Below are 72,089 nucleotides of genomic sequence, written 5' to 3' on the forward strand. Positions count from 1 at the left end.
TTCTGGATAAATCTCATATTACTCTCTTGGTCTTTTCATCCAGACATCAGGAAAAAGGTGCCATAACTTGAAAGTTTTGTATTGGAGGCTTAGGTGGAGAGGAATATAATGAGTGAGGAACAAAATTCTTAACCTGATAGCAGATCGTGATAGGCATCGCAGCCTTTGAGTATGTTATAATGGAAATAAGGAAATATCGTGATAGGTATCGCAGAGAGGCTGCCAAGACGGTTGGGTCATTATGGACCAGCGTCTGAGGAGAACATGCTTTTATCGGTAGGGATAATTTATACAGCTAACCAGTATTCAGAACTCTAAGCAAGATGGATAGTAAGCCTCCATGGAATTTGGGGTTAATGTCATTGAATGAGGACTTTATTTTACCCTCAGGTCTTGGGAGGATTAAGGAGGATGGTGAATAGATAATCGGAATCTGACGAGTTTTATTATTTTCAGACTGATGGTAAATCAGAGAGAAAGAGAGTTGTCCAGTTATTGGAAGAACACTTGTTAAGATGGAGTATAATAAGGACTGCATATCATCCATTCGTTGGAATGAGATAAGTAGGATGTTGTATCTGGATCCCGAGGTAGTTCAAGGGATCATTGAGATTATTAAAAGATTAGAGCATGGAACTCACTTTTCAAAGTAAATGGAAAAGCTTTACTGAATTGGGAAATAGGAGTATAAAGTTCCAAGTGGAAGATGGTATCTTCCTTAGGATATCACCAGAGATAAAGGGGTGAAAAGCTAGTTGAACCCCAAAGTATTAAAACTGTTTAGGTCTAGGAAAGGATCAGTGAGATAGTTTTTAAGTTGATCACAATTTTGGGCATTGTTGGCCGTACGCGGTGTATTATGTACTCCATGTCAAGGACATGGGTTGGAGAAACTCATGTGTTGACTGATAGGAATCTGCAGTTAAAGATGGAGTTATTCCATGTGGAGTGATCAGCTCAATTATGAGATAGAAAGACTAAGGTTTTGAGGAACAGGATTATACCTTGGGGTAAGATAACGCTCCAGAAATGGTAGGGTCAAGGAATGACCGGGGTAACTGGAATCAGTTGTGCAGAATTTATATTCCGGGCAGTTCAGATAAAATTTCGAGGACGAAATTTCTGTAAGGAGGGGATAGTTGTAATGACCCAAATTTCCTAATAAGGTTTAGGACCTTGATTAGGAAGCTGGGAGGACCATAATTGATTTATTGTGCCATTATATGATTATATGCATGATTATGTGGGTCATATTATTATATGATGATAAAAGCATGCATGGGGTTATATACTCTGTTGGGAGGGTATTTTGGTAATTTGGCTCATTGAGAGCATGATTGCGTACTTGTGTATATATTGGTAAGCTAATGTTGCGACCACATTAATATGTGGATATATATGTGTGTGATCTGTGACTCGAGACGATCCTAGTGAGCAGATTAGCAAAAAGTCATGGCGGGGATTTATACCCGGCTCGGGGTGAGCCTGGGGGTATAAATGGGAATTTAGTGAGTATATTGGAGTCTATTCTGATATCGAGGAATATTATTGGTGATTAATTAGGTATTGGGTAGTAAGCAGTAAATATTAGAGACACTCGAGGAGTTAGCGGAAATTGGGGTGAAATGACTAAAATGCCCCTAAGTGGACTAAAGGGTTTAGAATTAATAGGGAGGGAATTTTGGTCAATTGGCTTTTTAAAGATAGATACTATTGAGGCTTTATGTTAGTGGAGGTGGTAGAATGTAAGAGAAGGAAAAAGAAAGGAAAAGAAAGGAAGCGAAAACAGAGTAGTTTTCCTAGAGTCGGTTTGTGGTTTTTCTCACCATTTCTCTTTCATTCTTCTTGGAGCAAAATTCAGAGGAGAGCTAGGCCAAGATTTCTCGGGGAATTTAGTTCTGCTTGTAGCGTTGTAGCGCCCTCCTAAGAGCGATGTAGCGCTGCCCTATTTCCATAAAGGGATTTTAGGGTTATTTGCAAGGGTTTTTGACCAAGGGTTTGGGGTTTGGTTCCACCACCTTATTTGGTGGAACTAGGACTTCCCGGGGGCTCGGGATTGGTCCCGAGGCTAGGTTTTGGACTTGAGGTTTGGTGATGACTTTGACCTATGATTGTGTTTAGGTGAGCGCTAGGGCTCGAGATGGATCGTGCTCAAGGAGTCAAGTGATCAAAGCTAGCGAATCGAAAGGTAAGAAAGCTACACCTGATTATGTGGCTAGGTTGGGATTAAGTGTTCCCTGTGTTTGTATGCATTGTTATGTGAATGTGATTAACCATGTGGACACGATGGAACTAAGAGCTCCCTACATTTGTATATCATGTCATGAGATGGTATTATTATGCCATGGGACATGCGATAACCGGCCTAAGAGTGTCGGAATCAATATTTGCGCACAGGGCGCGGCTCGGCCACTGGTAGCTGAGGCAGCTTATTTATCACTGAGCTCGGTTAAGCTGGCTGGAGTCAGTGAGTATTACACTGGGGGCGGCCCAAGAGATCCGAAGACAGTGTGTTAAATAGAGGGTGCGACTAAGGGCGCTGACCCTGAATATCATTTGATGATGTGATAAACTGGTTATTATGATCGTGAATATTGTGTTATGAACATGATTTGTTGGCTGTTTGGATGACAAACTGTTAATCTGTTGTGTGTTATCACTGATTGGATAAATGTTATGAAATGCTGAATTCCTGGTTGTGCATTGTGGGATATTTGATAAATGATGTTGATCTTGCTATGTTATCATGCTTTCTTGCTGGGCCTCGGCTCACGGGTGCTACGTGGTGCAGGTAAAGGCAGGGGTAGGCTGAATCAACCATGAGTTGGAGAGCTCTGGGGGTGAGGTGTACATTGTCAGCTGCTCAGCCGCCACGGTCGAGGAATTGTACAGGGACGGAAAACTAAAATGTATATTTTGCCATTAGAGTGGCTTGAATTATTTGTAACTCTTGGAATTTGTTGTAACTAAGACGTCTAAACCCTGTTTTGAGTTTCCATGTATTAAACTGTCATTTTTAATGAAAATAGTCTGTTTGTGACCAAAATCTTTTATTCCTAATCTGTTGATGACATTGAATTCACACTTTGTTTAAATGACTTGATTAGCAAGTCTTGCACTATTTTAAACACACAGTGTAACGGTCTTGGTTATCCAGGGCGTTACAAAAAAAGTATATCGTAAGAATTTTTTTCAATTAAAAAAAGTCTAACATGTGTGTCATTCAATTAATCTCCTTAAAATACATTTGATTCTTTTTTAGAAAATAAAAAATTACGTGTATAACCAGGCATAAAAACATGAAGAAAAAAAAAACCACAAATCTTACTCAAAATATTGAGAAATTTACATATATCACTAAAAGTTATAAAAAATTTACCATTTTACTCTTACATGGAGCTTTTTTCTTATTTACTGTTCAAACTTTATTTTTTTCCAGTCATACAACTTCTTCCCTCCGTCGGAAAAGAATTCATTTACCGGGAGTGGCGAGGGATCTGGGCTTGCGCAGAGGGCTGGTCGGCTTGGGTGCTGGTGGAGTCGTGCATGCGAGGGGTCGAATGGCGACTGCGAGGGGTTACACAGAGAGAAGCTGAGTGTTTGGCGTTCGACAATGGGGAGAGGCTCTGTCTCCGGGTCCTTGACGAGCTCCGAGGAGAGTGACTGGGTGACCTGATCATGGTCAGTTGGGGTTTTAGATGAGGAAGAAAAAGTTCTAGAGAGATAAATTTGGGGTAGAGAGAGAAAATAAAAGGTTGAAGTGGTGGTTTGGTAATGGTCGAATGGAGAAGAAGAAGGAGTGTATAGTAGCAAAATAGGAACGTCTTTATTGGTCTTAGCATGAAAAAAAAGGAAGACTTTATTGGGACCCACTTTTCTTTAGGGTCTCTATTGGGACCCACTTTTCACAAGGCAAAATCTCATTTTTCCTTTAGTTCACATTTTATATTGATTATTTAATTTCTTGAGTTAGAAAATTTAAGTTTTTTAAGTATACTTATAATTTTAGTTTATATTTAATATATGTTGGGTTGTTTTTGTGTTGTTTAGATTTATGTATAGTTGTTTTCACATTGTTTTTTAGTTGTTTAGATTTATGTATAGTTGTTTTCACATTGATTTTTAGTTGTTTTAAGTTTATATATATTTGTTATGTTGTTGTGTTGATGTCTAATTGTTGTTTATTTGTTTTAGATATATTTTGATTTTTTTAATAAAAAAACATGTTAGTATGCAATGGGTTAACTTCTAGTTGTTCTTCATTTATTGTTTATAAATGTGCGTAGTATGCAGTGAGTTAATGTTTAGTTGTTGTCTTATTATTGTTTTTAGGCTGTTTAGATTTTACATATACTTGTTTTCATGTTGGTTTTTAGTTGTTATGTTGTTGTTTGCTGTCTATTTGTTGTTTAGTTGTTTGCAGATATATTTTGATTTTAAAAAAACAGGGTTAATATTTAGTTGTTGTCTTATTATTATTTTTTAATTGTTTCTTAGTTGTTTTTTGTAAATATTAAACTTTAAAATCATATTTTCCGAAAACTTGAGGTAGTATATTTGAAAAAAAAAATCATGGACCATGAAAAAGTAAAAAAAACACCAAAAATATTTTTTTTTTTTTGAAAAAATCTCCAAAATATTCCCTAAAAAATAACTCATTAAAGTGGTCTTAGAAACTATTTTTTTCCCAACTCAACTTCTATATTTATTTATTTTAAACAAGGAATCAATTTCAAACCCTGTGATATTCATTAATATGCCGGTTGGTATTATAGTCCGCATTTGTTTGTCCGACTAAGTTGAATAATATTAAACAAATAACGTATTAGAAACAAAATACACACTTAATTTCAAGTATAATTAAAAATCAAAATATTTATCTGATTTTTCTATAGTATAGTTTGTCAGAACCCTCTAACTAAGTAGACTATTTACGTCCTTACTAAAGATAGGTCCTTTGTTTTTAATCATTAATTTAATAATGTCTAAATATAAGAACCTAGATTACAGTTTTACGTAACAAATAAATATTGTTTAATCTAATTTAACAATGGTTATAATTAAAAAAAATTGTATTTAGTAGAAAATGACATTAGAAAGCCCAATATGCAACAAAATCCCGGGCTAAGCAGATACTGAATAGCATATGAAACATGAAGGGGAACTGGAGAATAAAAACAAGGTAGAGGAACCACTACTACAAAATACACTTTGCAGGACACTTTTTTAGGACACGCACCTATATGCAAGTCCTTAAAAATATTTATGGAGTTTTTAGGACACTCATTGAAAGTCCTGAAAAAACACAATTTAGGACTCGCAATAAGTGTCCTAAAAGAATATGCGAATCCTAAAAAAATCTGTCTTATAAAAATAAGTGTTTTACTTAATAATTTTAAGGACTTGCTTTGGGAGTCCTTAATACTCTTTTAGGACTCGTAATGAGTGTCCTAAAAAAATATGCGAGTCCTAAAAAAATCTTGGCTAAAAAATAAGTGTTTTACTTAATAATTTTAAGGACTTGCTTTGGGAGTCCTTAAAAGTTTGAGTTTTTTTTTTAAACAAACACCTCCTGGACTTTTTAGGACTCGCATTGGGAGTCCTAAAAGAATGCGAGTCCTAAAAACTGATGCGTGTCTTAAAAGGTTTATTTTGTTTTTTTAATATACACCTCTTAGATTTTCTTTTATTTCTAAATTTTTAATATTATATTAACTTTTTATTTATAATAATTTATATATTAAAATTTAAATTAATTATGATATAATGAATAATTTGCTTAAATTTTATTTATTTAACATATTTCTGATAAAATTAATTAAAAAGAGTTATTTCACTAATAATATTAGTGTTCTTATTTTTTAAAATCCATGTTGAAAATATTAAAAAAAAAAAAGAAGCAATAGTTCACATTAAATCAAATTTTATTTAATTAAATAAGAAAAGGGAGATAAAAATACTAAATCTTTAAATGAATCTCAAAAATCCCCTTCTCTCTCCTCTTTCTTCTTCCCAGTCGATACCCCTCTTTCTTCTTCCCAATCGATACCCCTCTTTCTTTTCCTCTCTCGCATTTCAGTCGGCCAGACCAGATGAGCCATCTCCGGCCACCACCCAATGACACGCACCCCACCACGAGCTTCCTTGGCCCCCGAAACCCCCAACCCATGAAGCTCGCCTCCCCACTCGCTGGCCTCCGTCGCGATTGGCTCCCCGAAGTTCCGTCGCCGCTGTGAGTTTGGAGGATTGTTCTGGCCTCCACCGTGGACGATGAAGGCTCCTGCTGGCGACGACGATGGGGAAGGCGACAGCGAAGGCTCCTGAGCTGGTGAAGTTCTCAGGCGTGGGTGGTGCTGCCACTCTCTTCAAGGTAAATTTGTATTAATTGACACTTATGTTAATACCATCTCCTATTAATATTAAGCTTCATATGATTTGGGCATTTGTCTTTTTGTTTTCAAGGTTTATATGAATAGAAATAATTACGCATATAATTATTGTATGTGCACGTCAATGAAAACTATTAGAAAAGTCATAAATTAGTTGTATGTGCACGCAATGAAAGCCACCACTATTGACCTGAGAATAGTATTTTTTTTTTCTGAAGAAGAGTGTTGATTGAATTGAATGGTCAGTATTGCTTGAATCAATTGATATGATATAACTTCAGAATTTTATGTGAAGCAGTGACTTGTGAATAGAAAAAAAAAACTTTCCCATTTATCATATAATGTTTTGCAGACGATTATTGATGGAGTCTCTTCTTCTTCTTCTCTTGGTGGTCATAACATCGCTCCATGAAAGTAGCTACGCAGAGAATACGAGACCTGTTGTGTGTTCTTCTTCATCATGTGGTAGTATCTCTAATATAAAATCTCATTTCCGACTCACCACTGATCCATTGAGCTGTGGAGACTTAAGGTACAATCTTTCTCGTGAGAACAACATTACAGTCTTAAACTTGCCTATTCAACATGGATACACAAATAAATTTAATTATCAAAGATACTACGTACTGGCAATCAACTATAACAACTATATGATTCGAATTGTTGATCCCAATTTTCACAAACTTCATCAAAACTACTCATCCTTCTTCACCAACAATACTTTGTCCTCTGGAGATTTCAGATTATATGATAGTTATGAAGCACGATTTGCTTTGGACACAGGAACATATAGTATTTTTCATGAAAAGTACCGAAAAGTTACGAAAACTCTAGTGTTGGTTAACTATGAAAGAGTAGTGAAGAATTCTTCTTACATTGATGCAACTCCTTGCATATTAAAGAGTAATAATAGCAGTTTTATTTGGTCTTATTATCTATTGGATATTGCTGAAATGAGTCCTTCTGAGTTGGAGGAGTCCTGTTGGGTACAACAAGTGAGTCTCGTAGATGAAACAAGCTTTCAAGGATCCAAACCTTCCTGTTATGCATCAACAAGCAGCTAGCTCTAGGGTTTCAACTTTCATGGATCCAAAGCTTTGACAAAACAGAAGAGATTCGACAAATTTGTCGCCTCAACGAAAAGTCCAACAAAGTTAGTTGTAGTTATTATTTTTCTACATGCATATTTAGAGAAACGTTCAGACCAAATGAAAGAAATCAAAAGTGTGGTAAGGATATTACCAGCAATAATTGAGAATAATGTTTTGAACATATATATTAACAATACTGATTTGTTGCAATTTTTTTTTATGATGCAGACTCGTCCGAAATATTTTTGAGCAATGTTATGTTTTTGCACAAAATGTAAGGGAAAATTATTGTTTAATCTAACATTTATAGTTCGAAATATATTTATAGTGTATGTGTTTTCCTAATCCTTTTATGGTTTTCTTTTTGTTTCTAAGCAGATTACTTATGCGATATAGGAAGGTACATATATATTGGTAAGATTACATTTCATTCAGATATAGTTTTCATAGTTTTCATATTTATTACTTATTGTTTCATATTTTATTTATTTTCCCAGCCGGATTCTTGGCAGCAATAAGAACACTACCTGGATTTTCATGGACTGCTGCATCACATTTTTTCCTTTGTTATTTCCTATAATCTTAACATTTGACCGTCTAATTAACAATTAAGTTGATTATAGAATTTTAAATAACATGACTTAGGGTAATAACATGATATGGAACATACATCTAACTTTTTTATTTTTTATAATGTTGATAATAATGTTTAGGTTAATATTTTGACTGGTCTTGAAGCATTGGATCGGTAGCTAATTACAAGAGGTATGTTGTATTTAATTTTTTTTAATTTTCAATATTTTACAACCTTGAATGATAATTGTATTACTTTAGTGGAGTTTGAATATGTTGGATATTCATCCGTAGTGAAGTAGGTTCTGAAAATTCTGTGTGCTGCGGTGATAATGGAAGATTGAGAACTTGCATGTCTTAGTGAAGTAGGTTCTGAGAATTTTTTGCGCTGTGGTGATATATGGATGAAAACCTGTGTGTTGTTTGATTTGATTGACATGTTGGTGTTGAATGTGACAGATGGCTAGGCTAGAAAATTAGGGGATATGTTGTCCGATTTTCTATAGATGGTGACATGTTGGCTTTTCTCTTTTTCTTCTATTTTCAGTGCAAGATGTGTATTTTACTATGTTTTAATTTTCATGTAATATGCTTTTTTTGTAACCTATTTGTTGACTGCGTTTTTAGCCAACGACGTGAGAACGTCAATTACGACAAGCCTTCAAGAGAAATAAAAACGACAACAGACGGTATAAACAAGAAAAGTAAATAACACAGGAGATTTTTATAGTGGTTCAGCCCCGATTGTCGATAATAGCCTAATCCACTTAGAATTGTGATTTATAAATCTATACTCAAGATCAGATGGATTGTGCCAACTGAGTTTCTTCAGTAGAGATTGTGAAAATACAAGAATTCTTTCTAATTTCAGCACTTTCTCTCTCTAGAATAGACAGACCCAATTTTCTCTCTCTAGAAAGAAGAAGCAGAAGGGGGCCCTCTCTCATCTCATAAGCTCTCTATTTATAGAGATGGGATCCTCAACTGATATCCCCTTATAATAGGGATATTTTATTATATTTATTACATTTATATTACAAATAAGCATTCAAAATTCAAAATGTAACAAACTCCCCATTTGTGGGAAGAATGAGAGATTCCCGTGCATATTGTTGAAGTTGTGTCTGACTTAGTCTCCTCTAGCTAGTTGGTCCACCTCCTACTCACTACCCATGCAAGTGCTGGTTGAACATGCATGGTAGTAGGATATGCATGGTGGTAGGATATGCTTTTGGTGGGTTGAACGTGCATGGTTCTCCTCGGACATGTACTCTCCTCTAGCATAACATGTTCCTCATTGAACCAATCTCCTTGGCTTCTCCTCGGACCAAGGTGGTCCGAGGCAACCTCCTTGGCACCTCACCTTGGACAACATTGAGGGAACCTCACCTTGGACAACATTGAGGGAACCTCACCTTGGACAACATTGAGGCAACCTCCTTTAGCATCTCCCAAACATGTCCGATCGAACATTGTATAGGCTCTCCTTATCAAAATCTAAGTCTCCATTCTCTTGCATGAGACTCCTCCTCCTTAGCTACTTACCTTGGACACGTTCGAGCCAACACTTAGAAAACCTTGGGAGGCTTACCTCCTACACACCTGATAACTCTACAAAATAGAGTTATTTTACCATATTTTATATGTTAATTGTTGCTTAGTTCTTGAGTTTTTAATTAACTTATTAAGTTTTTATGTAATTTTTAATTTATTAGTCTTAGTGTAGTTTTATAGATTTTTATATATGTTTTTATAGATATTTTATTATAATATGTTGTAATTTAATTATATGAAATTTGTATTGTTAAGTTAGAAGTTAAAAATGTAATTCTTTTGAACTTAAATGCTTTATTAAATTAAGTTATAATCAATATTTTCAAATAATTAATATGATTTATTTATAATTGAAAATATTTTATTGTTATTTAATTTATTTTTATCTTGTAGGAATTATATTGCATGCTTGAAAGAAAGGAGAGAAAAGAAAATAAAAGTGGCATTTATGAAGAGAAATTAAGCAAATTGGGCATTTTTCCCCCAGCTGCCTCCATTGTGGGCCTGCCCCTTTAAGTTCGGCCCAGCCCATTTCCTCCCTGCCACCTTTGGTCCGCCTGCCAGCCCACATGCTCCAGCCGAAGACCCCAGCCTGCTGCCTTCAACATCTCCTTCAGCAATTGCCAGCAGACCAAAGCCACGCCAGCTGTCACCCAAGCTTCTCCTCAGCCATCCACGCCTGCCATCCTTCAATCACCCAGCCTTCAATCAGCCCCCCAGCAGAGCTTCCACGTGACCAAGCAGCAAGGTCTCCACTTCACTCCATCATCAACTTCATTCCTTCGCCAGCCCAAGCAGCCAGCGCCCAGGCCCAGTCCGCCTGCCCCAAGGCCCAATCCAGGCCCAACCCGTGACTCCCAGCTCCTCCAGCCCCAGCCTTGCCCCAGCCAGTCCGTACGGCCCAGCAGGCCCCTAGGCGCCCCAGCCGCCTGTCACTGCTCCCCAAACACCCCTTGAGCCCATAAATTTACTCATTGTCCCCTTGTCTAAAATGCCACATTTTTACCCATTTTCTACACAATTTTTACCCCAAAATCATCATCACTCCTACAATTTACCCCTACTTACCATATTATTATTAATTTAATCAATTTACTTAATTTAAATTGATTATTTTAATAATCTCATTTTGGCTATAAATAAGGGTTTTGAAGACCATTTTTGGGGTGCTTAATGTTTTGGTTACCATCTTTTTCTCCCATTTTCTCTCTACCATTCTCTCTTCCATTTGGGTTTTTCAAGAGCATTTTGCAAGTATGTATGTCTTTTATTTTGTAATTTCTACTCTAGTTATGTGCTTCTAATCTTTTTCATAAGATTATTAAGATCATGATGAAGCACCTTGTAACTAGATAATATTTATGTTGTATGTTGATTTCCATTGTAATACAACAAAGTCTATGGATTTTTCTTCTTCATATACTTCTTTCATCTTAAATATCTTGTATTTTAGATTGTTAGAACATATTTACACTTTGTTCTTCATTAGTGCATAAACATAATATTCTTTGTGTAAGATGTGTCATTAAAGTGTACACATCCATGCTTAGAACAAAAATATTATGTTTTGCCTTATAAATAATGTTCATTGATTTATTTGTTATTTCATTAGTTTGATTTACACTAAATGCTTTGAAATTATAATTTTGAAAAGTGAAGAAAAATCCTATCTTTTTATAAGAAATTTGTGTTTGAAATTATAAATCTTTTTGAAAAAGGATAGTTTAAATTATTTTAACTATCACTAACACTTGGGAATCAATATACTAATAAATATTATTAAACTTACATTTTGTGGATTCTAGTATCTTAATAATCTTTTCTTTTAACACTTATTTTCAACTCATTATTGGTTTATTTTCATTATCTTAAATAGCTTTATTTTTCAATCTTTTATTTTATGTTCATAATATTAAAACTTATCAATATTTGGAACTAGGTTAGAATTTATTACTTTTGATTTAAAATAGTTTCATTTTCGATTTTAGACAACTCCTTTGGGTTCGACATCCTTGCTTACGATCACTATTCTATATGGACGATTCGTGCGCTTGCGATATATAAATTTTTAAACATACCCGTTTTGGGTCGATCAACACCCTTGGGGTCTCCTAGGACCACATCCTCCTTGGGGTCTCCTAGGACCACATCCTCCTTGGAGTCTCCTAGGACCACTCCCCTTAGCTCTCCTAGGAGGCACTCTCCTAGATGCATTCTCCTTAGCCTCCTAGGATGCATTCTCCAATTTTTGGGTATAACACTATTTTTTTGTTAAATTTTCATGTAGTATATTCCTGTTAATTGATGTTGTGCTTTGCTTAGATTATGTTGTGTGATTATATCATTATAGAAATTTATGATATTCTACAATTTTCTTGCATAGCACATGTTTGATGAAAGTCCCAAGTTTTATCCTATAATCTTAATATTAGGCTCCAAAATCTAAAGGTTTGAGACACCTTTGAGCATATTTGGGCCAAGCCGGATATTTTTGCGCCTAACAGTATCTACTTCCAGTCTTCCACTTATACAAAGCCTTGAGCTCTTCTTTTTTATCCATTGTTTCCTCATGCAAGCCCAAGGCCTTTCTTTGTCTCTTTTGTAAACACCAATTTTTTATTTAAATTGTTTTTAGCAAATTTATGATCATGAGTATCATCTAGAATGTGTTCAAGAGAGTCTATGAGTTTTAGTTAGCCTCTCGTGGTTTCTTAACTAACTTTGTTACAACAGCCATGTGATGGGTTGTTATTTCCGTTTTGGTTTCTTGAGCTTTATATAGTCTCTTCTGCACTAATGAGAACTAATTTTTTTCTATCTTTTCTTTGTTTTTCTCTTGTGCACTAATGAGCTTTATACGTACATATATATATATTAATTTAAAAATTAATTCTTTTGTAGAAAATATTATATATAAATATATAATTGACCTCAATGTATCAGGTCTTCTTCAATTTATGTTTCGTGCTAATTACAATATAGAACTAGAAGCAAGTTTTTTATTCATGCAAGTAAATTATCTTTTCTCCAATCTACATGATTTGGTGATCTTCAATATGTATGGGCTTTCAATTATTTAATTTCTTATGCAATATTTTTTTATTATGACTGGGAAAACTTTATCATGAAATAATTTATTATGTAGTATCAAAAGAAACTCGTTTCTTTAGTTTTGTTTTGTACTATTGGATCTAATTGTTTGGTTTCAAAAACAACATCATGATTGCTTTAACTGTCATGCCTGAAATGTATCATAACAAAAGGGTAATGTCATAAATAATGTCTTCTACTTATATGACTGAATAACTTCTTTTAACTTCTTTTTTTTATCACAATTTATTGTTTTTGGTTTGATTTTATTGAGCTTATGTTTAGTATATACAACCTTATATGCTCATTTTCAAGCATCTTAACAAATCTGAAAATGTATTCAAAGTTTCCAATGTTTGTGTTGCCAATGAGGCACATGTAAACTTTGTGCAATAAAGAATGACATCTTTACTGATGGAAATTGAATCTCTATTTTATTTGTCTTTCTTTTACTTTTGAAGATAAATTTACACAAGAGAGTGTTGTTGAATAACTAATAGGCTAGTAAATTTGTCATGATTCCATTTCATTGTGAAAATATTGTTGGATATCTCAATCTATCCTTTCTCTAAATTTGTGAATGACGGTAGAGGTTTGCCATGTCAAGCCCAACACTTTTATTTAATCTTGAACTTAAGACAAAATACGGTAATCTTTTAGGTATTGAGTGACTCTTATTTCTTTTATTGTTATTTGTTCTTACTTGCATCAATTTGCATTACTCTCATGAATATCAATTTGATGTATCATGTTGGCTTCTTTATTAAAATTTGTTGTGCTGCACTATTTGATGCACTTTTAGATTTTTTGTGCTTTTCTTGCTTAGTGGTGCCTCATAAATGTGTTAGATGAAGACCACATAATAAGCTGTAATGAAAAAGGAATTATGATTATCTTGAGTATTTTGCTTGTTATGCATTCTTTTGTTTACTTAGATATTAAGAAACAACTATTATTAGAATAATTGGGAATGGAAACCATAGATTTTTCTTCATATATATATAGTGCTCCATCATTTCTTTCTTTCTATTATAATTTTGGTATGAAGTATTATTCTTGGGATTCAAAAGGGTGAAATAAAAATATCACTTAATTACACTATGTTTTTTCATTTCTTTGATAAATAAATACTTTATCTTATATAAATATATATGTATGTTATTTACCTTTTTTTTTTATTCTGTATTTAATATGGCAGTATAGGGTCCAAAAAAATTTTGGGTGTTTTTTTAGTATTTTCTTTTCAAATTTATTTTAATACATTTTGGACACTCAAAGGGATATATTTTTTTAAATCAAAATGAAAATTGTAGCAATTGTGAATAAACTTATTTATGTACACTACAATAAAAATTTAGTTATAATTTTTCATGTTCGGTGTATTATAATGTGATTTTTCATGTTTCAGGGATGATTTTAGAAAAAAATTCATGGCAGCCAATCCTTACTTTGGAAAGGCAGTGAGGAGGGTGAGTACAAGGACAAGAAGAAGAAATATATGTTGTTTGACAATGAATTTAGTGTTTTATTATATTTGTAATTTTTATTAGAGTAAATGATTCTTGTTTGAATGGTTAATTATTTACTTTGTAAATCTAGTTATATATTTTTTAAGGTCAAGACGATTATAATTTTAATAAGTTTTGTTATTTTAATCTATAAATTTTTAGATTAATTTGTATATAAATGTTTCATTTAAATCATAATTTTTAATTTAAAATAACAATAAATAAATTTTTTAAAAATTAAAAATATAACTTTTAAGGTCACCCAAAGAGAGTCCTAAAAACCTTACTTAAAGGCACTCAGCAAGATCTTTTAGGACTCACGGACATTCTTTTAGGACTTGCATGCGAGTCCTAAAAACCTTACTTAAAGGCACTCAGCAAGATCTTTTAGGACTCGCGGACATTTTTTAGGACTCGCAGCGCGAGTCCTAACAACTTTACTTAAAGGCACTCAGCAAGATCTTTTAGGACTCGCGGACATTCTTTTAGGACTCGCAACATGAGTCCTAAAAACATCATTTTAGGACTCACAACGCGAGTCCTAAAAACCTTAGTTTTTAAGGCTCTCAAATAGAGGACTCGCGGGGCACGAGTCCTAAAAATCCTTTTTTGTAGTAGTGAACCTTTGGGGTATTTTCTTCGATTTAGAAGGGGATTGCCAACTGGTCTTGAGAAGAAGACCATTGGATAGTGAGCAGCCAACTTTTGAATATCAGAGAATGGCCTGAAGATGGAGACTTACAAAACGGTCTTCTGGGTCCAAGCCCATGGATTACCAACACCTTAATTGAATTGGGAAAATGCTCCAACAATTGCTAAGAAAATATGAGACTATCTGGATACTAATCGGGCTTCAAGATTGGAGGCCTTTAGACGTGGTTATCTGAAGATTAAGGTGGATATTCTTGTCTCTCACCAACTTCCTATAGGGTTTTTCTTGAACATTGCTAGAGGGAGGAAAGAGTGGATTCAATTCAAGTACAACAAATTGCCAATGGTGTGTTACAATTGTGGAAGGATAGCCCATGATTTCAAGAATTGTATGCAACCTTTTGTTTATCCTCCAATTGGTAAGGTTGTACCCATGTATGGGCCTTGGATAAAGGCAGAGGTGCCTATGCGAGATTGCTTCGACACAAAGCTCTTGGTCTACTGGAAACCGCATGAAAAATTGTCGGGAAATTCAAATGAAGTCTGACAGTCACTAGAAAATACAAACTCTGGTGAGGCAGATGGCAGGGATGATGCAGTGCCTGGATGCTGGATTGGAGGAACTCAAGGGAAGGGACAGAGCAACTAGGAAGCTGCAAAGACCACACTTGTACAATGCAAAACCATTTTTGGCAACCTAAAGAATAGCAATGCAAGGAGACACTTGATAAACACTGGCCCTCACCCTATCGCTCAGCAAGAAAAGGAAAATTCTTTGGATGATGGGGTGATCTGAAACTGTATAGCCAATGTGGGACCAACTATTAACCAAATGATGGAAATACCCCATGTAAACCTATGTAAGTCACGTACACCTCATGACTTCCCAGAGGTCAATAGGTTACCTTGGCCTAGTTATGTTCAAATGGAGTCTTTTGTGAAGAAATTAATGGGCCCAACCGAAATTGATAAGTATGAAGTCCGTGGTACTATTTTCCATGGGAAATCTATAAAAATACACTAAAAATTAAAAAAAAATCTGAAAAATACAGTGCATTACAAAAATATGAAATTTTTGGATAAAAACACATAATGGCAAAATTGTAAATACGGAGTGACAAAATCATAAATAAAAGCTGTAAAATACAATTTTTTGTGATCAACGTTTACAAACTAGTAAATATATGTTACAAATTTATAAATATCTGTTACGTGTTTGTAAATAATATTTACAAAATCAATTATAGAATTGTAGATTTTTTTTTTTGTAGATAAAACTTACAAACAAATTCGTAACTAAATTTTTTATTTTTGTAACAATAGTTTACAAATCTAGTTTTACAACTAAGAAAGATATTTTTGTAACTAATATTTACGAAAATATTTTATAGTTAAGAAATCATAAACAAAATATACATAAAAATATTATACTTTTTCATATTGTTACAATATTGTACCAAAAATTACATGAACCATCATATTTATGCTATACAACTTAAAAATATAAATTTAAGATATTCATTATTTATAAAACACTTTATTAAATATAGTGGTGAAATACAATATTTTTTTAAACAAGTTTTACATTTTTGTAACAACAATTTACAAAACTAATTTCACTACTAAAAAGTTTATTTTTGTAACTCACATTTACATAAATATTTATAAATTTATTTAACATGATTATTACAAAGATTTACAAAACTAATTTTTTAACTTTAAATATATTTTTGTAACAAAACTTGAAACTTGGATTAGATTATGATTTAGTTTAACATTGAGTGTTGAGACTTGACTAGCTAAGATTTAAAAAATATATATATAATATTTTTATAAAGAATAATAATATTGTGATTATCTTTAACTATATATTGTAACATATAGTTATTAATATTAATTTTAATTAACAGCATATTGTAATTTGTATAAATATTTATTTATTTTTTGAATAATTGTATAAATATTAATTTTAATATTAATAAATATATTTATTTTAAATAAAAATAAATTAATCTACTTTATTTTATTGAAGGTAGTAACATGCCTAAATTTTTATTAAAAATTAAGACAAAAAAATAAAACAAATGGTCAATATTTATATATATATATATATATATATATACACGGGTGGGGAAAGCTGTATTTTTGTAATATTACGGTAGGAGATGTAATTAGATATCTCACAAAGGATTCAATGTAGAAGGCCCACGAAAAAGAAATGCCCATTTATGTCTTACTCCAATCTTGGGCCCTGGCCAACATGAGGATGAACTAAAGAAGCTTAATGAGATAGCATTGCCTAGTTTAATGCAGAGAAAGGAAATTCTCCCTTTAATGAAGGAATACGCGATCCTGGAAGAAGGCTAGGAAAGGGACAAGCTCCAAAACGAAGAAAGAAACGCAGAGGAAATGTTAGATTTAATGAACCCATCCCTTTCGATTTACAACAGAAGGAACAAGACAATGAAGATATTACAAAAAAACTGTATTGACGTGGAAGTTACAATGGATCCAAATTTTCAATTAGGCGAGGAGGCGGCCCTTATCAAGCCCCCTCCTTCCAAATGAAAATCCTAGCATGGTAATGTCGGGGTTTGGTAAGATCATCGACAATCAAAGCATTTTATGCTTGAATAAGGAGAGTGAAGTCGGGCTGTGTATTTTTTATGGAAACTAAGGCAAGGAAGAGGAAATGCAGAGGATATGTCAAAGGTTGGGCTTTGATAGGGGAGTTTTCCTGGATGCAGTGGGGAATGCTGGAGGATTTTGTGTGTTGTTGAATGAAGATGCAAGAATGAATGTGATAGAAGTAATTGATGGGGTTTTTGAGTTTATGGTGTGGAACGATAAGGTCAATGTTTATTGGACCTTGTCTGCGGTGTATGGAACACTGTACTAGGAAAAGAAATCACGGTTTTGGAGCGGCTTGAAGCAGAGAGTTATGGAGTGTGATAACAGTTGGACGATGATGGGAGACCTGAATACTATGCTTAGTCAAGAAGAGAAATGGGGAGGTTGCAAGCTTACTCATAATGATACATCAATTCTCAGATAATCTCTATATGATACTGGAGGGATAGATCTAGGCTTTGTGGGTTGCAAATTCACTTGGCAAAAAAGAGTTTTGATAAAGGCTTAATTAGAGAGAGGTTGGATAGAGTAATAGCCTCAAGTCAATGGGTTACAAGTTTTCCAAAAGCATTAGTTAGAAATTGTCCTATTACATTCTCGGATCATGGGCATATCATCGTTGATTTGTTTATGGATCGAACAAGGGGTGGTAAACCTTTCAGATTTGACGAAGCTTGGGCTAGGGAGGAAAGTTGTCGCAAGGCGATTAAAGAGGCTTGGAGCGGTCATTGCCAGCTCAATTCAAGTGCAAGACTGAGGAGAAAGTTGGAATTGACAAAAGTCTCCCTTCAGAGATGGAATAGAGCATCATTCGTATCTCTGGATAAGAAGAAAGAAGGGATTGAAACAGACTTCAATGGCTTCAAAATCAAAACCATGATCCAAAATTAATGGAGGAAGAGGTAGCTCTAAATGGAGAACTGAAGGAATTTAGATAAGACAAGAAAGTTTGTGGAAAGAGAGATCAAGAGATCTCTAGTTGACAAGGGGAGATCGAAATACCAAGTTCTTCCATACAGCTGCAATGATTAGAAGAAGAAGGAATCATATTTGAGCAACTCGGGACAAAAATGGTTGTCCGAAGGAGACACCGAAAGGAATGGGGAAATTTTTAATGGGTTCTTCATGAATATGTTCAAATCTGATCATCCTCATATTGATATGGATTTGGAGAACCTATTCAATCAAAGAGTGACAGATGATGAAAATGAGCAATTATGTCGAGTGCCTACTAGGGAGGAGGTGGAGCAAGTAATTTTTGAGAATCACCCTTTGAAAGCACCAGGACCCGATGTCTTGCCAAGAAGCTTCTATGGGAAGTATTGGGAGATCACAATCGATAATTTGACAAGATGTGTTCTAGAATATTTTAGCACGGGTTACTTTTACCCGAAATTGAACTATACTTATATTGTCTAATCCCAAAGAAGGAAAATGCTTATGCGGTGGAAATTTTCACACCGATTAGTCTTTGCAACTTTTCTTACAAGATAATTGCAAAGATTTTGTCTAACAGACTAAGGATGATCATTGGGAAGCTCATATCTCTGGTACAAGCGACTTTTGTCCCTGACAGATGGATAGCAAAGGCTTCAATATTAACACAAGAATTGGTCTCGGGTATAAAAAAGAAACGTGGAAGAGGAAGGCTGATGGCAATCGAGGTGGATATGAACAAAGCTTATGACCGAATGGAATGGGCTTTCTTAGGAAGGGTCCTTAGAGCAAATGGATTTTCTTATTAGTTTTGCAAACTAATTTTGTGGTGTGTATCTATTGTCACATTTTCAGTGCTCTTAAGTGGATCCACAATGAAGAAATTTTCTCCCAAGAGAGGTTTGAGAAAAGGTGTCCCCTTATCTCCTTTTTTTTTCCTATTGTGCAATGAAGCTCTCTCAAAGTTGTTTACAAAGAAACTTAATGAAGGAAAGTCAAAAGGAAAGCTTGCTCTAACTACTCTAGTTATCACCCATAGGATGTTCACTGACGATACCATTATTTTTGGGAGAGCAAATTCGGAAGAGGCAGAATGTGTAAACAAATGTCTGGAGACCTATGAAATATGGTCGGGTCAAAAATGTAGCAAGAACAAGTCAAGTGTTCTTTTCTCAAGGAACCTCAATAATTGTGCAAGTCTGACAATTAGGAGGATTCTTCAGGTGGAAGAGACCAAGGGTAGCGAGAGGCATCTGGGCGATCCTTTTGTGTTCCAAAGAAGAAAGAAAGATGATTATGAGTGGTTGAGAGAGGCAGTCATGATAAATCTTGAAGGTTCGAAGATGAGGACGTTATCTTATGCGAGCAAACAAGTGATGATCAATTCAGTTGTAAGTAACATCCCCATCTACACAATGTCTTCCCTAAAGGTCCCTTTAACCACTTGTAGAGAGATGGATAAACTTATTAGAAGATACTGGTGGACTGGTAACATGAAGAAGAAGAAGAAGAGCAGGTTCTTAGCAACTAAGAGTTGGGACAGTCTTTGCCAATCGAAACAGTGTGGAAGTCTGGGTTTTCGTAGGTGTGAAGACATGAATCAAGCTTTTTTGCCTAAATTGGCGTGACAAGTGGGGCCTGACCAAAATAGACCTTGGATAAAAGGTGTTATAGGCAAAATATTGTAGAAACTGTGACTTTTGGACAGTTGAGGACAGGCCAAATGACTCAAGCGTTTGGAGAAACATCATTTCAGCAAGAAGTGTAATTCTCAAAGGTTGTAGCAATGTTATTGCCACATGCTCAAAGATTGACTTATGAAGGCAACCATGAATACCTTGGTTAGAGTACAGGGAATTTATGGATCTTATGACTCCTATTAGGCAGTCATTTCCTCAATTAAACAAGGTGGAGGACCTGTTGAGAGCAAATGATAGAGGATTGAATGAACAAATCTTGATCGAGATGTTTGGACAAGAAATGGCAAAGAGAATCACCAACATTCAGAATATTCCTCAAGGGGAAGAAGACAGGATCGTATGGAAACCAAAAAAGGATGGAACTTTCAGTGTTAAGTCAGCCTACATGGAGACTCAGAAGAATAGATTTCAAGACAGAGATAACTTGTGGAAGATGGTTTGGGAAAGAGGAATTCATTCGAGGTTGAGTGTGATTCTTTGGAGAACTTTTTCTGAGGTTCTTCTAACAAAAGATAAGATGGCTTTCTTGGATGATAGGAGTTGTTACTTCTGTGATGAGAGTGAGGAGAATCCAATCCATCTTTTCTAGAGATGTCCTTTTTCAAGAGCACTCTCATTTTCCAACAATGTAAGGACAGGTGACAGGCAAGGGGACACTTTAAAAGGAGTTATTAGGTCATGTTTGAAACTAAATCATGAGGGGAAAGAGGTGGTATAATCTTGTTGGCAGCGTGCACTTGTGACATAATATGGAAGATGTGGAACATGGTTCATATTATTGGCAGGGAACCATGTATTAATGAGGTTGTCAATTTAATCTAAGAAAAGGTCTATGAATTCTCGAAGCTCACTTCAGGCAAAATACTGCTAGTCCAAAGTATGGGGAAAAAAATCAAGTGATCTCTTCCTTGATCATCGCGTTGAGGCTGCAATATTTTAGATGCGGCAGCTAAAGACAATGGGGCGGGTTGTGCAATTGTAGCTATAGAATATAACAAACTGGGGTGGACTGCATAAACGGAAAGACAGAAAGCTGTTAATGCATTGTAGGGGAGATCTTGGCTATGGCCATGGCTCTAAATTGGGCAAGAGAGAAAGTGTGGAGACAAATAGCAGTGTTCTTGGACTGCTTGGTTTTGGTAAATGTCGTGTAAGCATCAGCTGTGGCTCCGGAGTGGACAAGTAGTAGTAGTTATGCAGAAGTTATTAGTTTAATTAATATTTTTTATTATTGTTGTGTTATGTTCGTTAATGGAAAGAACAATGCCTTAGCGGATGGTATGACAAAACAAGCTAGAGTTTCTAGCTCTCAAGCCAATTTTCTCCGAGAGAAGGGCACCCTCTCGTGGTTCGCATCTTTAATGCTTAGTTTATTTAACATTTTTGTTCCTTCAAAAAAAAAATCACTCATCACGCTTTGTAAGAATCTTTGAATTTTCAATTAATTATAAAATAAACAAAAACAAAAGAATGAATAGAAAAAGGCCACATCTCATAACTGTCCAATATAATAATGAAAATAAAGAATAATCATCATTTACTAATAGTTTTCTAGGTGATATATATTCAATTATGTAGTCACGGATGGCCCATATAGGCAAATGCTTTATTATTATTATTATTATTTTACTATTTTTTTCATAAGCTAATTTCTATTTGGCCCACATATAAACAATTATTATTATTATTAATTATTTTACTCTTTTTTTCATAAGCTAATTACTATTTGGCCCACAATTAAACAAGAACTAAAATGTGAAAATTGACCTGAAATGACATTCCAATAATTAAATCTTTACTCTCTCAAAACAAATATTGAAACTTGGTAGGTATAGACTTCCATATATAAGAAAACTATTAATGATTGAATTTGAAGGAGTGTTTAAGGAAATAATACACAGATTGGAGGAGGAAGACAATGTCCTATATTATTTTTAGAAAATAAAAATAAAAAACCACGTAGGATATTTTTAATTATATTAGTATTAATTAATCATTTTATTTCTATATATAAACTGATGTGATATTCAATAATAAAGACACATATTAAGCACGTAAATTCAATTTTTGGATAGAAAATTTCAATTTTAATAAGGATTGAACTTAAGTTATGCTAATTTATATATATATATATATAGACAAAATACTTTTTTCTCCGGATTATAGCATTTTTTAGATTTTTGTTTCCCACATTTTTTTTGTTGTCAAAAATATTCCTCAAACTATACCATTTGTGAACTTTTGCTCATTTCGTCCAAAATAGCAATGGGTTGCTGACGTGACAGTTAAAAAAATATTAAAAATAATTTTTTATTAATTAATTGATTTTAAATTAAAAAAATATATAAAAATAATTTTGAAAATAAAACCTTATTTTTAAATTTATTAAATTATATAAAATCCAATAAATAAAAAAAATCAATAAACTTAAATAGTTTTAATCCAAATATAATTTTAAAAAATAAAATCAATATTTCTAAATTAAATTATACTTTGAACTAAACTAAATTAAATCTTTAATTTTTTTGCTTGATTGTTTTCTAAATGTGTTTTGATTTTCTACGTTTGAAATATACATTTGGTTGAGTTTTTAAATTAATTTAGTTAAAGAGAATTTACTCATTTGGTACCCTGTGTTTTTGCAAAGTATCATTTTGGTACCATCTTTTTCAATAATGCTCATATAGTACCTTGTATTTTAAAATCATACATATTTGGTACCCTAAACTCAAATTTGATAAATAAAATTTTATCAATATCACAAAACCGTCATCAATTATATATAATTAAGTAATTAAATTTTAATTTGAAACTCATACAATTGAGTAATTTAAAAATGAATTATAAGTTATTAGGTTAATTTATAGTTTTAGTAATTTGTCCATTTTAAAGTTTCTACTATCAACATGTTATTTGCTTGTTTTATTAGTGTTATTTTGTTGAAGATTTTTAAAGTTTATTTTTTTTATTTTTGTTTCTATTTTATTGTTGGTGTTTGAAAAAATATCTGTGTTTTTTTTTCATGTATGTTGTTGTTGTTGCGTGGTTGTGTTTGTTATTTTTTATTGTTGTTTGGTTTTGTTTTGATGTCTGTCGTTGTTTCTTTTATGTTTGTTTGTTGTTATGTTGTTGTTTCATTATTATTTTTGTTAATTTAATTTAAAATTTCTTGTTATAGGATCGGCATTACTTAATCAATCTGAATCAGTTTTTTTAACTCCCAGGTTGTTTCTTGTTATATTTATGAGGTTATTAAGGACCTTAATAACTACTTGTCTGATAACTATTTGTACTTATGAGGTTGTTAGGGCTCTGGGTGAAATTGGTCCTGACAATTTCAGCACAATTTCAGTATATAAGGAATCGATCCCTTTTTCTATCCATTCCCATGGTGTTTATAGGAGTTTTCCTTGACAGCTTTGGGTAACCGTGTACATAAATATAGTAAATAATAAATTTGGATAACCTCTCATTTACATAAGGATATGATTGCCTATAGAATTTACATCTGTTATCTCGGGTAATAAATTTGTAATAAAATCTGGGCATTAATAAGCATACAAGGAACCTCCGAGTCTTTTGGGATCCTTCACTATGCGTCATGACTAGGCTTCTGCGAGCTGGTCACTTCCTTCGAGCTGAATGCCTCAAAACTAACCTATCCTGACGCATGCTAAGTTCAGAGTTTCAAAAAGGCGATCTGGCCATCACACATCTCGAACTAGGTTGTTGGCACAAGAGGCAATATGAAGGTTATCTGGTTGTCGTAAGTTGTCAAGTTGAACTCAAGCTGCTCACTCCAGAGTTAGCTAGATATTATATCTATAAGCTTTCTTCGTGCACAGTATCACATGCTGAGTGATTCAGTTCGTCTTTATTTTGGGGTACAACATTTTCCCCCCAAGCTCCCGCCCGTGCATGACGTCACCTCTGACATGCACAGTATGGGCTTTAAGGCTTCTGTTATGTGAAATCAGGCCCACCCACTCACTTGATTGTGAAACACGTGTCAGTCTGTAATAGGTGCCTGTTCGGGTTTCGAGTATTGTGACAACTGTCTTACTACTACAAAAACAGTCTTTTATGACACTTTTTTAGGGCACTTAACTAAATGCAAACCCTAAAAATAACTCCTGGACTTTTTAGGACACTCATTGAGAGTCCTTAAAGAATTTCTTTTAGGACACACGATGCGAGCCCTAAAAACTGATGTGTGTCCTAAAAGTTTGTGTTTTTTTTCTAACAAAAGTTCCTAAACTTTTTAGGACACTCATTGAGGGTCCTTAAAAAACACATTTTAGGACTCGCAATGAGTGTCCTAAAAACATATGTGGATCCTAAAAAACCTAAATAGAAATTTTAAGTGTATAATATGAATGGTGAGTTTTAAGGGCTCACTTTGGGTGTCCTAAAAGAGTATTAAGGGCTCTCAAAGCGTATCCTAAAATCTTTTAAGTAAAAAATGACAAATTTTTCTATCATTTTTAGAATTAGGTTATATTAGGGCATCATTTCTCATCAGCACACAACGGAAGAAGAAAACAAGGAGCCGCCTCTTTCCCTCTAGATCTCTCTCCCGCCTGCGTCAATACGAGGCCCCAACTGCCACCGTCCACCATTGACACGCGTCGCACCATTGGACGCAGAGGTCGCTGACCTTTGACCCCCACAAGCCCAGCCCTACACGCGTTGTCCTCCGCCGCCTAGAGTCGTTCGAAGTCGCGGTGGTGCTACGTTTCCCAAACACTTCTAGGTGTTTTCTGGCTGCCTCGAGCCACCTTGACCCGAACAACCACCACCATTGCATTCCTTGTGCTTTGGGCATCAAAACCCACTAAAGGATTGAACTCAACGGCCATCGGAATTGGAAGTCGACGTTTGCCGGAATCCATGGAGATCCGAGAAATCATAGTCCAAATTCGGTCATTCTAGGCCTTTCCAAGAAGAACTACCGCCACCACCACGCTCCCAGAGACTGGGCTTCGATGCCCAGTCATCATTTCTGAACCACCACCGTGGGGTGGTGGCGCCGCCGTCAACGTCGGAGCTCTGATGGGAGCTTTGGCTACTAATTAATTTTTTAAAAAATTAAAAATAAAACTTTATAGGACTCGCAACGCAAATCCTAAAAACCTCACTGTTGACGCCATTTTTCATCAACAGTGAATATAGATCACGTAAACAATAAATAGTTATAGCTAGAAAAAATTCAATAAAACAAGAAGAATTTTTTACGTGGTTCAGCAGTTAACTTTTCCTAGTCCACGAGTCTTTGTTATTAGAACTTTAAGATATTTCTGGAAATTCTTTAGAGATGAATTCTCCAGAGTTTTTCCCAAGAACACAAAAATTTTCCGGTCCTTTTCAAAGGTACCAGACTTCTCTATTTATAGAGGAAGTCTCAGAATACTATCTCACACGTCTCTGGGAATTTCCCCTTTACATCAATAAACTAAATGGATTTAAAAGCCTGTAACTCCTATATACAAGGAAACGTCCCCTAAAGACCAAGGGGCGTATAACTGAATAATAAATATCCCTTTATTATAGGGAAGTTACAACAATAAATGTAGACTGCGTCTCTCCAAGTGACTCATTAAGATGCTCGAAGTTAGCAATTTACCTTGTCAGTGTCGTGCCAGCCCAGGTCTCTTAGTGACTTTCGAGTTGTAATATTTTCCCGAGATCATGTGGTTTCGAGCTCATACTTATGTCAGGCTTGGAACTCCTGATCCGAGGCCACCCGAGAATAGACGTATTCCGATGTCTGTCTTTCAAGCTTGTGAGGACTTCGAGGCTACCATCTTCGAGGTTACCACCTGCTTTGTAGGTTCGGTGCCTAGGTTGCGGACACAGATTCTAGACATTGCGAGCTCACACCTGACAATTCCAGCTTTCGAGATCACAATTCTCAAGGCTCGAAATCTAGGTATAACATTTTGCCCCCTCAAAAGTATTTGTTCGAATCCTATGAGAAGGAAACTTTTGAACTACTTTTCTCGGGAACTTCATCGTCACACACGTTCGAATATGGACACGTGCCAGCTGGGTATTGCCCACTCAAGGTACTCGAGTGCCTTGGAAACCTGCCCACGATCGTTCACCTACCACCTTTTCGGCGCCATCTTGTCATTTGTCCCTGACCGTCAGAGTTGATAAGGATCCTGATCAATGGTCCAGATCATTCCTTCTATTGTCATTTTTGGTAGCCTATATATAAGGCTTCAATCATCTTCTTCCCCTCATTTCTATGTTTACCAGAAAATAGAAAAAAGAGAAGAGAAAACCAGAGGCAAGCCCAGAAAGTGTTTGGTGTTACATGTTCTCTTGGCCGAAGAAACAAAGGGCTGCCAGCTTGTTCAAGATCATGAGATCATACCTGCAGCCTCTTCCTCAATCAACGCTTTCTCTGCAATCGCCGCCTTCATTGTGTAAGTATCTGATATATACATATTTTATTTATCAGCTTCTAGCCCCCTTTTTTTTTTGGAAATGCACTGGTTCTGTAACACCCTGGATAGCCAAGACCGTTACACTGTGTACTTGTAAAGGTGCAGGACTCGCTATTCAAGTCATTAATTTGAAAACGTGTTACTAAACATGTAAGATCTATGGTTAAAAAGGTTTTGGTCTCAAAAGACTCATTTCATATATTTAAACTGTGGTAAACAAGGGATCCCATAAATACAAAAATAAAATAAGTTTACAGACTCCCAAAAGTATGTGAATATCCACTAGCCATACTAAGGCAAAACAGACAATTTTTAGGTTCCATGTCCTTGCCTAGACCTCAACCGTGGCGGCCGAGCACCTGGTTATGTACATTCCGCTTGCCGAGCTCTCCAGTCAGGGCTGATCTAACTTGCCCTTGCCTTTACCTGCACCACGTAGCACCCGTGAGCCAAGGCCCAGCAAGAAAACATCACAGATAACTCAAACAATAATAACAGACAAATAGCGCAATAAACACGTATACTCATTAGATAGTCCACAGCAGGTAATCAGCATATACAATCCAATACAAGATACATTCTATGACATAATACTGCTCATATCACAAAATAATCAGGGCCGACGACTTAGGCCGCACCCTCTGTTTAATCCACTGACTTTGGCCCGCTTAAACTAAGCTTAGTGCATAATAAGCTGTCCTCGGCTACCAGTGGCCGAGCCGCGCCCTGTGCGCTAGTGAGACCCTTGGCACCCTTAGGCCGTTGGTTCACTAAATAGCTTGCATGGCATAATACCATCCTTTCAAGCTTTTACAATAGGGAGCCCTTAGTCCCGTCACATATAATCAACCGGGTGCAGTTTTCTTACCTTTAGCTTTCAAATGAGTTAGTTACGGGCGATACTCCTTGAGTGCGATCCGATCCTCGAGCCCTAGTTTAACACCTAGTCACAACCATGAAGAAAGACACCATTAACAACCTTAAATGAGCTTCCAAGCCAAGTTCTAGTACTCGGAACACTGAACTTCACCAAATATGGTAAAAGACTCAACCCCGAGCACCCTTGGTTAAATTCCCAAGCCTAAAATCTCAAAATCCCTTAAGCGCCGCGGCATAGGCCACCCATGCCGCGGCATGGCCCCCAAACAGAACCCCCAAAGGCTCAAAAACAGGTAAGGGCCGCGGCATTTCTTGGGCCATGCCGCGGCCCGCCCTTCTTCTTCAGCATGCAACTTCTTCGAAGGGCCGCGGCTCACCAAGAACCATGCCGCGACCCGACCCTTCGAACCCAGAAAAAAACACCATTTTAATATCTAAACCTCACCTTAAACCATCCCAAAGCCCTCAACTCAAAACCAATTAATAATAACAACATTAGAATGATTAAAGCAATGCCATCCACCAGAAATCTAGCCTAAGACTCACCAAAACCCCCAATTCCAACTTCTGAAATTTCAAACCCAAAGAAATTAAAACTAGCTATGATAACCCCCAAATTCAACCACCAAACTATAATTTAACCTTACCTCAGTTGTAGAATCGATTCACCAAGCTGTGGCCAAGCTAGGTCCCCAAGTTCCCTTCTTAATTCTGCCTTAGAACATCACAACTTAACTTGTTTCAGCACTTAACTAAAACCCAATTTAAACTCATATTTCAGCCGCAGAAAACAGAGTTGATTGCTTACCTTAGTCCCTGTTCTGGTGCTTGATAAATCCCTGAGCTAGACCTTCAGTTCCTCACCTCAAACCACAGAATCCAACTTGTTTCCCCTTTGATTCTCTGTGTTTTTCTCTTCCTTTGGTTTTTTTCTCCTTAAGCGTGAGAGAGAGAGAGAGAGAGAGATAAAGCTAAGTTAAGGTCGGTTTATAATTTTCTGTCTGGTAATTTCCTAAGTCTTCCTAGTATACCCTTAAGTTATTAAACTAATCCCAAAGCTCGGGGTGCCGAAAACGTCCCCGAGACCAAAACGGTAAAATCTCCCAATATTCCCGCCTAGACATCCTAACCTCAAATATATCTCCAATTATTTATTTCCATCACCCGACAGTCTAAATCACTACCTGATACCTAAAATACCCCTGACTTGTCCAAAGTCAATTATAATACTCCGTCATGACTTTTCCCCGCTATCTAGCCCTAGGATCGCCTCGAGTCGCCGGCTGCAGATTTATCCACATCATAATGTGGTTCTCGCATATATCTCAAACATTTATATCACATCATCATATAATATAATCAATTATCATATAAACATCATTAAACATATAATTACTCATTAAATCACAATTATTCCAGTAATGCCCTCCTCGCACACTAATCAAGGCCCTTAAGCCTTATTAGTGAATTTGGGTCGTTACAGGTTCATTTTGTAGTTTGATATACTAGGACGCTTTGACCAATAGGTATTCAGGTTTAGGTTTTCTCATTACTGGTTCTAAATCCAGTTTGTATGTAGAAGAAACCCAAAAATAGTTTCTTTTTTCTGGGTTTCCAAAAGTTAAAAAACGTATCTTGCACACCAAGATATTGGGTACAAAATCTTGGTTTTAAATAATGCACGATACCCAAGAATACCATTTTTGAATAACCGCCACCTTTTTCCCTGATATTTTGGGATTCTAAAAAATTAGATCCACTTCGCTCCTTTTTCTTGTAGAACACACGTTCTGACCCCTAATCGGGTTTCCAGGATCGAGCTCGTCTCGTACCTAAGCACTTCCAAGCTTGTTTCACCAAGCTTTTTTTCTTGACTCCTTGCATGCATGGCCCTCACCATTTTTTCTTTCTCGCTAAATGTCACAGAATCTGGAAAGACGGTGGGGGTCGCTGCTTGCCATTCCGTACTCGCCAAAAACTCCGAGCCCAGAATCGCTGTTTTCTCGGAACCAACGTCTGATTCGTGAATATGACCTCGCGCGCGAACAGGAAGAAATCCGAGCTCACTATCGCCGCCAAATCGTCGAGGTCATAGAAAAGAAGAGAAGGGTCCTTCGAGAGGCGCTTTATCCGGAATCTGGTTCAGGGCCCAGACCGATCCCCCTTGATCCTAGGTTAAAAGTGACGATCGCATACAACCCGGGAGAGCTTCAATTCTCACTGATGGGGGAGCCCTCTACCTCGCAGCCAAGGAGAGAATTTTTCGAGGTCGAGCACTACTGGAGCTCGGTTACCTCACTAGGTCAGATAAACGATATCTTGGCCTTTCATGGTATAAGACTGTCAGGCTCGCTGAGGTGTCGAGCTCCTACCTCCTAAGAGCGAAGCTACCGCGCCCCAGGAGATGGAAATCCTGACAACAAGCTGAGGTATGCGGCTTGGAGCCAAGAACATATGAAGGCAGGGTCGATACTGCCTTTGAATTCTTTCTTCAAGGACTTCACGGACTTCGTTGGGTTGGCTCCATTCCAACTCAACACTAATTCTTACAGGGTTCTATCTGCCCTGAAGTCGATTTACAATGAGCTGAAGTGGGAAGGACCCACGCCAACACAGATCTTGTATCTTTTCTGTTTGAAAAGCAATCCCTCCTGAGCTCAGGGAGGAGATGGCTTCTATTATCTTTCGAGCTACCCGAAGGAGAAAAATATGTTTAAGGATCTTCCTAACCATCCTTCTGATTTTAAGAAGGCCTTCTTCTGGACGGATGGTCTGTCTCCGTCACGATGCTATTCGTTCAGACGGATATGTAAGTACCCCACCTCCTTTATTTCTGTGTTCTTTTGTCTATAGGCTTATACTTAGTTGGGATGTATTTTATTTTACAGCCAACTATCATTGTCCCACTCCTTCTGACGAGATGAAGGAGCGCAGGGAAACCCTGCTCCAACTCCCTTATGGCAGGAGATTGCTCTCGTACCTTCTGCATGAAGATAAACTTTGAGCTTGCGGGCTCTTGGGAGATGGCCAATCCACCTCGGACTAGTCTAACAAAAAATACGACCGCTGGGAGCTTGTGCCCTTGTCAACAGGCATCCTCCCCCGAGGAGAGAGGTGAGGCCCCCGCCTCCAGTTTGCCGAAGGAGCCCACAGTCAGGGAACGAGGCCAACGATGAAGCCTCGAGCTTGGGCTTGGATGATCAAGGTGCAATCATCCTAAGCTCAAAAATGTGGTCCCCCACCCTGTTAAGCACAAACCTGATAGGCTAGTTCTGTGCGAAGATGATAGGAACCACTTTTATGTGTGGACCTGGGTAGATGAACGGGTTCATAGGTTCGATAGCTGGCTCGGGCAATACGATACCATGTATAGCCTGAATGAGGTATGGAACGGAATAGCCGTCCAATACGGGACCAATGACTATAGGGACCTTTCGAGGTTGACGTCCACCTATAGGGAAGGTACTCCCCCCACCTCTCCTGAAGATGGGGGAATTTCATGGTCTCCGAGCTCAAGCTTGGAGGAGAGTTCCAGTTAGGTTTTTCTCCACTTTTTTTTTATATATATCTTCTAAGTTTGTTAGCACCATGCTAAGCCTTGATTGCAACTGTGCAAGTGCTATGGACTCTGACCTTGACACCGTGCTCTTCAGTGGGGGCGAGGGAGCTCAAAAGAGTAAGCGCCCAAGAGGATCGCAGAAGTCAGACCGACCCTCCAAAATCCCCAAGCACACTGAGAAGACCCCACCGGCCTTAACTGCTACGAGCATAGCCGAGGACCCAAATGCCCAGGTCGACGCATCTGTCTCGACCGCATCTTCCATGCTTCCTCCAGCCACAACTCTTCCGATGCTCGGCCAACCCCCGAAGAAACCCTCAATCTCCAAGTCACTCCTACCGTTGGCCCGACCTCATGTTGATGAGTTCGTGCTTGACAGAACCGCTGGGGCCCACGGAGCCGTAATTGGTTCAGATGTCCTTTCTCGGGTGGGTTAGAGTCTTTCAGGATTTGACTCTGATCATTGGGAGTTTGTAAATAAAGCTCAAGACTGCAATACTCTTTATGATAAGAGTATTGAACTTACTGCCGCGGTAATTTTTGCACTTTACCTTTAACAACTCACATGCCTTGGTTTATGTTCTAATTCAATCTCTATGTTTCAGGCTCTTGTCATCTCGGCTCAGCTTAATTATAAGCTGACCAATGAGGTGCATACGAGCATGTCTCTGGCCCATGAGTCGAGGGATCTCCAGCTAAAAACGGCTGATGAACTCAAGGACTCGAAGGCAGAGATTGAAAAGATGAAGGCTCATCTTGCAGAGCTGGAGAAAGCTAATGCCCAGCTCGAGGAGGAGAAAGCTGCCACTTTCAAGATAATCGAAAATGAAAAGGCCCGCCTCCTAAATGAGTTCCAAGAGAAGAAAGACAAAGCGGTCGATCAAGCCATGTACAAGATCTGGGCTAACAATGCTGACCTCGATACCAGCTTCCTAGGTCCTCTTGAGGCGAAGCTCGTAGATCAGTGGAATGCTCGACTTGAGGCGGAGGAGGCTGCTCGGGAGGCTGCTCAGGAGGCTGCTCAGGAGGCTGCTCGGAAGGATAGTCATGCTATTCGTCTTGGGGGGTCTAGTGCTGCTAGTGCCGAGAAGGCTAAGGAGACTGCTCCTTCTTGAATCTTATCTCGGGGCTGTGTCCCTTTATTTTTATAATTGTTTTAATTTATGCCCGTAGGGCTGATACAATTTCTTTTTCTTTTCTCTTAATACATTTCTTGGTTTGAAATATTTTTCACATTTTGTATTAAAGAATTGCGTATGTTTGTTTATTCGTACAAACATAGTTTGGATTTAGGCTCGAGGCTCAATGCATTCATGCACAGTTTGCTCGAATTATCCGCTTCCGACCTCGTTATTCATCAAGGTCGGATATTACTTTAACCATGAACTCGAAAGTACTTGTATGGTGTGTAATGCAAACAGTTTAGTTATATCTTATTTTTTAGTTACTTTTTCTCGTCCTCGGTTATCTCTCTGAGGTTATGAGTTCGAAACTATTTTTTATAAGATACTCTAGTCTCGATTTCGACTTAACTCGAAGTAGGTTTATTTTCAAACTTATCGTCTATTAGTTTTAGCTGGTTTGCTCCAAACCTTTTAAGGTCGTGATTGGTTTGTAATCCATACACTTATAGTTTTATCCCAACTATCTTAACTCGCGCATTTGGTTACATCCAAACACTTATGTTTTTAATAATTTGGTTATATCCAAATTATCTTAGCTCACGTATTTGGTTATATCCAAACACTTATGCTTTTCGTATATCTTAGTTTATTTTTCAAGCTAGTGGTATTTATATATATACCAATGATGCCCCCTTAATATCCTATGAATGTGACCATAGGTTATTAGATTAAGAGAGATTGCAAAAATAAATCATATCAGTCTAAATAATTCTTTATTTGATAAAATCCGAGAGTAGACAAAATAGACAAGCATGGTTGCAGGCAACATCCTTCCTACACTATTGATAGTAAGGTCTTAGGTGTTCGCCATTCCATGCTCGCGATATTAGGCTTCCATCCAATATCGCTAGCTTGTAGACACTGGGTCGGATGACTGACTCTATCTGGTATGGTCCTTCCCAATTTGGCCCGAGCACACCAGCTGCTGGATCTCGCATCGCCAAAAATACACGCCTTAGCACCAAATCTCCCATGCCGAACTTTTGATCCCGAACTCTCTTGTTGAAGTACCTGGTAGCTCGCTGTTGGTAGGCAGCGTTCCTCAGCTGAGCTTCGTTTCTTCTTTCCTCGATCAGGTCTAATGTTTCTTCGAGCTTTGGTCATAAGCGTGGGTTCGAATTGTAGGGATTTCGACCTCAATAGGCAACATAGCTTCGCAACCTTATGCCAGAGAGAACGGGGTATGTCCCGTTGATGTTCGAGCTGTAGTCCTCTATCCCCATAGGACTTGGGGCAATTCTTCGGGCCGTTGTCCTTTTGCTTCCTCCAACTTTTTCTTTAGCGAACTCTTGAGAGTTTTGTTTACAGCTTCGACCTGGCCATTCGCCTGGGGATGAGCTACTAATGAAAAAATCCTTATTATTCCATTCTTCTCGCAAAAGTTGGTGAACAAGTCGTTGTCGAACTGGGTTCCGTTGTCGGATACAATTTTCCTCGGCATCCCATATCGGAATACAATGTTTTTTACCACAAAGTCAAGGATTTTCTTGGAAGTTATTGTTGCTAACAGTTCAGCCTCTGTCCACTTTGTGAAGTAATCTACGGCAACTACAACATACTTCACACCACCCTTGCCAGTTGGGAGAGAGCCTATTAGGTCGATTCCCCATACCGCAAATGGCCATGGGGAAGTCATCATGGTCAGCTCGGATGGTGGAGCTCGAGGAATCATGGTGAACCGCTGGCATTTATCTCATTTCTTTATGTACTCGAAAGAATCTGATTTAATGGTAGGCCAGAAATAACCTTGGCGTATGATTTTCTTGGACAGGCTATGCCCCCCAGTATGGTCTCCACAGAACCCTTCATGAATTTCTTCAATGATCTTCTTGGCTTCGGGTGTAGTCACGCACCGAAGTAATGGCATGGAATATCCCCTTCTATACAGCTTTCCGTCCAAAATGGTGTAACGGGGAAGTTGATACATTAACTTTCGAGCCTAGTTCTGATCTTTTGGAATGACTCCGGTCTCGAGATATTCAACTATCGGGGTCATCCAGGTAGGCTCGGAATCAATCATACACACGTCTTCCTCCCCCGGCTCGTTAATGCTAGGTGCCGAGAGGTGTTCTATTGGCACAACATTTAGCTCATCATTCTCGGTGGAAGTAGGAGCCAAGCTAAGGCATCTGCATTTGAATTTTTCTCTCGGGGAACCTGTTCGATCGCATAAAACTCGAAATGTTCCAATGTGGATTTTTCCTTTTCTAAGTAAGCTGCCATTTTTGTGCCACGAGCCTGGTATTCTCCCAAAATTTGGTTAACCACAAGCTGGGAGTCGCTGTAGCAATGTATTGGTTTAGCTTTGAGCTCTTTGGCTATACGAAGTCTCGCTAGTAAAGCCTCGTATTCGGCCTCGTTATTCAATGCATTGAAGTCGAATCTTAAGGCAGAATGAAATCTGCTTCCTGCGGGAGTAATCAAAATGACCCCTGCCCCGATCCATTTTCATTAGATGACCCATCGACGTAAAGTTTCCACAGCTCGTGGGCCGGGGTTATAACTTCATCGTTGGTCATGCCGGTACACTCCACTATAGTCCGCCAGGGCCTGTGCCCTAATGGTTGTCCTCAGGTGGTAAGTGATCTCGAATTGCCCGAGCTCAACTGCCCATTTAAGAAGTCGACCTGAAGCTTCTGGCTTAGACAAGACTTGTCTCAGCGGTTGATCGGTTAATACATGGATGGGGTGCACCTGAAAGTAGAGTCGTAATTTGCGAGATGAATGAATTAAGCTGAGAGCTAGTTTTTCCATCAAGGGGTATCTCAATTCTGCCCCCAGTAATCTTTTACTGATGTAGTATACGGGCCTTTGTACCTTTTACTCTTCTCGCACGAGCACTACACTTATTGTGTGTTCGGTAGTGGCAAGATACAAGTATAGTGTTTCTCCCGTAACAGGTTTTGATAAGATGGGGGGCTCTGCGAGGTGCTTCTTAAGTTCCTGGAAGGCCAGCTGGCATTCTTCCGTCCATTCAAATTTCTTGCCTCCCCTCAACAAATTGAAAAACGGAAGACAACGGTCTGTAGATTTCGAGACAAACCTACTTAGTGCCGCCATCCTGCTGGTCAAACTTTGGACATCTTTGTGTCTTTGAGGTGAGGGCATGTCGATTAGGGCCTGGATCTTGTCTGGGTTAGCTTCTATCCCACGAGCATTTACAATGAAGCCCAGAAATTTTCCGGATGATACCCCAAAGGAGCATTTATGAGGATTAAGCTTCATGTTATACTTCCGGAGCACGACAAAACACTCTTCGAGGTCGTCAACATGGTTATCGTTAAGTTGAGACTTGACTAGCATGTCATCAACATAAAACTCCATGTTGTTCCCTATTTGCTCCGAAAACATCATGTTCACGAGCCGCTGGTATGTGGCCCCAACATTTTTGAGCCCGAATGGCATGACGTTGTAACAGTATAGTCCTTTGTCTGTTATAAAACTCATATGTTCTTAGTCAGGGGCATGCATGGGAATCTGGTTATATCCAGAATAGGCATCCATGAACGACATCAGTCCATGCCCTGCCGTGGCATCCACGAGCTAGTCAATCCTTGGTAAAGGAAAACAGTCCTTTGGACAAGCCTTGTTGAGGTCCGAATAGTCAATGCAGGTTCGCCATGTCCCATTTGGCTTCGGGACCAACACCGAAATGGCTACCCAGTCAGGATAAAAAGCATCCCTAATGAACCGATTTTCTTTTAACCTATCGACCTCCTCCTTCAGTGCCTTTTTTCTGTCGTAATCCAGTTGTCTTCGCTTTTGTTGCTTCGGTGGGAAGCTTTTATCGATATTCAGTGCGTGGCTCGCTATGTTCGGACTTATTCCAACCATGTCCGAATGTGACCACGCGAAGACATCCTGGTTTTTCTTCAAGAAGCAAATTAATTGCTATTTGGTTTCCTCCTAGAGATGTTTCCTGACCCTTACTGTTTTGGAAGGATCTGACTCTTCGAGCTCTTCTAATGGTTTGAGGTCAGTTTTCTCCTCCACCCTTGGGTCGATCTCCTCATCTATCTCCAAGATCGTCCCATCTTTGTTTTGAATGATTACGAGTGCATGTGCACTCGTCTGTCTCTTTCCTCTAAGGGAGATGTTGTAGCATTCTCTTCCAACCAACTAGTCTCCCCTTAACGTCCCGATGCCACTAGGAGTAGGGAACTTAATGGCCAGATGCCTCACAGACGAGACTGCCCCCAACCCTAGTAGGGCGGGTCTTCCGAGCAGCACGTTGTAGGCCGAAGGTAGGTCTACTACCACGAACTCCATCATCTTGGTTGCTGAGACTGGGTAGTCTCCCAAGGTTACGGGGAGTTCGATGGATCCCATGCAAGCGGTCCCTTCTCCTGAAAAGCCGTACAGTGTTGTTGCACATGCTTTCAGGTCACAAAGAGTGAGTCCCATTTTCTCTAAGGATGCCTTATAGAGAATGTTAACTGAGCTCCCATTGTCTATGAGAACCCGATGAACTCTCTTATTTGCCAGCTGAAGAGTGATGACCAATGGATCATGGTGAGGAAACTGAACATGGGACGCGTCGTCCTCAGTAAAGGTTATTGGCTAAGATTCTATCTTTTGATTTTTAGGAGCTCTAGGTTCGGGTTCATAAGGAGACCCGTCCCCAGTTTTTAGCTCGTTCACATATCTCTTCTGGGCATTTCTGCCCATTCCCGCGAGATGAGGCCCTCCCGAGATGGTTATCATGTCTTCTCCATCGATCGGCGGGGGCCTATCTTCTTCCCTGGCTCGGGAATTGTTGTTTTGTGCAAGTTGTGGCGCAGCTGCCCTTTGGCTCGTAGGCGCCTGATTAGTGTTCTGGTTTTTGACATATTGCCTAAAGTAGCCCCTCAAGATCAAACCTTCGATCTCGTCCTTCAACTGTCGACACTCATCAGTAGTATGCCCGGTGTCCCTGTGAAATCGACCATATTTGCTGGAGTCCCTCTTGGACTTTTGATTTCTCATTGGGTCTAGACGTCTAAAGGGGACCTGGTTTTCATTAGCCAGGTATATGTTCTCCCGAGACTCGTTGAGCTCGATGTACACTTTGTACACCGAGAAATATCTTTCCCCCTTCCTTTTCTTTCCTCCTTCAGCCTCGGGGTTACTCCCTTCGTTCTTCTTCCTCTTGGAAGGGTTTTCCGCAGCAGGCTTTGAGGCTGGTGGGTCCGCCGATGTTGAGGCAGAGTTTATGTTTATCTTTGTAGTTACGGGCTAGGAGGTCACATTAAGTGTCGACCTCACTTCCTCTACATTGACAAACCTCTGTGCTCGTTTGTTAAACTAGGTTAGGGACCTCACCGATTTTCTCTGCATGTCGTCCCAGAGAGCGCTTCCTGGCATTACTCCAGCTTGGACAGCCATTAGATGACCGCTTTCATCCACATTTCGGGCCCGGGAAACTTCTAAGTTAAACCTCGTAAGGTAACTTTTTAATGTCTCGCCTGGCTGCTGTCGAACATTAGTCAGAGTTGATGCCTCGGGTCTGACCCCCATCATGGCTCTGAATTGCTTCTTGAAGTCCTTAGACAGCTAATCCTAAGAAGTGATTGAGTGTCTTCTATATTTTTTGAACCAGCTCTTGGCTGGTCCCGTTAGCGATGCCGAAAATAACATACATCTGAGCTCGTAACCTATGTTACTTGCTCTCATTATGGTATTGAATGTACTCAGATGGCTGTACGGGTCGGACTTTCCCTCAAACGTTGGGACGTGAGGGATCCAAAATCCTTGAGGAAATGGGGTATTGGAAATATGGGGAGCGAACGGTTCGAGCTCCTCATCAGAGTCCTCATGCCGACCTTGGCCTTGCTCATTTTACAAAAGTCTGAAGGCCTTCTCCAACTGATCGATTCTTTCCTGGGCCGGGTCTATGAGAGGTCTTGCCTGAAATTGATTGTCATTGATCACAATTCCAGGCTCGCACCTCCACAGGGGATCTTTTCGCCCATTTAGGTGATCCCTCAGGTCTGGGTTTGTCGGGTTAACGTTACCCCAATTTTGATTCAAGTGTTCCCGTAGGTTGGAGCGATTCCTGCGGCTCCCAGTATTCTTTCGACCTCGGTCATACATACTGACCGATCTAGTATCTCCCGAGTCGTCACTGGTAAGACTCATCGCATGATTATTTCGAGAGGGGTCTCTTTCATGCTGCCTTGTTTCTGCAGTGCGAAACCGAGACATTTGACTTCTTGTAGACTGAGCGCCCCTTCACTCCCTGAAGGCTTCTCTGTTCCCCTGCCTCGTTCCCGCACGTCTTTCCTCGCCATCTCGATCTGGCTGAGCATTCTTGGGATGTGGAGAAGGATATCTTATAGGTGATGGCGGGAAGCGTATGGGTGAAGGTGGTTGCCACCCATTTCGAGGCCTAGATGGCCCGGAGTTTGCCCGAGACGGGTTGGTTGCATTCTGCGTGTTTCCAGGGATTTGCGTCTGAGCCTCTGCAGGGATTCGGTTATTCCCAGTTCCCGCTGGTACTTCCGCAGTTGAATTAACCGGAGCCCTAGCTCGGGTACTCCTCTGGGGTCTCGAGGGAGCGGATGGCTCTGCTGGTGCCAGAGGCTATTCTGGCCTTCTCGTGGCAGCATTTTTTTGTGGATGCCCGCGAGGCCTGCAGGGAGGAACATGCATGTCCCTCGGAGGAAGGGCTTGGTTTTCACGCGGAGGCGGTGGCTGGGCCATCTGAGCCTCCGTGGCTATCCTAGCCAATTCCTCATTCTACTTGTTGGCTTCGGCCAATTGCTGTTTCAGCTTCCGGTTTTCAAGTTCCACAATGGGAACGTACCGCTCAGGGTTGTAGTACATATCCTCATCCCTTGGAGGTGCTGGCGATCCCCGAGAATCAGAGGACTCGCTTCTTTCTTCATTATCCGGGTTTACCATTGGCTGCTTCCCAGGGCATCTCGGATAGTTTTCTTCAGGAATGTTTTGATCGTTTGCGGCCATAACTTGTTCAGGGACTGAATGCTTAAGGCTATCAATGAAAGCACCAAACTGTTGACGCTGTTTTTTGTCAGCAGTGAATATAGAGCACGTAAACAATAAATAATTATAGCCAGAAAAAATACAATAAAACAAGAAGGATTTTTTACGTGGTTAGCAGTTAACTTTGCCTAGTCCACGAGTCTTTGTTATTAGAACTTTAAGATATTTCTGGAAATTCTTCAGAGATGAATTCTCCAGAGTTTTTCCCAAGATCACAAAAATTTTCCGGTCCTTTTCAAAGGTACCAGACTTCTCTATTTATAGAGGAAGTCTCAGAATACTATCCCACACGTCTCTGGGAATTTCCCCTTTACATCAATAAATTAAATGGCTTTAAAAGCCTGTAACTCCTATATACAAGGAAACGTCCCCTGAAGACCAGGGGGCGTATAACTGAATAATAAATATCCCTTTATTATAGGGAAGTTACAACAATAAATGTAGACTGCGTCTCTCCAAGTGACTCATTAAGATGCTCGAAGTTAGCAATCTACCTCGTCAGTGTCGTGCCAGCCCAGGTCTCTTAGTGACTTTCGAGTTGTAATATTTTCCCGAGATCATGTTTTTTCGAGCTCATACTTATGTCAGGCTCGGAACTCCTGATCCGAGGCCACCCGAGAATAGACGTATTTTGATGTCTGTCTTTTGAGATTGTGAGGACTTTGAGGCTACCATCTTTGAGGTTACCACCTGCTTTGTAGGTTCGGTGCCTAGGTTGCGAACACGGATTCTAGACATTGCGAGCTCACACCTGACGAATCCAGCTTTCGAGATCACAATTCTCAAGGCTCGAAATCTGGGTATAACACTCACTTTTTAAGGCTCTCAAATAGATGACTCGCGCTCCGCGAATCCTAAAACCTTTTTGCGAGCCCTAAAAAGACTTTTTTGTAGTAGTGTCTTGTCAAATTTTTTCCACCACACGGGTTATTTCACCTAGGCCCTTGGATCTCGACTGACCTAATCGGGTGGCCTAGATTGGTTCCTGAAGTTTACATATAAATAGGGTAAACAGACTTGAACCTCACCACCTTTGCATTCAAAAAATTTCATTTTCCTTCTGAAAACACTTTCAAAACCTTCAGCATTCCCTCCTTCTCCAGAAGCTTTCAGGCTACTATCTTTGGGGCTTTCATCACTTCCCTCGACCAAACATCCAATCTGTAAGTATCTCTATATCTAGTTTAAATTTCATCTTCTTATTTTTCAATAAGTTTTATGAAATTTTCCATAATATTTCCTTACTTCGATTATGTTTGAATTTATTATGGGTTTCTGTTAAGCCAAAGACAATTATACTAGGTCTAAATAAAAATAGTGTACAAAAAGAAACGGGTGATTATCTGATTTTTAAAAGAGGATCGTCTGAGTGTGTGTAAAAATTTGAGGGTTTTTAGGTTCAGTAATGGGTAGCTTAAAGGTTTCAATTTCTCGAGTGGTTTAGCATTAAACTGCTTCCCAAAAAGGTACTAGGTCTGGCACGCGGGTCCTAAATTATCAGGGGATTTTCTGAGTTTACAGCCCGTGGTCACTGAACTTGCGTGAACACACTAATTGTTTCTAGTAGAAATCTTAGCTCGTATATCTCTTAGGTCGAATAGATCGAGTTCAAACCTTTAGGTTGCCATACCTTTGTCACCGTAGCAAGGTTTTATCTTAGGCCACCTCTCACATGTCGTTTTGTCACTAGGCGAGCTAACTCATGGCCCACCAGAAGAAGTCAGTCACGAGCTCTTTTTCTCAAAGTAAGAGTAAGGGTAAGCAAACTACATCTAAGACCCCTATTCCCCACTTCGGCCCAATAGTGGATAGGGAGATCGTAGTTGACCCCAACCCCTTTTTTGAGGTTGAGCGTATCAAATCTTGGATAAACACTCAGGGCAAGAAGAATAAAATTTACTGAGTCACGAGATCGAATTGGGGTTTGAAGGTCTTGTTGCCCGCCCTCCACTGGAAGGAAAGCAGAGCTGCACTCCACTTCAGGATGACTTCGGGGCCTGGAGGGACGAGCACTTGAAGGCAAGTGCCTTTCTCCCTTTGGACTAGTATTTCATAGATTTTTTGAACTATGTCAAACTGACACCATTCCAGCCTCTCCCCCAATTCGTATCGACTTTTGGTGGGACTGAAATATCTATTCATGAAGCACGAGTGGGAGGTTCCCACTCACGCCAACATCATGTACTTATTTTGTCTCAAAGCCAACCCCGAACAAAAGGGGTGAAGTGATGGCTTCTACAACCTCACCAGATTCCTCAATACGGCCTTCGTCATTGACCCCCCTAGCCACCTGAATGGCTACAATGATCAATTCTTCATGTCAAACAGGTTCAAGAACCACACCCATCGGTATTTCAACCATCCTTGTAAGTTTCTCAACTCCTCGAACTTTGTACTTGAATTCCTTATCAATCAAATTTAAACATATTCTAATTGCGTTGTTACTTTGTGCAAATATATATAAGAGAAAGGGGCGGTCAGAGACCCTTAGAGGTCAATATGAGACGGTGGCTCGTATTTCTACCAAGGAGAAGGAGTTCTGGATGGTAGTTAATGACGATACCATGGTGGCCTACAAACTAATCTAGAAAGATCAACCACTGGCCATCAGAGCTTAAGGTTTTCCCCCCGAGCTCCCTCCTCCTCAAGAACTCATCCCTGACATTGAAGTCATTAAAGAAAAGGAAGATGTCGCGCAGCTGGTGCGCAAAAGATAGGTATCTTAAGATGGACAACATCCTGACCAAGGCCGAGCTGAATCGGGGGCAGCAACTGTCAGAAGCGCCCCTTGTTTCAAAGAGAGGAGGACGGGTTATTCACATTTCATTTGATGGTCAGAGGCGAATTGAAACCTTCGGCCATGGTAACCCATCTAGAGAATTAAACTGAGCTGCTGCCAGTTTTAGGCTAGTTCGATTCAATCCAAGGCAGCTCGTGAGTCGACACCCAGTTGATCTGGACCTGAATGTTACCCTCCTTCAGTGTATGGATCACTTGGTTGTACGCTACGACTATAGCTACCCCCAGTGTACTGTAGTGGTAGATAACACCCTTCATTTTATATTTGCCATTTTTTAGGAATACGGTACAAACCTTCTGTCATGGCCTTCCCTTTGTCATGGTGCTTTTACCCCATGTATTAGAAAGGTCGTGCATGAGTCTAGTCCAGATGAGGAGCCTGAACCTTGTAGGTCCCAAATTGTAAAAATATTAGAGTCTCCCCCTCCCCTGATAGTCCAAGAGTTAGAGGTTTTACCCATCCTGGTTCGTAATCCAGAGCCGATCATAGTAATTTCATCATCTAGCTCAGAGGGTAGGGCTCTTGCTCTATTCTTTGCCTTGTATTACCCTAACTAGTCATTTCTTGGATCTGAATTTTCTGCTCATACTTATGTAGGCGAAGATATGGACCTGAAGGGCACCTTCAAATCTGGTGGGGTCGGGACTGAACCCATCGTCAAGAAGGCAAGACTATTGTAACATCCAAAATTTGATATTAAGGCTGAGTGCCTTGACTATAGTGTCTGGAAGGCCTAATTGGGATTTTATGAGCGAGTAATGGATTTTATGCATGATGATGTGTTATAAGTGAATTATGTGGTAATGTGATTAGACATGCATGTTTGTGTGTATTAAATATGCATGTGGGCCCATTTCTGTGAATAGGGGCGTGTTTGTAATTTTGGCCCGTTGAGGGCAAAAATATAATTATGCATGTTTATGAGTGAGAACCCCAGTGTTATGGGGATATATTTGAGATGTGTGGTCTGAGACGATCCTAGGGAGAAAAATAGCATAATAGTCACAACGGGATCGATACTTGGTTCGGGGTGAGCCTAGGGGTATTTTGAGAACTTGGCATGTGCCTAGGGTTCATCGGGTAAAGGATAATAATTAGTAATTATTTGGGTATGTCGGGATTAAATATGGATTTATAGCGAAATTTGAGGATTAGCGGGAAATGTGGCAAATGACAATTTTGCCCTTGGTAGCATTAAAGGACTAGAGATAGACTTAGTGGCATTTTGGGTATTTTACAGCTGGGGATAGACATAAGCTAACCTATACTCTAGAACTGACCAGAACATAGGAAAGACACAACATCTTCTCAGCTCTCTCTCTCTCCCTCACGATTCTCTCTCTCTCTCAAAGGACTAAAGAAGTTTTGTTGCTGAAATTAAAGAGAGAAGGCTTGGAATAAAAGGGGATTGAAGCTAGAGGTAGTTGAGGTTTAGCTAAGGACTGGGTCATCATTTGAGGTAAGGTTGTTTCTATGTTTCTTCTGGTAATTACTGCTGATTTTATTGAGTTCCTATGTGGTTTAGAGGTTCTATAGGGTTGAACTTTAGGATATGATTTCTGGATTTTGATGAGTTTGTGGGGTAAGTTTTGGGGTATCTTTATTAGTTATGCTGCTTTGGTATGAATTGTGGAGTGAATTATGGGTCTAGGCTATGATTTATGTAGATTTTGGAGAGGTTGGCTCATAAAAATGGTGAGGTTTCTGGGTTTTGGGGCTCGAGCCGCGGCCCTGTTCATCAGGCACCGCAGTCCGCTTGAACATAGAGGCTCGGGGCCTCGAATTTTTGCCAGGCATCGTGGCGCACCTCAGCTTACGCCGAAGCCCGTGTTCCCCAAACCTAAGAGCAATGCTCTTTGACTTGAGCGCGCTGTGATCCTTAAGGGCTGGGTCACGGCTCAAATAGGCAATTTTGGCCAAATGAAGGTTTTAGGCTCGAGAACCCAAATGTTAAGGCTTGTGAAGGATTCTACTACCCGGTTTAGTAGAATTAGAGGTCTCAGAGGCTAGTATGGTATTTCAAAGGCTTTTAATTGATTTAGATCATGATGGATATTTATTAATACGTTGCGACTAGGTTTTACTACTTAGGCTCGAGATTAGGAATCGTGCTCGGGATCGCTTTGGGTTGTCAGCTCAGGACACCAGGTATGATTACTGTTTGTGCCTGTAGAGCTAGGTGTTGTATAGTGTTGTATGCATTGTTCATATTGGTTATGTCATGCATGTAATTGTGACTGATTGGCAAGAGCCGGGATTGGCAAGAGGCGGAAGCGGCAAGAGCCGGAAGCGGTAAGAGCCAGTAGCGGCAAGGGGCCGAGATCGACGTTAAGCATGCTGAATGCTGGCCGCCAGGGCGAGACCCTGGAGGGTGCTGTACACACCCATTTGACTATGACAGCAGACTTGGTGCCAAGTAACACACCCCGATCAGCGAAGGCCGCTATTGTAGTATCGAGATGTCATTTTATTGTGTTGTCATGTTATTGTGTTGTCGTGTTATTGTACTGTCGTGTTATTATATTTTTGTGTTATGGTATTGCTGTGTTATTGTATAGTTGTACTATTAGGCTGTTATGCCATTGTGCTATTGAGCTATTCTACTGCGATTATGTTGTGCATTCCAATGGAAACGTGTAATTACTTGATGTCTATGATTAAGTGTGTATTATTTGAAGTATAATATTGTATGTTGTGCTTGAAGTTCTCTTGTTGAGTCTCGGCTCACGGGTAATCTGTGATGTAGGTAAGAGTAAGGAAAAAGGTCGAACAACCATGAGTTGGAGGGAATGGCGGTGTGTACATGTTTGGTCTACCTGGCCGCCACGGCTGGGGTTGTTTTAGGGAACACGTGGTGAATGTTCTCTTTTGTCGCCTAGGTCGACTGTACAAAATCTTTGGATTGTAAATGTATTTTAAAACAGTATTTTCGGATCCCAATGTATCGTTTTTATGAATTTTAATGAATGGCCAACTCTTTTAATCTAATGTTCATTAAATGAGTCTTTATTTTGGTTTAATCACACTTTTTAACCTAAAACCTTGATTAGCGAGCTAATGGCACAATTATAAATCACATGGTAATGGCTCTAAGGAAGTAGGGCGTTACAACTTGGTGTCAGAGCGTGCCAATGTTTATGGTTCCTGAAGATTGACCGAACATGTACGCTTGCTGCCAGAGACAAGCTCGACTCAGGGTTGGCTAGTGATAGACCCAAAACGGGTATGTTTTAAATATTTATAACTCGCAAGCGCATGAATCATATATGGAATATAGTGTTCGTGTAAGCACAAGATCGAACCCAAAGGAGTTGTCTAAAATTGAAAAGAAAACTATTTTAAACCAAAATTAATAAATTATAACCTAGCTCCAAAGATTGAAGAGATTTTTGAATGATGAAATAAAATAAAAGACAATAATATAGAAATTAAAGACAACATATATTACTAAATTAATAATTGTAAACAAGATGGTAAAATAAGATTATTAAAGATTAGAATCCACAAAATATAAGTTCAATAATATTTATAAGTACATTGATTCCCAAGTTTTAGTGATAGTTAAAATAAATCAAACTATCATTTTCCAAATAGATTTATAATTTTAAACACAAATTACTTCTAAAAAAATAAGATCTTCCTTCACTTCTCAAAATTATAATTTCAAAGTATTTAGTGTAAATCAATCTAATGAAATAATAAATAAATCAATGAACATTATTTATAAGGCAAAACATAATATTTTTGTTCTAAGCATGGATGTGTACAATTTGATAACACATCTTACACAAAGAATATTATGTTTTTGCACTAATGAAGAACAAAGTGTAAATATGTGCTAACAATCCAAAATACATGATATTTAAGATGAAAGAAGATATTTGAAGAAGAAAATTCCATAAACTTTGTTGCACAAAATGGGAAATCAACATACAAAATAAATACTATCTAGTTACAAATTGTTTCATCATCACTTTAATAATCTTAAAAAGATTAGAAACTCATAACTAGAATAGAAATTACAAACAGAAATAGGAAAAATTGGAGGATGAACCCCCAAATTTTTCCTCTAAAAACTCATTGAAAAAATGACCAAAAAGAAGAAAAAGATGAAGAGAATATAGAGGTTTGAATGTGTAGAAATTGTGGTATGGTAACCTCCTCTCAAAATTAAGCACTCAAATCCCTTTATAAAAAATGAGTAATAAAATAATCAATTTAAATTAATTGAATTGATTAAATTAATTAAATTAATAATAATATGGCAAATATGGGTAAATTTTAGAGTGTAATGATGATGTTTTGGGGTAAAATGTGTAGAAAAGTTTTGGTAAAAAAAATGGTATTTTGGGACATTGTGGGACAAGGGGACAATTTGTGCCTTTGATGGGCTCAAGAGAAAATAAAGAGGAAAAATGTAGCTTTGTGGTGAATGTTGGCGTGATGGAGCTTGGCAGGGCCAGGTTTGGTCTGGCGTGGGCTTCGGCCAGCAAAGGAAGCTGGCTGGAGGAGGACCGAAGGGCTAGGTGCTAAGACAGTTGAAGTTGAATGAAGGGCCTTGGGCTGAATGGAGGCTTGTGAAAAGGCAGGGGCGTGGGTGCATCAGGCGGGTGTACGGCTAGGGAGTGGGCCTCTGAAGTGCTTGGGCCAAAGGGAGTTGAGCAGGCTCGTGGGCTTCGGCTGGGTGCATCAGGAGGAATTGGTGGTGCGAATGGAGCTGAGCAAAGGGGCATCTGGGGTGGCTTCTGGGCATGGGCCTGGCGTGGGCCCGTGGGGCTGGCTGGAGCTTGGGCTTGTTATGGCATTTTGAAATTGCCATTTTTTCTTTCTTTCTTTACTTTTCAAAGCCCAAAAATTCCATAAATTCCTACAAAATATAAAATAAATCATAATAAAATATTTTCAACTATAAAATAAATCAATTTTAATTATTTGAAAATATTAATTATAACTTAATTTATATTTAACATTTTAAGTTTAATAATACAACATTTTTTTTACCTCAAACTAATCAAAAATAATTCAAATAATTAACTATAACATTTTACAACAAAATAACTATAAAAACACACAAAAATATATAAAATCAAAATAAACCCAATAAATTCAAAATTACTTAAAAACTTAATAAATCAATTAAAAACTCAAGAACTAAGCAACAATTAGCACATAAAGAGTGGTAAAATAACTCTATTTTGTAGAGTTATCAGTTAGTATTAAATGCAATATTTGTTTAACTGTATATTGAGATGCCTTATCTGCTAGAATAGGGAGCATGATAGATATGTTAGTGTTTTTGTGGGATTGAGGTTTGATGAGTGTTGCATGAGCATTTTGGATTTGTGTCTTGATATGTGTAGTATATGGCTATTGTGTTGTTTAGACTTGCTTTGGTTTAGTGCTGGATAAGAGTATCAAGGCTGGTAGGCCAGGTTTTCGGCAACAGATAGATTTGGAAGTTTTGTATCCAAGGCAGTCAATGGGATCAAGCAACGTGAATGATGGTAGCTGAGGCTAGAATCATCTGTCGGTCCTGAGATTGGCGACAAGTGTTTGCTGACATATAAGCAGGATTGTAAAGGCAAGAAGAAGAGATTAGGTGATTAAGACAGTGGGGTTCCGTCAGGGAACGCTGCCCTGTGAGAGTTGGCAACAATGGCACCAGTTATGAATTAACCTGAGGGCGGAAACAGACAGGAATTATTATATGAAATATTCCAAAAGTGTAATCCTCTAGTTTCTAAGGGAGGTTTGGACCCGTACGTAATTGAACAGTGGACAGGCACGGTTAGATTCGCCCTTGACTATATAGGAGTGAAAGGCAATGATAGAGTGGTATGTGCCACGTATGTGTTGCGGGAGGATGCCCGAACCTAGTGGCAAGTTGTATCCTAGACCCGGAATATTGTCATGGTGGGTTGGAAGGAAACTCAGACAATGTTTCAATGAGAAGCCTTATTGTGATGTAGTTTGAATTGCGAGACCGATAAGTTAATGAACTTGGTTCAAGATAGTAAGGCAGTGATCGAGTTTGTCAGTGAGCTTTGTAGATCGGCCAAATTTGCGTTTGATTTGGTACCAACAGATGTGGCCTGGAAGAAGTGGTCCACTCGAGGATTGAACCCTGGATGGCCCAGAATGTTAGGATTGCTCCAGTGTAGGAGACTGCTACCTACACTTGCGCAGCAAGGAGGGCCCTTATTATAGAGGACGTAGGAGACGAGACATGAAGTAAGAGTGTCATTGGGTGGAAAGCTCAGGCAATGGTACCCCCATTTGCAAGATCAGGTAAGGGTGGAGGCCCAGTAACCAGGAAAGAAAGACCTCAGATAATTCTATAACACATGGTCTTAACAGGAGAGTTCATAGTATTCAGGACGGCCGCTAGGACGGCAATGAGGTTTGGAGGAGTTATTTAGTGTGTGCTAGTCGCAAGAGACGTCATGTGGGAGAATGTCGAGCGAAGGCATGTTTTCAATGATGAATGGTAGGGCACATCAAGAGGAATTCTCCGAAGACAAAAAAATGGAAGAACCAAAGAGTACAGATAACCCTACCCCAGTTCGAGTGACCGTCTCGATGTGGTTAGAGCCTGAGGCTAGCCCATCGGAGGCGACCCATAGGTATTTTAGTTCTTGATCCTATTTATAATTGAGCTGATTGAGCTTGGTGCTACGTACCTCTTAGGAGAGAGATCGACATGTGGCACATGCTATATGGTTCTCACGCCATGTGGCTTGAGATTTTAGCATCTATTTGGGAAAATTTTGTAGTAATAGATTGAGTTGGTTCTATGAGGTATACGAAGTGATCTTGAGTATAGATTTGTCTGTCAAATAAGGGACAACCGTGGACTGTAAAATAAGATGGTGACTTCTGAGGTTAAAAGGAAAGGACCCAGTTGCAGTTACAGGGCACCTAGCTGTCGAGGAAGATACCACTAAGGTTATATCAATTAGACCAGATGAAAACTGGATCGACCAGTAAGGTTTCAGATGGGTTCACAAGGATTCATTGGGATGATTGTCACATTTAGAAATTGAGCATGTAACGGGATTAAGGCAGAGATAGAATTTGTATCAGGGACATTATGAAGAATGACACTAGCACAGCAGAAAGAATAAAAGGTTCAGTTGAAGAAGTATTTGATTTGAGGGTTAAGGGCACTGTGTCCTCCGTGTATTATGAACTAACAAGGATACGATGGTTCGAAAAGGAAAGAGGAGTTTGACTCTAGAGTTGACATATGTTTGTGAGATCCTAATAGGGATTAGGCCAGAGGCCTATACTTTGGCCTTACTCCAGTATGGATAGAGGCTTACGAGGTGTTACTGGTGCCAATGTTGAAGAAATGGGTGACAAGTACAACCCCTGATTAGGTGAGGAGACCCTGGAAATTTAGTGGAACTTACTGTGTAAGGAAAAGCCAGTGGAATTTTGGATAAAATAGAGGAAGTCTTACAGATTAAGACTACCATACTTGTGAAAATGTTGCAAGTAGTGACAAAGTAAAGGACCTGATTATGGGATAATAGTCAGGTTTGTTGGATTGGTATCCTGGTATATTTGAATAAATTCCGAGGATGAAATTCTGATAAGGAGGGGATAGTTGTAACATCCCGAATTTGATATTAAGGCTGAGTGCCTTGACTACAGTGCCTAGAGGGCCTAATTGGGATTTTATGAGCGAGTGATGGATTTTATGTGTGATGATGTGTTATAAATGAATTAGGTGGTAATTTTGGGGGTTTTATGCCCTAATTAAAACACAATTTCTTTGTAATCTCATTTATTATCAATAAAAGAATAGAAATCATTTTTTGACTTGGTCAATCACTTTGCTCACATGTTTTATTTTCATGATTATTTATTTAATATAAACTTCTATTAAATCCTGAGCATATAGCTAATCGTATTTATAGTGACGTGATCACAATGGAATATAAATATGATTATATGTTCAAAATAAGTTAGTCCTAAGATTAGTCAGTGCACAAGATTTACACTAACTTGACAATCTACGATATGATCTACTTAGACATTGTGGTGTTATGTTCTTTCCAGGACATTAGCAAAGTAGCTAAGAACGGATGTATGTGTTACATCGGACAGGACCGATATTGACAGTTGATAAGATAAGTAAACATACCGTTATTATCTATTCTAGTCATATCATATAGTTGACCATAGGTCAATTCAATCTCAATTCTGAGTGGTTAGTATTCTAACTGATTGTATCATTTGAGTTCTTTGACTTGTTCATTACAAGCTTACCCTACGGACTAGCCCATACTTACATCTTGGGAACTCGGTAGTATAAGTGAGTGGGAGTGTTAATCATAGATATGAACATCTATAGCTTCTGATGAAGAAGTGAAATGATAGTTTCCTTTTAGTTTGGCTCAAGGTGTTAAATGATAGAAATCTCATTTCAGTAATTAAATTAGTTTACTGAAGTATCATTTACAAGGAACTAAGTGTTTTAAGGATAAAATACAATGAGGGGTAAAACGGTATTTTAGTCCCATCTCATTGTAGATCGTCTATAGAGGATCGAGTGACAATTATGGTTGTAACAATGGATAATTAATAGCGTATCTATATTTGTTATAGAGCGTTCTATGAATTCAAGAGTGCAATTCCGAGTCTTTAGTGGAGTCACGAGGAATAAATAAGTTAGTAAATTTATTTGTTAGATTTATGATAACTTATTGGAGCTTGATTTCATAGGTCCATGGTCCCCATTGTACCTTGGATAAAATCATCTAGATAGTCTCAATTAATTGATTTATTATCAATTAGTATTATCAAAGTTGACCAAGTTAATTTTGGATAGTTTCACAGAGTTATGTAATTTTGAGAAGAAAAGATAAATTATGGCAGATTTATTAATTAAGATAAATTGGTATCTAAATTAATAAATAAGTTTAAATCAAGTTTCAAATTATAAATAATTAATTTTATAAAAGATTTAAATAATTATTTAATTAATTAAATCAATAGAAAATAATACATGCATTGATTTTAAGTCCAATGAGCTTATAATCAAATGAGAAATTTCATAGGCCTAAAGCCCATGATAATGTCGACCTAGGGCTTCTAATTAGCTATTATTTTATTATTTTTTAATTTAATTAAATGGCTTAATTGAGTCTATAAAATGAGTGCTTAGAGAGAAGTCAAAACACAAGTTTGACAAGTCACAAGTCAGATTTTCTGATAGTTTTTATATTCTCTTTAAACAGAAGTCATTTTCTAAGCCTCTTTGTTATTTTCTCTTCTTCTCTCTGTATCTATCTCATGTGTTGAGAATTTCCTACTCTAGTCTATGTGATTCTAAGGATACTTTGGAAGACTGTGAAGATAATAGATCGGTTCAGTTTCTTGATAATACTCTGCGACAGAAAGGATACAAGGGTTAGAGAAACTGAAGGAATGACTCATTCATTCCGCTGCGTATCCTGTAAGTATTCTTATCATTGTTTCTCTTTGAATTCAATTTTAGAAACATGTTCTAGGTTATCTCATATTAATTTGTTTAATATTAGATCTACATGAAAATAAATAAAGAACGTGTATAAATTTTCCTAACAACTGGCCTCAGAGCCTTTGGTAATATTTATTTTCATGCATGAATATGTTAAAAATTGGATTATTTGATGTGTTTGAATAATTTGATGGATTTTCATGTTTTTATGAAGCATATTGATTTTATGTGGTTATTAGCAATTTTTAGGATATTTTGTAGTGTTTTCTATGTTATTAATTTTTTATATTGTGTAAAACATGTTAAAAATTAATTAGAAAATGATTTTAGTTTGAAAATTTTCATAAAAAAAAAAATTCGGAAATTTTTGGTCTGGCTGCCTATGCGTGTGCGCACCAGCACGCACACCGCGCGCACTAGCCACCTTCGCATGCGATGAACAGTATAGCGATGAACAGTACCGGGTACTGTTCATCTGATTTTTTTTAAAAAAAATTTAAATTAAAGAAAAATAAAAATTGTGAAAATTAATTATTTATAATCACAACCAAAAATATCATATTTGTTTTATCATTTAAAATTATTTTTTAAAATAAGATATTTTTGTTAGTTGAAATTTAAATAATTAGATATTTTCTATAAAGATTCAAATTCAAATTTAAAAATAGTCTAACAACTTAATTTTAAATCTTTTAATATATTAAAATATTATAATTATAATATCAGATATTCAAGATATTTTTATTAAATCTTTATTTGAAAATATAAATATCTTTTTGTTCTATAGTTTTTAATATTCAAATTATTTGAAATTTGAATACTGTTAGTTAGATATTTTTTATGGATATTTGAATTTGATTAACTGTTTTGAGATATTTTATGTTTGTTATAACTATTTATATTTTATTTTTTTAAGTGGTTAAAATATTATCTAATAGTTGTAATAACACAAGATATTTTTTTGAAAAACAGTAAACATATTAATTTTAAAATTTAAAATTGATTAAATTTTAAAAAATATCATTTTTTTCAACCAGTTAATAAAATATTTTTTTTAATAAATGAGATTTAAATTAACTTTAGTTAATTGTTGATAAATCCTATTTAAATTAAATTAATATTTTTTTTTCAAATTAACATAAACAAAGTTGATTGTTGATAAATGAAATTAAAATTAACTATTGTTAATTTTTGATAAATTTCATTTAAATTGACTTATTTTTGTAAAAATTTAATTAATTTGAATTTTTTTTGATAAATTCTAGATAAGTAATTGTGGTATTTTTGCAAATTAAATAAATTGTAGTATTTTTGCATAAATTCATAGAAATGCTTATATAGTAACATGATTAGGCACATCCAATTATAGCATGTTTGTTTGCACTATATGAGGTATTTTTGCAATTGGGCTTAGATGCATATAGTGGCTCATATGTTTGTTAGATATATGGTTTTTGCAAAATAAAATATTCATAAAATGATAGGTTTTATTTGGGCCCATTAGAAAATATAAAGTTTAAATTTCTCTCTTGTGGGTGATTCCACTTGTAAAGGCTCATTTGTTTTGCATGACTATAGTGGGCCTAATCAATTAATAATAATTAATAAAATGAATGTTTAAATTCCTGTCTTTTGGACCTTGTATGGAAAATTGGGGGCCTTTGTAGTGGAAACGACATACTAGACCCAACTCTCCTCCATACAAGCCCAATTGTTAAGGCCCATTTACCAGAGTTGGACTATATTGTATAGGTTCATTATATTAGTTAAACCTAAATATTGATTAGCAACAAATTAATTCTAAATTAATTGAATTTATTTCAATGTGATACTTTAGAATTAATAGGAAATTATAGGAATTTGGTTTTAAAAATTATAATCTTACAATTTTTTGGAGAACCAGTCATTAATTTTCAAAAAATAATAAAAATACTATTTTTTAATTATATAATAAGCTTATTTTAAGATTTATATTCGGTCTCCACCGTTGGTTTAACAACGTCAATAGCTTAATGGGGCCTCGAGGCTCTTTGATTCGTTCCCCTATGGAAGGTATTCATTAACTATTTTGATAAGGTTAGATTTCGAAAGATAAATAATTATATGTCAAATTCTACTAGACTCACCCCTACAGTGACTAATAGGACTAAATCTATGATTATCAAAACTGTGGGTCTAGCTCATAAAATAAGAGAGTTTGTTTTCTTATTTTGATCGAATAGTAAGTCGTTAATAGTGGTGTCCATTATTAAATGAGTTTACAACTCTATTTAACTAGTGGTATTTTTTACTCTCGCCAACCGGGACAAGGATATCATAGATTAGTTAAAAACCTAAAGAAATAGAGATATGATTGTTTTTGTTATTTTTTCTCATATCTTACATATTTTTTTTGTATATGTTGTGCTATTTTTTGAAATTTGTGTGAATATAAGTTTTATTGAGCAAATGTGATAGATTTCTATTTTATTGATAATTTGTAGTTTTAAGCCAAGTACTGTCTGTGTCTACTCCCATCCTTTCTCAACTTTCAATGGAGAAACTCACTGGAGAAAACTTCCTTAAATGGAAGCAAAACATCAGCATTGTGTTGATTGGTGACAACTCCAAGTTCGTCATGATTGAGGAATCCCCAGAACGAGCACCGTGTCCGCACGTTCGTGATGGCACCATAAATGCTTTGATAGCACCGTCTCTGCACATACATGATGACACCGTGAATGCTCAAAAAGCACCGTGTCTACACGTTCGTGATTAACTCAACTATGGTCTGACGTAGTTCATGAACGATCTTCAAATTCTTGAGCCTATCATGGGTGGACCTAGTAAAGGAGGAGAAAATAAGACTACTGTTATTACTGCTGATCTAGCTAAGGCTGAAGCTAATCAAGCTTCGTCTTCGAAAGCTGGAAACAAGAAGAAAGGTGGAAAAAACAACAACCCCAAGCCTGCAAAGGCTGCAAAGATGTGTGCACAACCAAGAGCACAGACGCATAAGGGGAAGAACAAGAAAAACAAGAAAGGGAAAGGTAAGTGTTTTCACTGTAAAGAGAAGGGGCATTGGAAACAGGATTGCCCCAAGCTTCTAGCAGCGAAAAACAAAGGTAATGATTATAGTTCATTTATCTTAGAAACATGTGTTTTAGAGAATGATAAATCTGTTTGGATTATTGATTCTGGATCTACCAACCATGTTTGCAACTCTTTACAGCTTCTTGAATCGTGGGAGGAAGTGAACGAAGGTGGCTTAAAGCTTAGAGTTGGGAACAGAGCGTTCGTTAAAGTCCAAGCCAAAGGAATAGTTCGTCTGAAGTTCGAAAATAAATACTTAATTTTAAATGATGTATTTTTTATTCCGGATTTAGTAGAAATTTAATTTCAGTTTCCATGTTGCAATTAGAACGATTTGTTATGAATTTCACAAGTTCTAATATATCTATTTCTCTCAATGGATCACAATTGTGTATTGCATATTTGGAAAATGGGCTTTATATTCTGCGACCTAACGAACCCCCCGCTCTTAACAATGATTTATTCAAAGTAGCTAAACCTAGGACCAATAAACGCCAAAAGATCGATAACGATAATATGACATATTTATGGCACTCGAGACTAGGTCACATTGGCTATGATATGATTAAAAGACTTACAAAGGACGAGCCTTTGAGAGAACTCACCTTAGGTGAATTACCATTTTTATGAATCTTGTCTAGAAGGCAAACTGACCAAGCGTCCATTCTCTGCAAAGGGTGATAGGGCCAAAGAACCACTTGGACTTGTTCATTCAAATTTTATGGACCTTTGAATGTACAAGTTAGGGGTGGTTTTGAGTATTTCGTTACTTTCATTGATGATTACTCTAGATACTCATGTCTTTACCTAATGCATAGGAAATCAGAAACCTTTTTCAAAGTTTCAGGAATTCCTAGCAATGGCCCAGAACCAATTAGGTAAAATGTTAAAGATCTTGCAATCTGATAATAGATAATTATTAGTAATTATTTGGGTATGTCGGGATTAAATTTGGATTTATAGGGAAAATTGAGGATTAGCGGGAAAGGTGGTAAATGACGATTTTCCCTTGGTGGCATTAAAGGACTAAAGATAGACTTAAGCTAACCTATACTCTAGAACTGACCAGAAAACATAGGAAAGACACAACATCTTATCAGCTCTCTCTCTCTCAAAGGGCTAAGGACGTTTTGTTGCTGAAATTCAAGAGAGAAGGCTTGGAATTGAAAGGGGATTAGCTAGAGGTAGTTGAGGTTTAGCTCATGGCTGGGTCATCAGTTGAGGTAAGGTTGTTTCTATGTTTCTTCTAGTAATTAATGCTGATTTTACTGAGTTCCTATTGTGGTTTAGAGGTTCTAACTTTAGGATATGATTTCTGGATTTTGATGAGTTTGTGGGGTACGTTTTCGGGTATCTTTATTAGTTATGCTGCTTTGGTATGAATTGTGGAGTGAATTCGGGTCTAGGCTCTAATTATTGTGAATTTTGTAGAGGTTGGCTTGTAAATATGGTGAGGAATCTGGGTTATGGGGCTCGATTCGCGGCCCTGTTCATCAGGCGTCGTGGCCCGCTTGAACATAGAGGCCTGGGCCTCGGAATTTTTCCCAGACGCCGCAGCGCGCCTCAACTTGCGTTGCGGCCCGTGTTCCCCAAATATGAGAGCAATGCTCTTTGACTTGAGTGTGCTGCGGGCCTTAAGGGCTGGGTCGCGACTCAAATAGGTAATTTTGGCCAAATGAAGGTTTTAGGCTCGGGAACCCAAATGTTAAGGCTCAGGAAGGATTCTACTACCCGATTTAGTAGAATTCGAGGTCCCCCAGGCTAGTATGTTATTTCAAAAGCTTTTAACTGATTTAGATCATGATGGATATATATTAATAAGTTGTAACTAGGTTTTACCGCTCAGGCTCGGATTAGAAATCGTGCTTGGTATCGCTTTGGGTTGTCAACTTGGGACACCAGGTAAGAGAACTATTTGTGCCCGTAGAGCTAGGTGATGTATAGTGTTGTATGTATTGTTCATATTTGTTATGTCATACATGTGATTATGAATGATCGGAAAGAGCCGGGAGCGACAAGGGGTCGAGATCAGCGCTAAGCATGCTGAATGTTGGTCGCCTGGGCGAGACCCTCGAGGGTGTTGTACACACCCGTTCGACTGGGACTGCAGACTTGGTGCCTAGTAACACACCCTGATCGGCGAAGGCCACTGTTGTAGTATTGAGTTGCCATGTTATTGTACAACTATGGTACTGCTTTGTTATGGTACTGCTGTGTTATTGTATTGTTGTACTATTAGGTTGTTATGCCATTGAGCTATTCTACTATTGTTATGTTTTGCATTCCAACGGAAATGTGTAATTACTTGCTGTCTATGACTAAGTATGTTTTGTTGAAGTATATTATTGTATGTTGTGCTTGAAGTTCTCTTGCCAGGACTCGGCTCATGGGTGCTTTGTGGTGCAGGTAAGAGCAAGGAAAAAGGTTGAATAACCATGATTTGGAGGGCATGGAGTGGTGTGTACATGTTTGGTCTACCTGGCCGCCACGGCTGGGGTTGTTTTAGGGAACACGTGGTGAATTTTCTCTTTCGTCGCCTAGGTCGACTGTACCAAATCTTTGGATTGTAAATGTATTTTAAAACAGTATTTTAGGATCCCAATGTAACATTTTAATGAATAACCAACTCTTTTTATCTAATGTTCGTTAAATGAGTCTTTACTTTTGTTTAATCACACTTTTTAACCTAAAACCTCGATTAGCGAGCTAATGGCACATTTATAAATCACGTGGTAACGACTCTAAGGAAGTAGGGCATTACAACTATCAAAGAAAAGCACTTCCAAAGTCAGAGTTATCACCGGATCCCCTACAAAGGATAAGGGTGCCAACTCCACTCAAAAGTTGCAAAAGCAAAAACAACCACCAGCTCAAGGTAACTGTAGTTATCATTCACGAGGCTCCTCCTCCTCCTTGTGACCCTGATCTTGTTCCTAAAGTTTCTCAGGACGGAGCCCCATCTGATAAGCTCCTAGGTACATAGTCAGGGGATTTACAACTGCCATTCAAGCCACTCAAGGTTGCAAGGATCCCGGAAGCGCTTCGAGGACCCCTCCATGACATGGAGAACAACATGGTGGGTCATGCCAACCAAGCTTACGTGAAGGACCTAAGGGCCATAGAGGAACATTCCCCAGGGGACGTCCTGGAGTCAGCCTTGGGGAAGAAACTGACGATATGTTATCCTTTTTCCTCCTATATTATTTCCCTTTTGTTTTTACTTTTGCGAGCTAATCATGTCATGTATTTTTCTTTTACAGTCTTGTTTAGCTCAAATTTGCGATGTTTCCCGGATCCAAGCTCAAAGAGTTGAGCTTAGGGCCGCCCTGGCTACATCCCAAGACAACGAGCGAATTGCCAAGGAACAGGTCATTGAAGCAAGCCGGCGACGAGACAAGTTGCAGGTCGAGGTTGACAGCCTCAACAAGAAACTTAAGGAAGTCAATGTGCTCAAAAATAAACTGTCTGAGGTCAAAGTGAAAGCCAAGGAGGATTCCGAGAAGGCGAAGAAAGATGTTGAGCAGGTGAAGCAAGATGTTGGCGAAGCAACGAACGCCCTGGAGGAGATGCTTTATCGGTGTTGGGCATACTACCAGGAAGGGGATTTCTCCTTTCTGGATACGAAGCTTTGGGGACGTTATCTTACCAAGTTCCATAGTCGACTCTCGCAAGAGCCCTCCGAGACCGTGGAGGCTTCTGGAGCTGCTGAGGGGGGTGATGATGAGGTGACATCACAAGGGCAAGTTATCGGAGCTCAGTGATGTTAAGGGCGCTCTCATCTCTTTCTTTTTTTTCATGTCGGATTTTTTTATATCCCTTGTAATTAAGCTTTCACAAGATAAAGCAATCGCCTTCGGGCTTAATTCGATGTTATTTCTCCTCGTGATATTCATGTACCTGTCAGTACATGTACATTACTTTATGATCTATTTTTTTTCCCTTTAATCTATTATCTTGCTATGCTTATGAATTTTAAGTCTTTGCACACTTGCAATCATAGAGGTTATCTTTAGATCGAGATACATTTCTGATGGCTTGACCAATTAATTCTGGTCGATGTGCTGGTTATACCCAGGAATTTGCCCACCTATTAGCATTATGCCTGCTAAGAATCTGGTTATATCTAGGATTTTGCCCGCCTAATAGTGTTATACATGTTAGGAATTAGGCCTCAGACCTGGTTATATTCAGGAGTTTGCCTGCCTAATAGTGTTATAGCTGTTAGGAATCAGGCCTCAAACTTGTTTACATCCAGGATTCCCCCGTTGAATTCTAGGTTTTTTTTTTTTTTTTTTTTTTTTGAATTTTCCTAACTTAGTTCGTATTTGGAATTTCTTTGAAAATTCTAGCTAGCTTTAAAAAGTCATTAAATAATCAATTTTCCAAATTCTAAGTCTCAAATTTTATCCAAACACACTAAATATTTTTAAAGACTCATCGAGGGCTATATTCCCCCTGAGCGATCAGAATTTATGGGTATTTTAGTTCGCTTTTATAAAATGAGTACGTGATACATTGCAAGAATAAGATAAACACGTAGCAATCCTATGTTATTTAAATAGAATGGCTTTTATAAATAATCCTTACACGAAAAAATACTAAAAACACCAAAAATAAACAAAGTCGTCCTATTATTAATAGTATTTTTTAAGATGTAGAGCATTCCAGGTCCTATGTAACAACTCTCCACTTAACCGACCTAGTTTGAATGTTCCTTCACGTAAAATTTCCACGATCTGGTATGGTCCTTCCCAGTTCGGTCCCAATACACCATCTTTAGGATCCTTACTCACAAAATATACTCTTCGAAGCTTTAAATCACTCAGTTCGAGTCTGCGTCCTTTTAACTTCGAGTTAAAGTAACGCGTAATCCTCTGTTGATAATGGGTGAACTGTAATTGTGACTCTTCTCGCTTTTCTTCGATCAGAACCAGAGATGCATTGAGCAATTCGTGGTTTCGATCTTGAATGAAGGTTTGTCTCTAGTGCTTCAATTGGGATCATAGCCTCACTTCCAAAGGTTAAAGAGAAGGGAGTGTGCCCCGTGGAGGTGCGATGTGAGGTCCTATTGGCCCGAAGTACTTGCGGGAGCTGCTCGGGCCATAATCCATTAGCTTCATCTATTCGTTTCTTTAAACTCACCTTTAGGGTTTTATTTACAGCCTTGACCTGCCCATTAGCTTGCGGACACACCACTTAAGAGAAGCTCTTGGTTATGTCGTACTTCTCACAAAATTTTGTGAAAAGATCACTATCAAGCTAAGTTTCGTTATCATGCACGAACTTCTTCGGGAGCCCAAAATGACATATGATGTTCTTCATGACAAAATACAAGACTCTCTTCAAGGTTATGGTCGCCAAAGGCTCGACCTCGACCCACTTCGTAAAGTAGTCGATGGCGACAACTGCATAGTGAAGTCCTCCTTTTCCTGTTGGTAATGAACCAATCAAGTCGATCCCCCATACTGCAAATGGCCTGGGCGATGAAATCATGGTTAAATCCATGGGCGCTGCCCGAGAACCCGTGGCAAAGCGTTGGCATTTTTTGCATTTTTGGACGTACGCGGCCGAATCCTTTTTTAAGTGTAGGCCAAAAATAGCCCTGTCTCAATATTTTTAGAGCTAGGTTTTGCCCCCCAGTGTGGTCTCCACAGAATCCTTCATGTATCTCTTGTAGGATGGTCTGTGTTTTTTTGGGTAGAACACACCGTAGGAGTGGTAGTGAATGCCCTCGTCGGTATATAATTCCCTCAACCATAACATACATTCGGACTTGATATAAGAACTTTCTTGCGTCCTTTCGGTCATTTGGTAGTTTACCGATTGTGAGGCATTCCACTATGGGGGTTATTCAGGTCAGTTTTGTGTTAATCACTCTAACCTCAACCGGTTCTTCGGTTATGCTTGGTTGTTCTAAGAAATCTACTAGGCGCATGTTTAATGCATTCACTTATTTGGTGGTGGCAAGTTGGGCTAAGGCATCAGCATTCGAGTTCTGCTTGCAGGGTACCTGCTCAATGGAGGAGAACTCGAACTCAGACAACTCATATTTAACCTTTGCTAGATAAGCCGTCATTTTGATACCTTGAGCATGATATCCCCCCAATATATGACTAACCACGAGCTAAGAATCACTATAACACTAGATTGCCTTTGCTTTCAGTTCCTTTGCCACCCGTAATCCTGCTAATAGAGCTTTGTATTCTGCTTCATTGTTGGATGCTTCGAACCCGAACCTCGGGGCTGCATTCTCCCTAGAAAGTTCATAAAGGATAAGCACATGACTATATTAGTGCTAAGCGAGAAAAGTTGGAAAATGAATGATCAAGTGGTGGTGTGTGAGATATCACCAGTTTTATCATAAGGAATACTTGGTTCAAGATTTTAAGCAATTTCAATAAGACTTTGTGGCATTTTTACTGAGGTAAAGTTAAAGTTGAAAGACACTTTGTTTTAGGCACCAATATTGTTTTAATCTAGAGGAAGAAGTTTGTATTTAACCCAAGTGCAGGAATGTTAAGATTGGTTAAAATACAAAGTCAAAGTTGTAATGCCCTGGATAACCAAGACCGTTACACTATGTGTTTATAAAGGTGCAAGACTTGCTAATCAAGTCGTTTAGTTGAAAAATGTGACTTTAAACTATTATTGAACTAGGGTTAAAAGATTTTTGTCATAAAACACAAATTTTCCTTTAAATAAACATTTGATACACGGGATCCCAAAAAAAAAACAGGGTTAAATAACAGTTTACAAAATTTCCAAAGGTTATAAACAACCACAAGCCACTCTAATGGCAAAATAGGCCTTTTAGGTTCTTCTGTCCCTGTATCATCCCTCGGTTGTGGCGGCCGAGCAGCCGACTATGTACATTCCACCCCAAAGCTCTCCAATTCAGAAATAAAATACCTAGGGAACAAAACTAGCCTCTGGAACCTCAATTTCTACTAAACTGGGTAGTAGAAATTGTCCTGAGCCCCTTGGTTCGAACCCCCGAGCCCTAACAACACTAAAAACTCCTCTAAGCTAAAAACTCCCAGGCAGGTCGTGACTTGGCTCAACAAGTCGCGACTTGCCTCAAGTAAGAGAGCAAGCTCTCACACCAAAGGGGAGGCGAGTTGCGACTTGGCCAAGCAAGTCACGGCGCGCCCCAAAGTCAGAGAGCAGGCTAGGCCAGAAGGGCTACAAGCGTCATGGCGCCCCCAGGCTTGGTTGCAGTGCACCCTACGAACCCAGGGAAAACCTGGGTTTTCCTCCTTCTTCTTCTAGCCAAGAACACACCAAATTACCCAGAATTTCCCCCCAACTCCACACTAAACCAACAACGAATTAGACCCATAGTCACACATATTTTCATCCTATAATTCCTAGCAATGAAAACAGAAACCAGCCCCTAAATCCAGCCACAAGAATTCTAGTAATAACCACTGAAATTTCCTACTCAAACCTTCAGCCATATTCATCATTAAATCTATACTCAAAGCTTAAAATCAATCTAAACTACTCATCAACATAACACAGAAATTGAAACCAAACTCTTACCTCAATTTCCCAACTCAATTCCCTCAAGTCTCAGCTGAATTTCCTTCAGTTTCTTCAAGGATCACAACCTCCAAAACTTAGCCTAAGCTTCTCTTGAATCCTTAGCTTCAAACCCAAATGGAAGCAAGAGAGAAAGAGAGAAATCGTTTAAGGAGAGAGAGAGAGAGACTTGCTGTTCTAACTTCAATATTCCACAACATTTAGCCTTATTCTAACATAAAAATCTGATTATATCCCTTTACTAACAAAATGACTACTTTACCCCTCCACACAAAGCTAACCTTTAACTCAAACTAAGGGTATAATAGTCATTTCTTCCCAATTCCCACTAGTTCCTCAAGTGTTTCTAATATTTACCTCCTAAATCCCGTCATCAAATTAACAAACAATTATTTACCTAATATCTAATAATCTCCAATATATTCTCCTAAATTCCCAAAAATATTCCTAGGCTCCCTCGATCCGGGTATAAATACCCACCGTGACTATTTCGCTAAACCGCTCACTAGGACTGTCTCGAGCCATATACTGTAAATATATCCACATAATAATGTGGTCTCAACAATTTATCGCAAATAATCACATTTATGCCCTCAACGGGCTAAAATTACAAATATGCCCCCATAAGCTAAACATAGCCTATATGCATACTAATATTCGTAGTCATGCATTTCACATGTCCATATAATCATATAAGCATGCTTATCACATAATCATGCATTAAATTATTTAAATCACACATAAACCAATTATGCCCTTTCGGCACACTAATCAAGGCCCTTAAGCTTTATTAGTAATTTTGGGTCGTTACAAAAGTGGTCTTACACAAGATAGGTGTAAAACACAAGAGCATGTTTGGAAACAACTATGCACTTACTAGGGTAGTAATTACACTATATTTTAAAATGCAAGCTGTATTTGGATGTCAAGTGGTAATTACTTATGAATTACTATTGTCATGTTTGAAAAAGCAGTTAGTAATTACTCAGAAAAATAATATTATGTAATAAATACTATTTAAAATTGATAGTAATTAGTAATTACACCCAATTCTCATGGGGGGGCTATGAGAATTGGAGAGTGTAGTTGGGACCCCTCAATTACCTCTAATTACATAGTTACTATGTAATTGCATGGTTAGATAAACATGCTAAATTGAGTCATTACTCCGAATTACAACTAATTCCAATTACAAGGTGACCTTCCAAACGAACCCTAAATGGTTTCACATAATGAACATGTGAAATTTAACTATTTTTTGTAGGCATTTAAAATAATATTTGGGTCTAAAGTAATACATTGAGGTATCTAAGGATGTCCAAAAGGTTTGGGAGCATTTGGAGTTGTTTAAGGTCACTTTTGAAAAGTTGGACCTACCTAAGTGGCATTGCGTCACCTCCTTGGAGGCGATGCACAACAGGCGACGCATCGTCTGCTAGTAGGCGACACATCACCTGACGTGTCCGAACAGACACATGTGTTTCAGCCCCGAATGATGTGTTTAAAAGCTCCAATCCTATTGGTTGGACTTAATGACAGTGCTTACACTATAAAAGAGTTCTATTAGAGTTTTGAAAGACTTGATCACTCTTGCAAGTCTCTCTCTAGCTATCAAAATCATAAGTTTTATCCAAGAAATTCATAAATAAATAAAGTGCTTGTCTTTGTGAATTTCAAGAATTTTTCAATCCCAATTCTCTTTCCTACTGGAGAAAGCCTTAATAATCCATCAATGGATAGGAAATAAAGAATTCAGATGGTGATACATCTCAAGCATAAGCCTTAGTTTTGATTATCATCAACAAATGATTCACGTGGTGATTCTACCTAGGGTTTGAAGCTTGCAAGAAGATCTAAGAGTTTGTTCTACGACTAGGGTTTGCATCATTCTATCCTAATCTTCGATTGGACTATGTCAATGATAATTGTATGTAGATTCTTATTATTGTGGTGGTGTAATTTAACTCTCTCCCAACATGGGCCACTTTATTCCCCCCGCAAGGAAAAATAAACGACATGAACCAATGAGGCAAAGTGACATAAAGTGTCAGATATCCCCTACAATAAGTTTATCTACCGAGGACTCCCAACTCTTATATATAGCTTGAATCGCATTGAGATAATCAGTCTCAAGGGAATTAATCGATAGAATTTTATGGTAGCACCATTTCAATGCCTCTTAGTATTTAAAAAACAAAACTTTTTAAATACTTACTTAGTTTAGAAGCATGTGCATGCTTAAAATAAGATTACGGTATTTGAAACTTTAAAACAACTTAAAGATAAACGACATAAAGTTTTTACACAACTTAAAACTTGACAAAAGCATAGCGAATTCCACAGTTGGGCCACATGTACATTCCGCATGACAGACTCTAGCGCTCACTAATCCGTCTTGTTGTTTTGCTTACCTACAACATGAAGCAACTAGGTAAGCGAAACGCTTAGTAAGAACAACTTAACATACATAGCATAAATAAGACAAACAGGAAGCCCTAACAATGATCATACAGATATTCAACCATAAATATGGTTTTGGAAAGACCGAACCCTAACATACAATTCAAGAACGTGTGAACGTTCTGGCAAACTTATGGTCATGCCCAATAACCAGATTCTGTAATTAAGTAAACCTGCACGCAGAAAATCCCAGAGCAATTGTATATATACATATGATCTTAACTCATAACCTACTTGTCATACTTAACATGCATACCATACATATCATACTTAACATGCATATCGTACTTATCATCTTATCATACTTAACTTACATATCATACATATCATACTTAACATGCATATCATACATATCGTGCTTATCATCTTATCATACTTAACTTACATATCGTACATATAGTACTTATCATCTTATCATACTTAACATGCATATCATACGTATCTACTTATCATCTTATCATACTTAACTTACATATCATATATATCGTACTTATCATCTTATCATACTTGACTTACATAACTTACTCATCACAAACACGGGTGTATACTTAAAATACATCGGTTACAAAGACTCCTAGGAGAATCAACATACTCTTATAATCTTGCTGGCTTGATTCCAAAATCATCTTACATATGTGTCACGGAGTTTAACCGGACTCTTATGTCGCAGGTGTTAAACTGGATGTCTTACTTATAACGGTGGTCAATCGAGCTTACTTACAAAGTCACCAGAGGCATCCGATGCTTGTTTACTTACTTATCGAGAGCTATCCAGTGCTTACTTACTTTGTACTGGTAGTTAGCCGGATGTCATAATCATTGCTTACCTTACTTATGAGTATGTGAACCTCCTTAGGACAATGGTCTTAAGTAACCTTCTATAACTAGTTTTCAACTGTGTACTTGAGTCTTAAATTAAAAATAGTCATGTCATGTTGTAGCCAAACATTCATAAGTTATCTTACCAGTTGTCCTTAGCAGATAAGCGAAATTCCTGAGTCTAGAAATGAGCTTTCCCGTGCAAATAACATTGTAAAGGAATTCATACAGTGGCTTAGATTAATTATGAAATTTTATTAATTAAGTTTATGTCTTTAAGTTGAGCGATTAGGGAAGAACTTAACAAATTTTCAATACTTTAAAATCATTTGTTCTTAAATCTTAAAACTTAGGCTAAACCCTTGAATTTATAGCCTTATCACATTAATCATAAAAATCTGCCTACAAATAATGGTGCCGGAAATTTGGAAATAAATTCACAATTGCATAAAGAGACCACATTATAAATTCACAATACTTTAAAGAAAACTTTCATTACCGCTTTCTTATTTCTCTTATAAAATAAAAGTGTTAAATGTTATCTCCCGCTTTATTAAAATTGTAAAGAAAAACGTTTTGAAATTGGAAATACCAAGTTTAAAAAATATAATTTTATTTTATTAATCTTGTAAATTAAAAAGGTATATTTTCAATAAATTAAGAAACTCGTAAGTTTTATTATCCAGAAAGTTTTATTTTCTCAATTAACCAAATAAACGTATTTTAGTCCTAAGTGATAATTATTTTTGTGAAAAATAATAAAATCATATCTCCCACAAGAGTACTATCTTAAGATTTTTTAATAAAATATTAAACCTCGTTATATTTTAAGCCACTTAAATATTAACTTTTAGTTCATAGAAAGTTATCTTATATTTACTTTAAGAAAAAGAAACATGATTTGACTAGGGAATTATGACTTAAGTTTAAAACTCACAATCTATTGGATATTTCTTAGTCAACTATTGCAGGACTTTTAATCAATATAAAAAGAGTCTAAATAATTAAAACCAGCTAAAAATGTTGATTTTAAACTTGTCAAATCGTTGCTCAAACACACACTCTTCAAGCTGTCAGTTTTTCATTCCAGCTTGCACATCAATCACAAAAAGCTTATAACTTGACTTAGACATAACAATTTTTAGTGTTTCAAAATGATAAAATCAAGTAATCTTCCTAATTAATGAAACTCTAAAGTCTCATTGGATAGTTTGACCAATAACCTAAGGTTTTTCCTGTTGGAAGCCACTGTAACAATATCATCTTGGCAACAAACAATTTTAAGCATCTAAGTTAGAGAATTCATAACTCACAAGATATAGTCAATTTAAAAAAATATATTTTATATGTTTAATATTAAATATAAAAATAATGTCCAGTTAAAATTGTAGCCACAAATAATTAGTTTAACCCATTCAAATCATTGCTCAAAGTCTCAGTATTAAATATGTCAATCAACATTTCAGTTTGCACATGAAATCCCAAAATGCTCATTACTTGAGTTATAAAAAATGTTGTTTAGTGGTTCAAAAGCCTAAAATTATGAAATCTTCCTGCATGTAACAGTGGTAAAAACCTTTTTATGTGAATAGATTATAAAATTAGGGTTTGACTCATTGGAAGTCAACCATAAAATCTGGCAGCAAGAAATTTTTATAAACTTCCTACGGAAACTTTGGATTTCCACTAAAAGATCAACATAGCACACATGCATGCATCATCTAATGATATTACACACCTTACTACAATAGAAACAAGAGAACAAAACCTTCCATGCATTTCAAAAATGCAAATTGGAAGATTAAATATAAACTATTACCAAAACACAAGATTTTTACCTTTGAAGTTCTAGGTTTTCTTTCTCTTGGTTCCTTGAGCTTTTCGAACCACTCCTCTATCCTCTTCGAACCTTAACACTCATCTCAAACTCCCCATGATCAGATTCAAACCAATCTTAGAATAAAGAAGGAAATGGAGAGATTTTTAAACCCTAAAGCTTACCTTGAAATCTTAGAATAAGGCTTGCATGCACAAGCTTTTAGCTCCTCTCCCTACTTGAAATGGATTCCTACTCTTTCAACATACATTATATGAGTTAGATAGAGCTCTAAATCAATAAAAAAAATGAGAAAGCACCTAAGGGTGCTCACCCAAGAGAAGGGAAGAAAGCAAGAAATGTTCACAAGAACTTACCTCTTTAATGAGCTCAAGCTTGGAGGTGCTCTAATGGAGTTCTTGTGAAGAGAGAGACAGATTTATTTTTCAGATTTTCTGGTAATATGGGAGAGCTTTCTTGCTGAAATGGTGATGAGAAAGAAGAAAAAAATGAAAGAAGAGATAGAGATAGAGAGACTAGGCGTGTAGAGGAAAAGAAATAGGAAAAGTGAGTGGTTGGTTTTGCTCTTAGATACTTTAGTGTAAGACTTGAAGTGACTATAGGAATATGATGACCCTCTTACCACTCACATTCCAGCCAACCCCTTTAAATGACACTTATGCCCCCCTATTTTCTTTTATTTTGAAATAAAGCTACTTATTCCCCAAGGCTAGAGTGATACTTTTGTAAAAATGTAATTTCCTATAGTTTTAAACTAAGGAACTTAGGATTTTTAATTTAATTGAATTTCATACCAAAAATATTTGATGACATTAGTCTTACTAAGTACATATTATATAATTTTTCTTATGTAAGACAACATTATTATGTAGATATATATTTGAGAATTTCGGCAGGAGTCGGTCCTTTAGAGCAAGAAAGCGGTTTAGTCACAACGGGGGATTTATACCCGACTTAGGGTGAGCAAAGGGTATTCGGTAATTTAGTGAGTTATCGGGCTCACTAGACTATGAGTTGTATTTTGGGGAAATTAGTGGTATTCTGGGTTTAGCAGAATTAGCTAGGAACTTTAAGTGTATTGTGAGACGAGAGGGTAAAATGATGATTTTTTTCCTTAGTGGGCTTTGAGAGAGAAGTTTGGCCTTAGGGGAATTTTGGTCTTTTGGATCCTTAAGCTAATGCAACTGTTTATTAACTCGGGAGGAAGGAAAAATAGAGCAACAAAAAAAAAACAGGGTTCTCTCTCTCTATAGATATTTATATATCTCTAAATTTTTGTATTTTGGAGGAGAAGGTTAATACAATGGCTTGAAAGCAAGCTTGCTAGAGCATTGGAAGGTGTTGAAGTTTGAGAACCAGCTAGGGAAAATAATTTAACAAAGGTAATTCGAGTTTTTTGAGGATGACTTTTGGTTTTAAAGTTTTCTTGGAAGCTTTAGTGAATTTTTTTTTTAATAAAGTTTTGATTGAGTTTTAAGATTGGTTTTGGTGTTTCTGGGCTGTTAGGGCCATTTTTATGGTCGAAACTGGTTAAAATCGTGTGTTTGGGATGATTTTTGGGAGGTTGGCAATTTTGAAAATCATTGGAAATTCGAGTGCCCAGGATCGCACCGCGGTCCTTATGAACTCAGAGGGATAAGGAGGTGCCTCGAACCGCCTTGGCTCCGCGGCACTAGGTAGGTTGCGCCGCGGCACGTGCTCTATGTTTTTGGGCTCAGGGCTCTCTTACTTGTTGCGTTGCGGCTCTAATTGGGGAAATGAGAAAAAGTAGGTTTTGGAAGATGGGAACCCAAACCTAAGGGCTCGAGAATGGTTCTACTACCCGGGTTAGTGGAATGGAAGGTCCCGAAGGCTGGGACTTGGTCCAAAAGCCTTTATTAGTTCATTCCTGATAGTTATTCCTTGTTATGGTTGTGACTAGGGTGAACCATTAGACTCAGGAGGAAAGGATCGTACTCGAGGTCGTCACACGCTATTCACTCAGGACCTAAGGTAAGAAAACTGCACCCAATACGTGATATATGTGATTAGGGCTTGGCCCGATTACTGAACATGGTTATTGTTAGGGCTTGGGCCCTTATTTAATGAGCACGATTATGACTATGAATGTGATTGTTTGACTGAGAATACTTGAATAATCTGTATCTTGATAGTTGTTAAATGATGTATGCTTGTCGGTATTGTCTAATTAAAAAGTCTTGACTTATAAGTCAAGGACGGCAATAGCGCACTGAGCACCAGTCAAAAAGCTTGACTTATAAGTCAAGGATGGAAATAGCGTTGAGCACTAGTTGAAAGGCTTGACTTATAAATGAGAGACGAAAATAGTGTGTTGAGTGTTGGACGTAAGGCTTGACTTATAAGTCAAGGGTGGCAATAGCGAGCGCTGGCCGAAAGAATTTACTTATAAGTCAAGGGCGACAATAGTGCGCTGAGCGTAGGCCGATGGTAAAAGCTTGGCAATGGGGAACAGGGCAATGGGCCTGGTGTTACAAGGCTCAGTTTATATGTCGAGGGTTTAAAGGCTTGGCTTATAAGCCGAGGGCGGCAATAGTGTATTGAACACCGACCAATGTGGTTAAGCTAACCAGGAAGTGTGGTATACGCTTGAACGACCCTATGGCCGCCTGAAATATAAAGTGCAAGGTATGCTTGGCCAGCTCAAAGGCTTGTAATACAAGGAATATGGCAATGGGTCCTAGTGTGGCCCTATAGTCACTTATTTGTAGAATAGGGCAATGGGCCCTGGTGTGGCGCTATAGTCATTTATCTGGATTGAATACATTCACAAGTAGGTTTATTACTGCTAGGCATGCTAATTATGATTTACTACTTTTAAGCATGATTATGTTTTCTTGCTGAGCCTCGGCTCACGGGTGCTAAATGGTGCAGGTAAAGGAAAAGAGAAGTTAGACCAGTCATGAGTTGAAGAGCTTCAGAGGCAGGTTGTACATATGCAGCCTGTCGACCGCCACGACTGAGGGTATCAATTGGAAATAGGGTTGGACCCTATTTTTGTCGCTTAGGTCAACTTTTGTATTCAATTTTAGTTTACAACAATTTTAAAATTTGTTGGGATCCTATGTATCAAACTCTTTTAATGGAATGGTTTACTTTTAAACGAAATTTTTAGTACCTAAACCTAATGTTAGTTGAAATTACATGTATTAAGTCCAAATGACTCGTTTAGCGAGTTAAAAACTATTTTAATTACACAGTGTAACGGTCCTGGATTAGGAGGACATTACAACTTGGTATCAGAGCAGTTTAGGTTTAAGTGTTCCTGAAGATTGGTTGGGCATGTACACTCGCCGCTGAAGACAAACTCGACTCAGGGTTAAAGTAGCTATTGATATTAATATGTGTTTACCTACTTATATGATATATGAATTCCTTATTTGAATGCTTGGATAGAAAGCATGAGTTATACTGATAGGGCTTGGCCCTTGACTACTAATAGAGCCTGACCCTTGACTGTTGATATAAATGGTAAAATGGTAAAAGACATATTTAAAAAGAAATTTGTTCTTCGGGCCAAATATGCAATTATGTGATAATAGTGATTAATTAATTAATTACAAATTAGTTGTAATTATCAAAATTAATTAATAATTAATTATTATATAATTTTCAAAACTATTTAAATAATTAATTTATTATAATTTTCAAAATTATAATAAAATGAATATTTAATTTTTAAAATTAGTATTTAATTAAAATTGGTTTTAATTAATTAAATATCTTTATTTGAGTAGGAGATAATAATCTGATAAGTTCAAATTTGATTTGAATTTAAAAGATTGATATTCATTCAAATAATTAATTATATGTGATAATTATTTAAAAAGATAATAGATTCAAATTTGAATTAATTATCAGGTTGTTGGATTTTATCTGATAAGGTAGTTTGAATAAATTTTTCACTTTTATTTATTTAATTAATTAATTAATGGAAAATTCAAAAGTTAGTTTTTGATATTTTCATTAATAAGATAATTAATTAATTAAAAGATAAATTTTAAATTAGTTACATATTTATTTTTTAAATTTAAATATTTTCTATTTAAGTTAGACTTATCAGAAAATAAAAGAAACAGAAGTTATTCACTCTAAGAAAAAGAACGATACTTTCCTATCTCTCCCTGAAAAAGATACAGAACCAATCTCGGGCGTATTCTCTTGATCTCATATGTTGAGTACATCAAGTTGAATCATAAATATGCCATCCTTTATTCTCTAAGTGCCCACACACTTCTTGAGGTGTAGAGAACGTTGTGGAAGATCTTGTAGTGAGTACCTGGGAGCAGCGTGGATAGGAAGATCGTTTATTTTATGAAAAGATAGAAATGCCACTTGATAGGCATCAAGAGGTATGTTCTTCATTATTTTCTTGTGTTATGACTAATGTATGTATATTAATGGATCCACATATTTATAGGTAGTTTAAATATGTTAAAAAAATTGTGTTGTACACTTGGCCAACCCACCATTATTTCGCTGCGTATTAGGAAACTCGTTCCTAACAATTGGTACCATAGCGATCATTAATCTTTGCATGCAATAATTAATGTCTGGGCATATTATGCATTCTTATGTTATTGTAATATGTGTGAATGAATGGATGTATGTATGATTAAAGTTTATTCTTAAGGGTCATTAATTATATGGTGTTTTGGGTTTAGGAATTGTTCTTAAATTTCTAGATGAAAAATGTAAGTCATTTTGGGGCATAGAAATTTTTTGTAATTTAATTTTTTGCATTAAATTATTTGAAAAAAATTTCTGTAAGGCCCGAGCCTTGGGTAATGTGCCCTGAAGCCGGAGCCCAAGGCTATCGTACGGCCCCGTGGCCTAAGGCTCCTGTGCACACTGCCAGCCCCTGCGCACCCCG

At 37.6% G+C, this 72,089-nt stretch overlaps 2 protein-coding genes and 1 long non-coding RNA gene across 4 annotated transcripts; all 3 read left to right on the top strand.

The window, feature by feature from the left end:
- The first annotated feature begins 5,883 nt into the window (after positions 1-5,883).
- On the top strand, positions 5,884-14,372 carry LOC133831098 (uncharacterized). 2 transcript variants are annotated; one of them, XR_009892389.1, is made up of 4 exons: positions 5,884-6,370; positions 6,742-7,894; positions 8,194-8,245; positions 14,106-14,372. It is a non-coding gene; the product is annotated as an uncharacterized LOC133831098 (long non-coding RNA). The 2 variants fall into 2 exon arrangements; XR_009892390.1 differs by having other exon boundaries at positions 5,885-6,370; positions 6,742-8,245.
- Positions 14,373-19,298: 4,926 nt separating this feature from the next.
- LOC133832781 (uncharacterized) lies at positions 19,299-20,051 on the top strand. Its single transcript, XM_062263080.1, has one exon. It carries the CDS (start codon positions 19,299-19,301, stop codon positions 20,049-20,051), a length of 753 nt encoding a protein of 250 aa, XP_062119064.1.
- An 11,705-nt stretch (positions 20,052-31,756) lies between these two features.
- On the top strand, positions 31,757-58,301 carry LOC133832782 (uncharacterized). The gene is made up of 2 exons (XM_062263081.1): positions 31,757-32,104; positions 57,801-58,301. The coding sequence occupies exons 1-2, from the start codon at positions 31,757-31,759 to the stop codon at positions 58,299-58,301; spliced, it is 849 nt and encodes a 282-aa protein (XP_062119065.1).
- Positions 58,302-72,089: the final 13,788 nt, after the last annotated feature.

The sequence above is a fragment of the Humulus lupulus genome, chromosome 4 (assembly GCF_963169125.1).
Source record: "Humulus lupulus chromosome 4, drHumLupu1.1, whole genome shotgun sequence".
In the NCBI taxonomy this organism is placed as follows: Eukaryota; Viridiplantae; Streptophyta; class Magnoliopsida; order Rosales; family Cannabaceae; genus Humulus; species Humulus lupulus.

Coding starts and splice junctions, on each gene's coding strand:
- LOC133832781 (XM_062263080.1), top strand. CDS start 19,299: ATGAAGAAATTTTCTCCCAAGAGAGGTTTGAGAAAAGGTGTCCCCTTA.
- LOC133832782 (XM_062263081.1), top strand. CDS start 31,757: ATGAAGGCTCATCTTGCAGAGCTGGAGAAAGCTAATGCCCAGCTCGAG. Junction 32,105..57,800: donor GTGCTGCTAGTGCCGAGAAG/GCTAAGGAGACT, acceptor TTTCTTTTACAG/TCTTGTTTAGCTCAAATTTG.